Below are 72,089 nucleotides of genomic sequence, written 5' to 3'. Positions count from 1 at the left end.
GTTACGCTCAGAAGGAGGGAATTGACTACAATGATGTATTTTCCCCTGTTGTGAAGCATTCCTCCATTAGAATTTTGTTGGCCTTGGTAGCACAGTTGAATTTGGAGCTAGCTCAACTTGATGTTAAGACGGCTTTCTTGCATGGTGAGTTAGAAGAGGAGATCTATATGACTCAGCCCGAAGGATACACAGATGCTGGTGGTAGAAATTAGGTTTGTAAGCTGAACAAATCGCTATATAGATTGAAGCAATCCCCGAGGCAGTGGTACAAGCGATTTGATAGCTTTATGAGAAGACAGAAGTACACAAGAAGCAAATATGACAATTGTGTGTATTTGTAGAAGCTGTATGACGGATCTTTCATTTATCTACTCTTGTATGTTGATGATATGTTAATCACTTCGAAGAGCCAAAAAGAGATAGATAAGCTGAAGGGTTAGTTGAATCAAGAGTTCGAGATGAAAGATCTAGGTGAGGCCAAGAAGATTCTCAGTATGGAGATAAGTAGAGATAGACAGAGAGGCAAGCTTTGTTTGAATCAGAAGCAATATTTGAAAAAGGTATTACAATGTTTTGGTGTAAATGAAAACACAAAACATGTAAGTACCCCACTTGCTTCTCATTTGAAACTTAGTGCTCAATTATCTCCGAAGACTAAAGAAGAAAGAGAATATATGGCAAAAGTCCCATATGCTAATGCAGTTGGGAGTTTGATGTATGCGATGGTGTGTACGCGGCCTGACATTTCACAAGTTGTTGGAGTTGGGAGCAGGTATATGCATGATCCTGGAAAAGGACATTGGTAAGCTGTGAAATGGATTCTACGGTATCTTCGAAAAACCGTAGATGTTGGTTTAATTTTTGAACAGGATGAAGCACCTGGTTAGTTTGTAGTTGGATATGTTGATTCCAACTTTGCTGGTGATTTAGATAAACGTCGTTCAACTATGGGGTATCTGTTTACTCTTGCGAAAGCTCCAGTGAGTTGGAAGTCTACCTTACGATCCACGATGGTGTGTCTACTACTGAGGCGAGTATATGGCGATTCTGAAGTCATTAAGGAGGCTATTTGGCTTAATGGATTGTTGAAAGACTTGGGAGTTGTTCAAAGTCACATTAGTCTATATTGTGACAGTCAGAGCGCTATTCATTTAGTGAAAAATCAAGTCTATCATTCAAGAACCAAGCATATCGACGTAAGATATCACTTTGTGCGGGAAGTCTTTGAAAAAGGAAAAATTCTACTTCAGAAGATTCCGACAGTAGATAATCCTGCAGATATGATGACCAAAGTGGTAACAACAATCAAGTTTAATCATTGTTTGAACTTGATTAACATCCTGAGAATTTGAGCACCTTCAGGTGTATGGCGCTCGAGAGCGTATTTGGAGGCATTACAAAAGATAGCTTTATCGAATTTGGGGAGTTGAAAGAAGTGAAGATGTGATTATCCTAATCAAATCTTCAAGGTGGAGATTGTTGAAAAGTTAAAAATGGTGGGTGGTGGGAGGTGCAATTGGCACCGAAAGAAAAAAAGTGGCAAGCAACTTGTTTAAAGTTGAATGGGATAATTGGAATTTTGGTCCCTAATTTTTTAGGCCATTTGCAAGTTAGTCCCTGAGCCTTAACTATAAATAGGCCTAACCATTTCTCATTTCAATCATCCCAACCAATCTTTCTCTCTTAGTTTTCTCTCTTCTCCCATTTGAGAATTCTTAAGGAATTCTATTTGTTTGTAATATTTTAGAGATAGTAAAATTATCATCGGTGTTAGTGCCGAGGGCGTAGGTATAATTCTTGAACCTCGTTAAAACTCTTGTGTTCTTTCTTGTCCTATTTTTCTTTCAATATTTGAGGGTATAATAGTAGTATTTAATTGTGCTATTAAATTACTATAGAAGGGATATTCTGACTAAGGAAAGACTTGGTATTTAAGAGATCCTTGTGATCCACCTCTCTTCCCTGGGAATTGAACTTTGTGTGATTTTTTAGTACAATAATTTACACGCTTCCGACCCTATTGGAACAACAGGTATAAATTCTACTCTTATTATTTTAAGTCCAAAAATTTCCCAGCCAAATAATTTGAAAGACTTTAGTCCCATTAGCTTATATTTAGTTTTATATAAAATTATCTAAAAAATAGTGGCTAATCATTTTTAAAGGGTACTCGACAACTATATTGATGAAGCACAAAGTGCATTCAAACCTGGAAAAATGATAATTGACAATGTTGTTGTCCTATGAGACTTTGAATATGTTGAAGCAAAAAAGAATTGGTAAGAAATGGGCTTTTGCATTTAAACTTGATATGAGTAAGGCATATGACAGAGTGCAATGGGGTTCTTGCAAAAGGTCATGTTGAATATAGGTTTTGAAAGGAGATCGGTGGATTTTATTATGAAGTGCATTAATTCTGTTTCATAATCAGTTTGCATAAATGATGAAAGTGAGGAAAGCTTCAAGCCTACAAGGAGTCTTAGACAAGGAAATCTGTTAAGTCCCTATTTGTTTCTAATATGTAGGGAGGGACTATTAACGCTAATGAGGGTGGCGAAGAGGGAGGAAAGAATAAAAGGTGTGAAAGTGAGTAGGAGGGGCCTGGTGATTACTCATATTCTCTTTGCGGATGATTGTATCTTGTTCAGGGAGGCTACAGAAAAAGGGGAAAATGAGTTGAAAGGTATCTTAGAGCAATATGAAATTTTTTTGGGAAAAGTATTAATTTTGATAAATCAACTCTATTTTCAGTCTAAATAGCTTGATACAGGTAAAACAATTGATCACGCAAAAACTAAGGGTGAGATGTTTATTGAACCCAAAGAAATATTTGGGATTGCCAAATATAGTTGGAAGGCAGAAGTGTAGGAATTTCCAAGGTTTGAAAGAAAGGGTTGTTGAACGTATTAATAATTGGTATGTTAAAAGGCTATCGCAAGAAAGGAAGGAAGTTTTTTATAAAGAGCGTTTTGTAATCAATTTCCATCTATGCTATGTCATGCTTTTTGCTACCTACTTATTTATGAAATGAGATGGAACAGATTATTAGCCGATTTTGATGGCAAAAGCAGAAGGGGAAAAGGGGAATTTATTTGTGCAATTGAAATAGCATATGCATGGGGAAGGAAGATGGGGGTATGGGTTTTCAGAATCTTGCATAATTTAATTTAGCCCTTCTTACAAAATAGGGCTGAAGATTAGTGGAATATATATCCCAATTCTTTATTAGCAAGAACTCTAAAAGCTAATATTTCCCAAATACAAATTTTATGCAATTAAAGTTAGGTAATTACCCTTCGTATACCTAGAGGAGTGTGTGGGCAACGAAGAATTTGCTACAGAAAAGGATGTCTTAGAGAGTTGGCAGATGGGATAGCATATCGATATGGCAGGATGTTTGGGTTCCTGGATTGAAGAATCACAGGGTTCAAGGGTCGGTAAAAAATCATAATTCGACAAGGTGGCCGACCTAATTGACCCAAATCATAGATAATGGAAGGGATCATTACCAGTATGTTTGTGAGAGGCGAGGCTGAAGCAATACTGAACATCCCTTTGGCGAGGTATCTGCGGGAAGATTGTAAGGCTTGGAGTGGTGAACCAATGGGGGATTACATGGTGAGAAGTGGCTACAGGAGGTTAGTAAGGGAGAATCCTAGTCTAGCTATAGGTGATGCTGAGAATAAAGTTAAAAAAAAATTACAAAATCCTATAGCAAATAGTTTTTCCTGGAAAAGTAAAAATTACAAATTGGAAAGTCTACAATAACTACATTACTACTTTCAACAATCTACATTTCAAACTAGTGAGTAACTTCGTTCTATGCCCTCATTGCAGAGAATGTTCACAATCATAGGAACACATTTTTAAAGATTGTCTTGTAGTTTAAGTAATTTGGAATATGTTAAGGTTTCAAGGGTCCGAAGAAGGAAAAAATATGAATCTCCAATAGTGGTTAGGGGGACTACTCACCAGGTTGACATATCCACAAAAAAGACTTTTTTTTAGCATTTGGGTTATCTGGTCGGTGACAGAATAAGACACTGCATGAAGGGATTCATTAGACAGTAATGGATATAGTGAAGTTTATTAAAGCATATCTAGGAGAATGGGAAAGGGCTAACAGTAGCTTACTTTGTCAACGAATCAAGGAGAAGCGATAGAGACCGCGGGATATGTCTATGGTCAAAATAAAATTCGATGGATCCTTTGATAATCAGATGCATAAATCATGTACGGGTATAGTTTGTAGAAATTTAAAGGGGGCTCTTCTGACATCTAGATTCCACACCTTTCGCAGCAAAGGCGGTGGCCTGCTTATAGGCTATATAGTGGGGAATATAAAAGGGGTTTATTCAAGTAGTGATCAAAGGGGATGCCCTCAGTATTATCAAGAAAGTTCAAAACAAAAAAGAGGAGAAGTTAGTATTAAGGGCATATGTAATAGCCCATTTTCAGTGATGTCAAAAACAGTGGTTTTGGGACCACAATTTTGATGTTTGCATGACTAATTAAGTAAAAAGTACTAAATCGTAAAAAGTGTACAAGTTGAGTTCTATTAGCTAAAGGGGTCTAATGGCTATGAAATCTTAAACTAAAGGACTTGAATGGTAAATAGACTATTTAATAAGTTAGTGGATAGTTATGGACAATATTTTAGTGAAAATTTTGTTATCATTAAGGGTAAAATGGTAAATTGATAAATAAAACTAAATTAAACTATGAAAAATGCTATCATCTTCCCCATTTCTCTTTTGTTGGCTGAAATCACCATTGTTGAAGGTGGAGCATTCGGTTTCTTCTTTTACCTTGCATGGTATGGTTTTGTGTCTCGTTTTTAATATTGTTATGTTTTTTGAATCTGTTTTAGCTTAATATAGCTAGCCCGGGGATTAATTTGCAAAACTGCAAAGGTTAGCTTAATATAGCTAGCCCGAGGGTTTTTATGATTTTGTGTCTCATTTTTAATTAATGGCTTTTTGAATGAGCTTTGATGTTAGTTGATAGATTATGAATCCTTGTTGAAAAATAAACAAGTTTTGTTAAGTGATTTTTGATAAATTGTGGAATTGGAGATTAAATTGTTAAAGGTGTAAATCTATAGGTTTTATTGTAAAATGATGGTAAATATGGATTATTTCAAGGTTCTTTGTAACATCGGTTAATTTGGATTTTTTTTTTGAAATAGTTAAATTTCAAGTTATGAGCTTAAGGATGAAATTGTGAAAAATTAAAATGTTAGGGGTAATTTTTTAATTTTACATAAAAATGAATTATGGATTATATTGAACTTTAGAAGTACTTAATTGAATGAAAGTATTATTTTAGATCACGAGTGTGTTGTCGATTGTGGAAAAGAAAAGATTTCGGGATAGTTCCTTTGCTTTTGCGATTACTGCAAACTAGTCGAGTAAGTTTGTTTTATGTTTATGTATAGTTGAATTAAATTCCTTGTTAGTGATTTAATCTTTAAATTCAATTATGTATTGATGTTTAAATGTTGAACCGTACTATTATTCAGGCTTAATACAGGTGATTATTCAAACTTTTTGTCGGTGTAATAAATGCTAATGTCCATTGGAAACTTGGAAATTGATAGTAAATGAGTTGACTTATCGAACTTACTAAGCTTGTTCGTGCTTATTCGTTTAATTTGGTTTTGTAGGACTTTTGGAATTGTTGCATCGATTGGATTGGCTTGGAAGCTCACACACTATCATCTATACTTTGGTAGTCATTTTGTACTTATTTGAAGTTGGTAAAGTGGCATGTAATAGGAGAAGTTTTTAGTATTATGATGATTTGTGAATGTGTAAATGGTGAATTGGTATGATCATACTTGTGAAGTTTAAGTTTGAACTTGATGAACATTTAATGCTTGTTTGAAGTTAGGTCATTTTGACCATCCTTAAATACTTGTATATGTGGCTCTTTTGGTATGTAAATGATGGTTTGGAATTGGTATTTTATTGTCATGTAATGGTCATTTGTGATATCTTTTGATAGGTAATTGAACTAAGTTATAATGCTTGAAATAAGGAATTGTTTACTAGTTTTGGTATGAAATGTTTTGGTATAATGGTGGTGCCTTTGAATGACATATTTGTAACGGCCCAAATTTTAGTGATATCAGAAAAGTGATTTGAGATCACTAAATCCGACATGTGAGTTTAGATATTAGTAAGTAAAAGTTAAGTGTGGTTTTAGAAATATTTTCGAATTAGTGAAATTATGAATTAAAAGAAATTTGTAGATTAAATGAGATAAAAACAAGGTATCGGGACCTCGAATTCATAAACCAAGTCATAAATATTTTTAAAAATATTTATAGAGTGTTAATAAGTTAGTATTAAAGTTTCGTTAAGAAATTTTAACATTTCGGTTATTAATTGAAGAAAAAGGACTAAATTGAATAAAGTGCAAAACTATAAAATATAATTAAATAGCTTAAGAGATTATCAATGAAGTATTTAAAAGGTAAATAGACCCAAATTAGGTGGGTTGGACAGCATGAGTGTGCAGGAAAATAAAAATCAAGTGTGAACAAGGGAAAAAATTGGAAATAGGATAAAATTTTAATTGTAAAATGTGATGTATTTGGTAATTCCAGAGAATTCATCATTTTTCTTCATCTTCATCAGCTAAAAACACCATTAGAAAGCGTTTAAGAAGCTAGTTTTTATATTCTACAACATGTAAGTTCAACTCTTGATTATTTCTTGTAATTTTTGTGATTTTGAGACTTTTACAACTAGGTCCTATTATCTAATCCATTAGTTTTTTCTTTTATGAATGATTTAGAAATTTGCCATGAGTAAGAGCTGAAATTTTATGATGATTTAGTATGAAATTGGGGTTCTAATTTTATTATATGATGAATTTAAGAAGAGATTTTTATAGGAATTGATTTTTAGGACCTAATTGTGAAAGTTATTGTAATTAGGGTTTTATGTTGAAACTTTGAGTTTCAAAGACTTTGAAATAGATTATAATGTTTAAATAAAGTGTTATTTGAGAGAAATTAGTTCAATTGATGAATAAATTGAGCAGGGATTAAATTGTAACAATTTAAAAAGTTTGGGGTAAAAATGTAATTTTGAAATTAAAGGGCATAAATTGTGAAATAGAATAGAATTGGATTAGATGCTAATGATGGAATGATTTTATAATTATAGATCAAGAAAATGAAGTGAATCGTGGAAAGGAGAAATTACAAGAATAGTCCCTGAAAATTCTAGTACTTTTGTAAATCAACCCAGGTAAGTTCATATGACAAAGTTTAAGGTTTTATTATGAAAATATTATGTTTACTAAGGTATCTTATTGTAGATGAACAATATCAAATTGTATTAATTACCAAATTATATTTAACTAAAAGTGCAAATTAGTCGAAACAAAGGTTTTGAGTGCTTTCATTTAATGAACATGATGAATTGACAGATAGATGTGATATGTAAGCCCGTATAAGACCAAAGCTGGGCTATGACATCGATACATTGTGATATGTACTCCCGTATAAGAACATGGTTGGGCTATGGCATCGGTATGATGTGATAATGTGCCTCCGTATAAGACCATATATGGGATATGACATCAGTATGATATGTGATCCGTGTAAGACCATGGCAGGACTATGGCTTCGGTGTGTGATATGTGACCATGTGCAAGTCCATAGTTTACTATGGTAATGTGATAATGAAGCACTCAATTCTATTATTTTTCCCTAATTTGACTATAGAAGTAAATGAGATGTAGCTATGTAAAATTTTTGCTTTGGTCGCTAGTTGAGGCGATTTATTGGAAATTTGAAAACCGACTTTCGATTTAAAAAAGGGAGTAGCCACCGATCCTTTTTCCTAGGTGTGATCGGACACCTAATAAATCCTCTTTTTTTAAAAAAGAAGATTTACTTTTGAATACATAAGGAGGCTGGGTTTAGGTCTACGTCAAAATCTAGGGAAAAAGTAGAGTTCGGGACTCGATTATGCGCGGGGAAGGTATTAGCACCCCCGCGATACCCAAAATTGGTATCTCATTAAACATGTGTTGTCTTAATTTTCAAAAATGCGAGTTCAATGTAACATTTAACCATGATCCGATCAAAACAAGAGAAATTTCAAGTTTTTGGTTTTTTGAAGGATGTCCCGTTTTTAACACGAGCCAACGTGATTCATCCAACATAGTGATGGAATCACAGACTTAATGTTAAAATCGGTACATTGCCTTATTCATTAAAATAAAAATGTTTCTAAAACAATGATAAAAAAACTGCGATGTTATTTTAACTAAAATTCATAAGTAAATAAACGATGCAAAATAATGAGATGATTAATAAAAAGTATATAATATAATATTAGGATATTAGAGTAATAATAAATAATATTTACAATCAAAGAAAAATAAAAGTGTATTAATACCATAATAAAATAGTATACATTATAATAAAAATAAAAATATGTACAAAAAGATATATGTATACCAAATAATACATAATAATATTAAAATAAAATAATAAGCAACAATAGTGAAAATAATAAGTATAATAATAAATATAATGATATATAAAAATAATACTATATATAAAAAGTATATATATATACACGTATAATAAAATATATACTAATATTAATAATAAATATAATAGGGGTAAAAATATATATAATAATAACATGTACATAATACGGTATTAAAAGAAAATATATATATATATATATAATATAGTATTTAAAAATGTATACATAGTATATATACTAGGAATAATAATAATAGTAAAAACAACCATTAATAATGCTACATAAATGGATATATAGTACTAGTATATATGTAATATAGTTATTAAAAATATATACATAAGATAATATGAAAAATAAAAATATATAAATAATATAGTATTAAAGATATATACATAACAAATATAAAAATACAGTATTAAATATTTACATAGTATATACATATTAGAAATAATGATAATGTTAAAAAACAACTATTAATAATATTACATAAATACATACATATATATATATTAAAATAAATACATAATAATATTAAAAGTATGTACATAAAATATATACATATGATATAGTTACTGAAAATATGTACATAATACATGTAAAAATATATACATAATATAGTATTAAAAATATTTACATAATATATACATATTAGAAATAATAATAATATTAAAAAACTATTAATAATATTACATAAATATATACATATATATATTAAAGATATATACATATAATAAAACACATACTAATATTAATAATAATAATAAGGATAATAAAAATAATATTTAAAATATAATAAAATAGCAAAGATAATATAAAAATCAACTTTAATTAAAAAAAAGGACTAAATTCGAATTAAAAATGAAGTTTTGGGGCAAATTTGAAATAAAAAAATGAAGAAAAGGGCTTATTTAAACACGCGTGAAACGACGGAGGGCCTAAAGTGCAATATCCCCCTTCCTAAAACGAATAGCATCAACTAGGATTAAATTAAAAATCACGACAAATTTCGGGGCCAAATTAGAAATAAAAAATGACTTAATTGCAAAGTAATAAAAAAAGCGGAAGGGCTAAAAGCGCAATTAGCCCTTCTGTTAAAAAACACGTGGATTCTAGGTGGCTCAGGTCGGGTCGATCTGGTCCAAGTCAAAACGACGTCGTTTTGAGGTTAAAAGGCAGCCCCAAAACGACGTCGTTTTGGGAGGCTATAAAAGGCCAAAATTGTTTTAAAAAAAATTCACTTTCAACATTTGGAAGAAAAAAAAAGGAGAGGGAGGGAGAGAACTCTCTGGACGAGTCCAGAATCTGGCCATGGGGGGCTGCCGTCATCGTCACACCGGCCACCGTTAAAAATTTCTCTTTTTTTTTGGTTATTTATTTCTTTTTGTTTATATAGATATAAATGTAAAAAAGATAAAATATATAAAAAAGATTCAAAATATAAAAAGAAAAAAGAAATGAAAATCACCTATTTTCTTCCGATTTGGCTTTTGTATTTCTCTATTTTGATGCTATTGAATCACTGTTTTACTTTAAAATCTAATGCTTTTGTATTGTTCAAGATTGCCGAATGCTTTGTGTTTGTGAGAAAAAAATTCCCGAACCCATTTTACAACCTTTTATTTGGCTTTTTATAGCCATTTTTACATGATTTGCTACTATTTTATATTATTTTTGCTATTGTTGCGTGTTTGCTTCATCTTTCAGGGTAGTTGGCGATGGTGGAGCAGGTGGTGACAAAGGCACGGGCGATGGGACAGAGGCAGTAGCTAGGGGGGGCTAGGGTTTTTTCTGATTTGTTTTGTGTGTTAAGGTCTTGGGCTGGTTTAGTGGGCTTAGGGTTTTTAGTTATTTGGGTTTTTTTAGTTTGGGTTAGGGAAATGGGCTTGTGTTTTAAAGTTTATTTGTAAGGGTTTTAATTTTAATGGATGTGGGCTGATGGGTTTTAGGATATTGTTGGGTTTAAGGGTTTAATTTGGGTTGTTTGGTTGTAGTTAATGTGGGTCAAAATTGGCCTGTAACATGAGACATGGGCACAAAGGAGTTAAATTCGTGAATAGCAACATGGAAAATATTCAAAAGAGCTTATTAATGATTTTGTGATTTACAGGAAGAATTAGTTAAATTAAAAGATATATGATTGTGTACAATGTTTGGTAAGATTTATGTTTTTATGCCTATGAGCTTACTAAGCTTCTATAAGCTTACTTGTGTATGTTACTTGTTTTGTAGATTGACTTATATACATACGGAGGATCGGATCTACATCAAGGATCACACTATCCAGATTTATTCCGGTAGATTTTGTTAAACAGCTTTTGATTTATATGGCATGTGTAGGGGTTGATTTGATATTGTAAGTGTATGAATGATTAAGTATATAAGTATGTTGAATGTGATGTATGTGTATGAAGCTTAGTTTAATGGTTAAGTAGTAGTGTGTTAATATAAAATGCATATTATGGACATAAATTGGTTGATTGGTTGGTTTTAATTTGTATATTATTGTGTTTAAATGCAGGTAATGGATGAAAGAGTGAGAAAAGTGGCCTAAAACGACCTATTTTCGTCCACGTGGTTAGACCACGCCTGTGTGTCTAGGCCGTGTGTGACATTGGTAAGCCCACGGGTGTGTGAAATGACCATGTGTCCCCTGCATCCTTAAATATGAAGTTAAGATAGTACAGGGCAAAAGACACGGCCGTGTGTCTTGGTCGTGTGAAGGACACAGGTTTCAAGCATGGTTGTGTGTCAAAATTGTGTGAAAATGGCTTAAAAATGGTGAAAAATCAGTTTACACCACCGCCTAGCCACATGGGCGTGTGCCCAGGCCGTGTGCCCTTTTGATGCTTAAGAAATTGCAAGTCAGAATTAGCCACGGGTTGGCCACACGGTCATGGGAGCCACACGGGCATGTGCCCCTAACTTCAAGAAAAATTTTTAAAGTTTTCCAAAGTTACCAGTTTAGTTCCAAATCACTTCTAAAGCATGTATTGGGCCCCGTAGGCCCATATTAGGGACTTTATGGTGAAATTTGAAAAGTTTTGATTTGGAATGCAAATTCATGACTCGATTTTTGTACAAATGCTAGTGTATAAGTTCGGTAATGCCTCATAACCCTATTCCGGTGATGGATATGGGTTAAGGGTGTTAAAATATTGATTAGATGATTTAGGATGTTTGAAATGTCATGTTTATGCATGTTTAAATGGAGTTTGAAACCCTTAAATGTATGTTTAAATTGGTTGAATGGTTATGCATGAAATGGCTTAATTTTAGGTCAAATTTAGGTTTACACAGCCTAGAACATGAGCGGTCACACAATCATGTGTCATTTGAGGATTTTCTTAGGGTTCAAATCAATGAGTTACACAGCCTAGCACATGGCTTGGGATACGGCCTGGCACATGGGCATGTAGGGCAACTCAGAGAGTTATACGGCTTGACACACAAGCGTGTGACACGACTGTGTGACCCTACTTAGTGAGTTACTAGCGTGAGGACACGGGCTAGGACACGACTGTGTGTCCCTTGTTCGAAAGTTACATGGCCTGGGGTAGTTCCACAAGGTTGTGTGATCCTTGTTTCTAATTTTTTTAACTTTTTCCTAAACTTCTTATTTTGTTTCAAATTAGTCCCGAATTGCTTCTTAGTTATTTTTAGGGCCTCGAGGGCTTGATTTAGGGACAAAGTGCATGCGATTGGATGAATTATGATATGTTTAGCCTATTTGAATGATACGATGTTTAATGTTCCCAATTGTATGATAATGCTCCGTAACCCTAATTCGGAGACAAAGACGGGTTAGGGGTGTTACAACATGCATTTTTGATATAAAAGATTTGTGCAAAAGTTTTGAATGTTGATGCTTCAAGAAAATCCCCAAATCGGGAAATGGTGTAGCACATGCACTGGCAAAAGAAGGATTTAAGAGACAAGGGACGACTTACTTGGACTACTGGCTTTCCAGAGTGGTGCTGATAGCGATGGAGTACGATGAGAGAGGCCTGCGATTGTCTGGGGGAGAGGGAAGCTTCGAGAACTTGTTCTGACAAAAGAGTAATGATCATAAAAAAGGGGAAGTCTCGGGGATTACATTTCTAGCGTTTTAATTTGCTATGGAAGAAGAGGGGACTCAGTCTTTTTGAGAAGCTGGGCATTGGGGTATCAAAATGGGGCCTGGGTGGGTTTTTAGGATGGTTTTTTTTTTTTGTTTGAGCTAGGGTAGGAATAGCTCGTTTTATGTTTGGTTTTTTTAGTTTGTCTGCTATTTTAGAATCGATTGTATTGATAATTGGCTTAGGCCCTAATTTTATAAAAGTTTCAGATTTAGTTTTTTTTTAAATCTTAATTTAAATAACATATATTACATATATTAGAGTATATATTGACACATTAAAATTGTAAGGGATAAATGAAGTTAAGCATTATTTAAACAAATGCTCATATTTATATATAATTAAAATAATCATATTTTTATACTAGGTCAAAACATGCCCTAAGTCCTTATACTCTTCATAAATTTGAAATTTAGCTCACGTACTTTTATTTTTGGGTTAGACCTACTCTTTGGACATCAAAATTCAGGTTCAACTGTTAGTATTATTAAAAATATTTTGTTAAATTCATATTCATTATAATGTCATTTTTAGTTACATGAATACCGAGTATTTTTTATTTTAAAATGTGACATCAACAAAATTGACAAAAAAAATTAACAATGTTAACAATTAGACTTGATTTTCAAATCTGAAAATTAGAGGACTAAATTCTTGAAAATAGAAGTATATGGATTAAATTCCAAATTTGTGAAGAGTACATAGACTTATGGCATATTTTAACTTTTATACTACAAAATATTTATTATTAATATATTTATAATTGTAATAAATATTTCTTATTAAAATAAGATTGAAATATTAAATAACTTATTAAACTAGTAAATTATATTACTAATTTATTACATGATTAGATATAGATAATTAAATATGTATATTTAATAATATTGAAACTTATAATATTTTATATTAATATTTTATTAATTTGAAATATTTTAAAAATAAAAATATTATTGATACAATAACATCAAGCTTGATCTAAGTTAATTTTATATAAAAATAAAATTACCTATAAAAGAACTCTTTTTAGAAAATGACTTACGCTTTTTAAAAAGGTAAGTCAATTTACAGAAAAAATGGTTCATTTCCTGTTGACTTGTAAATCATTTTCAGTTGATCAAGCTGTTTTCCATAAAATAAATATAGGAAAACACACAAAAAAATTTCCCGAAAACCATTTTAAGTTAAACAAATGGAGCCTTAATTTAAAATTGAGATGGTTAGTTTGTCAATTGGAACTTTTTTGTATCCTCCTTAATTAGTAGGTAATGAATTTTTTATTATGCTTAATTAAATTATTATAGTATTATTTAGGTTTAAAGTAAAAAAAAAAAACTTTTTTTAAAGAATCAATTAAGCGTCTCTGCCAAAAACACCTAATTAAGTTATTAAGTTATCAAATCAAATTTATGATTAATGTTAACAACACATCAATTAAGCACTTTAATTAATAGTTTCCATAGTTAATCGTTAAGGTGTTCATGTGTAGGTCATTTTGGTATTTAAATAAATTCAAATCTAGCGATTGAGTCTTAGCTCGATTGACATTTTCCAGTGCAGGAGGACATGAGTTTGAGTATGCTAAAACGTATTATCCTCCATTTTAAGGGTGGGGAGGAGATATGTCTAGTTCTAAGCATTGCATCTACAAGAGAAGATATTATAAGAACCTATAATAAAATTAATGTTAAAAAAAACCCTCAAAAACTATGATTTGTGTCCATTAAAGCACTTGGATTTTAATTAAAGTAGTTTCTAAAAAAAATCCTTTTATTTTTACACAACATAATTTTATTAGTTAAAGGCGTGTAACTCCCATATTAATAGACATTTATGCCTATTCATATATAGTAAAGAAAGACAGTGTAAATTTCATCTAAAAAAGAAAGACTGTGTAATGAATTTAATTCAATTAAAACTTCATGAATAAGCAAAGTTTAATAAACGCAAATTAATTTTGCATTAAAGCTGGAAGTTCCTTTTATGAAAAAAACTTCAAGTTTATGTTTATATATATATATATATATATATATATATATATAAAGTTTTCTATACTCCGCCTTTAGTAAAAATATACATTATCTAAGTGAATTGTTAAAAGCATAAAATAATCGATACATATAAAAAATAAACATGAATAATTGAAGATTAATTTTTATTATACAGAGTCCGTTAAATTTAATTTTTTTATCACTCAATTATTAAAAATTTTAATATAGTCGCTCAACTAATTAAATTAATTTATTTTAGTTATTTTCAATTAAGTTCCGTTAAATGTTTAAAGGAATGGTGAGGTGGTAACTTAAAATTTATATAATAATAAATTTAACTCTTAATATATATATATATATATTGTTTTAATCTAGTCATAATTTTTTTAAAATAACTCTTAATATTTACACGTTATCTCAATTTAATCCTAATAATATATATATATATATATATATATATAATTCATTCCTACCAAATGTTCTTTTTTCTACTTCCTTAAAATTTAAATTCTTGAAAAATTAAATTTTAACTGATCTTCACCATCTCTTTTAGTAGAGGAATTAAAACAACAAAAAAAAATAATTAACGTAAAAAAAAAACTCAAAGTCAAATTTGTGCTTAGATCCTCTTGAAGCAAGGAAAGAAATTAGTAAGAGGATGCTCAAAATGCCATGGGAAAACAAAATCTAGAAGCTAATTACTAATTTAGCATTACTATTGTGGTTGAAAAGTGATTTAAAAATACTTGATTAGAAAAAAGTACTATGAAAATTAAAGTGCAGTTTAATAATTTTAAATGCTTGAAATTGCTATAAAGAATTACATTTGGAAGTTAAAATGTCCATCTCGAAAATGACATTGGAATGTAAAAAGTAATTAATTTAAATAATTTAATATAATGACATATAAAATATAAGTTTTAAATATATTTTAAATAATTAATATAAATTATTGCCAATTTTAGTTTAAATAAATTGTATTTAGATATTATTAATAATATAATAACGATTACTCTTAGTAATATAATAGCTTTTTCTATACATTATTACTTGGGTAGATGAAAATGTGAATAAGGACATTTATAACACTCCAAATCCGATTTAAATGTTACAGTTGGATTCTGGAGGTTACATCATTCATGAAAATGTTAAAGCTTATGTTTTAGTGAAAACACACTTCCAATTTTAAGAAAACCCAATTTTTGTATAACTTATTGAAAACGGATCAATATTTTTGGAAACCTATGAGTACACAACGAAAATCACATTTATTAATTTTACCAAAACGTACTTAATATACTTACTTCGTTTGTGAGATAAAATGTCTTAGTGAAGTTCACATAAACTTGCAATAGAAAACATCATAGCAAACTGATTTTAAACCGTGGTTCATTTTTAGTTACCTTGAGTTAAGCATCATTAAAAATTATAAACCTTTGCAAAATAAGTACCAAAATAATTATAACGTCCCGAACAAAATTTAAAATGTCTGAAAGTCCAAAAAGTCCGTATAACAAAAGACAATCCAATTTATACTTAAACCAAAAGAGCGAAACCCGAGCTCTAAAGTCACCATCCAATTTTAAGTTTGAGGATCACTTGAAATGAGTTAAACAAAAGCATGAGCTTTATGCCCAGGCTAGTTTGTGATATGGCCCACATATAGCAATACATTTTAGATTTCATAACGGAACTAGTTTATAGCATATCATATCAAATTGGGTTTCATGTCATGTCATATCTTATCTCTTATCATATCACGTCTTATACTATATCATATTCTATCATAACATACATATCATATCCTACCCCCATCCGTTACACATCATCTCTATCTAATTAATTACACCAAATAGGACTACAAGATTCCATCCATCAAATCACACCAATATGTAGTGGTGTGCCACTCATAAATAAGCAACTGAGCTATCAGACAGAAATTTGCGGTTAAGCCACCATAATTGCAGTAAAACTACCATATAGCACTTCCTCCATCATATCATAACCCACTCCCAAACACAAGTATAATCATAATCATAATATCATACATACCTATGTCATAAATCGTATGGCATGCATATACACATTTCATACGGAACATAGCATAACATATGGTTTATAAACAAAATAACCTACTTAACATATCTTCTAAGATTACCCATGTATATTTACATACTACAAGTGACGCTTATCCAGGCTTATATGATGCCCTCAGATCCTATTTTTGAGTCCCTTATCTAACCTCAAATGGGCATTAAAATTGGCCCCAAAAGCTAGCCTGTGTGGTCCATACGACCTACTGACACGGGCTGCAAAATTACACATGGCCATGTGCTCCACACGGCCTGGCATATAGCCTACCACATGGTCATTTGATGTACACAGTCTGTCACAAGGCTTGACACACAATCGTGTGACACAGGGTAATTTTGAAAACAACCCTGTTCTGTGGTTTTTCTGAATTTCTAACAAGTTTTCAGGTTAGATCACACACCTGATAGTGAAAACGATCAACCACACAGGTAGGAACTTCCGACACCTACTTTCAATCATCATATCAAACCAACTACTTGTCAAAATCCCATCCAAATTGACTTTCTTTTGTCAAAAATATCAGTCTCTAGAACAAAATTCTATTACTTCTCCAAAACAGTGTCCAAAACTGAGCCTACTCCACTAGAGGAAGTTGATTTTCAATCCCTTCACCTAACCATAACACAATAGCAATTAACACTACAAAGAACGAGGCTTGTACACAGCACAACTATATGTTATTTCAAAGAATAGAATTTTAGAAAAATAATGGTTAAACAAAACTTACACCACAAATGACTAGTGATCCAAAAGCAACAGTACACACGAACTAAAAGAGCAACACCCAGTATGTAACACCCCTAACTCGTATCCATCACTGAAATAAGGCTACAGAACATTGCCAAAATTTACAGAACATAAACAATTAGTTCATATCATTTACTATTCATATATGAAACTAAACATATTCAATCATATTGTCCCTCAAATGGACCCTCGAGGCCTAAATATGTATTAGAAACAAATCGGGACTAAATCAAAAACTCAGAGAATTTTTCACAAAATTTCAAAAATTTTTCTAGATGCAGGGGACACACGCCTGTGTGATTAGGCCCTATGAGCCACAAGGCCAAGTGACATGTAACGCCCAAAAAATTTAAAAGTTAATTGTGAAAATCTACAGTAATTAAATTTCTGTATTTCTAGCCCTGTGCTCTACTTCTAGGTTTGAGGTTTGGAGTTCGAGTTGCGATGCTAAAATTTTGTGATTGTTTTAAAAGAACCTTCATCCATGCATTCCGTAGTTAAGTTCAATTTTAAGTAAAGTTGTGATAAGAATGAGACTATTGGTTCACTGGTTAAACATTTGTTTGTATTCTGTCTGGTCCCGAGTTCGAAGCCCGTAGTATGCATTAGAAAATAATTTTTGGCAATTGTCGGAAGAAGGTGGTTAGTTTTAATTAGTCTGAAATAATTCTTCCTTACGTTCTTTATTTTTTTCTAAGTTACATTTTCGTTTTTCCTCTTTTCGTTTTCAACCCTTTTACTTGTCTTTATTTTTTTCTTCTTTGGGATTCAATTTTACATTAATTGAGAATTCTACGTTGTTTTTTGGAATGATTGTGCTATTGTTGAGTAAATTTGCTGACGCGTTCTTCTCGTTTTTGAGTTTTGCGGAGTTAATAATAGTATGTCAAAGTGGGTTTCACTTGGTTGTTGAATGCTTGTTTAATTGTCTGATTGGTTACCTTTTTAGGTAGAGATTATACAAGGGACGTTAATCCACTGTGCTAGTCTAATTTCTTCTTTTTGTACGAGGTGAATGTGTGAGTCAAGTTGGGGTTTTATCGTATCTTTTCGACATGTTTTGACAGAGGGTTGTTTTGTTAATTTACTGAAATTAAAGGTATAATTGATTAACGACTGATTATTTAGGTTTCGGGTAGTCTCTGTAACGTTCCCCGTCAAAGTGAAAACAGGTGCTTATCAAAAAACCCCAGTTTTTGCAAGTTTTGGTCGACGAAAATGGCTGTTGTCGACATCACATGGCCAGGCACACGGACGTGTGCCTAGGCTGTGTGAGCCACATGGGCGTGTGGCGGGCCGTACGTTCAGCCGTATAACTTACTATTCATCGAATTGGGGCTACATAGGCTGTCATACAAGCGTGTGTCCAGGTCATATGTGGCCAAAATGGTGCAGGGTTCACACGGGTACAAGACACGGGTGTGTGTCTAGTCTGTGTAACTCGCTGTTTATGATTTAGGACTATATGTGTAAGCACACGGGCGTGTGCCCAAGCCATGTGAGTCATATGGGTAAGGACACAACCGTGTGTCCGAGCCGTGTAACTTTTTTTTTGTAATTTAAAACCACACAGACTAAGGGCACGGGCGTGTGCCAGGCCGTGTGATCCACACAGGCAAAGACACGGCCGTGTGACAATATAACGTAGGTCCGAAACTCATTTTTGAGGCCGTAAATGTGAAATATGACTGATAATGACTTTTTCTATTATATGAATTATCTGAACTTGATTGAGTGGGTACTCTCTGGTACTTTGTATTGACACATAAATGTTATAGCTGTAAGTGCACTATGAATATTTGTACCCTGCATATGCATGGGTTGGGATGTTGTGAAGAAAGAAGTAATCTGTATTGAACCGTGGTTAAGCCACTATGTAAACAGTCTGAATTTGGCACTTAGACACAATATGACCTAGCAGCTAAACTGTGTTACTAAATATGTGTCAAATAGACACTTCGCTGTGTGTAGGGATGGATGGGCATTGAATGTCCTTAATGGTGTGTTGGGATGGTTGAAGATGGTGTGTAGCGGATGGGGTTTAGGAATATCTGCATCTAGATCTGATCTGTGATAAATATATGAAATGACATATATACATATATATTTGTGTACAACTGATTTGTTCCGAATCTGAAATGTAAAAGGAGATCTGTACTGAACTGAATCTCCGAGTATTACTACTTTACAAATGAATACGAACTGAGTAATTTGACTATGATTAAGCACTGAATTCACAACTCATTCTATTTTTGGTTGGATTTCATGTGATCCCCATCTTTGATTGGGTCGGTGTCGCAGGAGCTTGGTCAACCTTTTATCTATTATTAAGTATTACCATTAGGGATTTGCACTTTTATGGAATTTGTGAAGACTATATGTTTCCTTTTATTTGTTGTTTTGAATGATACATAAGAATGTTTTCGTTTGTTTGTGTTATGCTAGTATGGATTTTAGTACGGGTATTGTAACCCTCCAAACTTGGTCTGGACATCTAGACCAAGTTTAGGGTGTTACATGACACGCCCGTGTCTCAGGCCGTGTGGGCATTCAATGTGAGGCACACTGCCGTGTCCCAGCCCGTACCCAATTTAGGTTGTATACTGACTTAGTCACACAGTCAAGCCATACGTCCGTGTGCTAGGCCATGTGACTCACACGACTGAGACACATGCCCGTGTGGAACTACTTGAGCATTCTGTTTCTCAATTTTTAAAATGCAGAGGACACACATCCAAACCACATGCTTGTGCGCATGACTGTGTGTCACACACGGTTGAGACACACGCCCGTGTCTCTACTCATGTAGACAAAAATAAGTCATTTTATAGGCCACTTTTCTCACCCAAATTGTCTTCACCTACAACATCATTTAAACACATTCACAAGCCAAATCATAACTTTCAAACTAAGTCAAAATCTAAGTATTTTACATGGAATATCATCACATTTATCCATGTATTCAATCTTACCTAACTGATCATATAAACGTATATGTATATATTTTACCAAATCATGCAATCCTTAACATACTTATATAACTTCCATCATTTAACCATTTCAATACACATATCAACATGATACGGCCTTATATAATTACATCAAAATTTGTCAAACATTAGCCATTCCAACGGCTAGTTACAACCAAAATATTAGTGTGCCAACATTGGTTAACTTACATATACATGCTGTCGTAACCATTTTTTTGAAAAACGGGAATCGACTTAGATTTTGAAAATGAATACGAATAGAGGAGTCGCCACCAATCCTTTTTGGTAAGGTGTGATCGGGTCACCTTAAATTAATCATTTTAATAAAAGTTAAGATTTACTAAAACGATAATTTTTTGGTCTGCGAAAAACAGAAAATGAGTTCGGGAGTCAGTTATGCACAAGGAAGGATTAGCACCCTCGGTACGCCCAAAAATTGGTACCTAGTTGATTAATTAGTGTCTTAGTGTTGAAGATTAAAAACTTGAAAGACTTTTGAAATGCGATCCTTCTTTATAAAAATGCTCAACTGTTAAAGACCTTCTCGTCTTAAAATATGAAATGTCACATCCAGTGAGTTAGGACACGACATCTTGAATTTTTGAGAGCGAGCTTGCCTTTTATATAAAATTTTCGTATTTTAATTTGTTAAAAGGGTATTCGATTATTTAGAGTAAACGAGAAAAATTGAAACCCAGTAAGCTAGGGTACATTTTCCCGAATTCTCAAACTCCGAATATTGCCTTTGTTTTAAAATAAATTCATATTTCGAGGTGACAAAATGTCATACCCAGTAAGTTAGGGCACAACACTTCTTACCTCCGAGAATGAGCATTTTCAAAACCCGTATAGCGATTTAAAAGAGTATTCTGTTATTTAGATTAAATGAGAAAAATCGAAACCCAGTAAGTTAGGGCACGATTATCTCAAATTACCAAATATGGAATATCACTTTTATGAAAGAATTATTTTAAGGCATTGAGTAAAAACATAATGTGATTTATAGTAATATATAAAAGCAAATTATGGTATTAATAATAATGTACAATAATAAGTGTGACAATATTAGTAACAATAATATGAGCAATTATAAAAGATGACACAAAAGTAAGGCTAATAATATAAAACAAAGGCATAAGGAAATGAAATGAACGAATACATAAGTAAATAAAGGAATATAAAACATGATAGCACAAAAATGACAATAATGATGAAAACGATAATAATAATAATAATAATGTTGATAATGATAATAGTGGTGGTAAAACTATAATATTGATGATAATAAAATAATAATAAGAGTATTAATATTTGTATTAATAATAGTGATAATAATAATAGAAAATAATAAAGGAATGATATTAGTAATAGTAATAAAAATGAAAATAATAGTAATAATAATGGTAAATACAAATAGTAATAACAAAATACAAATAATAAATAACCTAAAGTTTAAAATTATTATTTAAAAGATATAAATAAAATAAATGATGAAATATTAATAACATGGGTAACGACATATAAGTAAAATAAGTGTGCTAAAATATATGTATTAAATTAGTTAATATAAAAATAATAATAACGTATAGGTAAATACAAAAGAGGAAAATATAATAACAATAATAGTAAAAATACAATAGTAATAATAGTAAAAGGTGTAATAATATAATAATATGATGGTAATAAAAATACAATAATATTAATATATTAAATAACAAATAATAATAATAATAATGATAATAATATACAAATATGAAAAGCAAATATATTAAATATTAAATTAAAATAATAAAAATTACTATATATATATACATATATATAAAACAAATACATGATAATATGTACATAATATATCTAGAAAATATAATACATATGCATACATTGTATTTAGAAGAAGAAATATACATGATGTAGTATTGATATACATGCATAACATACAAATATATTAATAAAAGAAAACAATAATATCAAACTATTAATATACTATATAACATACATACATATAAGTATTAAACGAGAATGATACTAAGGCTAATAAATAATAAGTATAATAATAATAATAATGAAATATAATAGTATGTATAATGTTAAAATTGAAATAAAATAATGAGCAAAAGTAAAAGAGGGACGAAAATCAAAACGAAAACGAATTTTGGGACAAATTTCAAAAGAAATAAAAAGGAAACGACCTAATTGCAACAGGAACACGGCCTAAAGGTACTAAAAGTGTAATATTCTCCCGGCTCAAAGTGTAACACGTGGCCGTGGACCAAGTTGAAAAGTGGGACAGTTTCAGGGCCGAATTTAAAGTAAAAAGACTTGATTGTAAATGCACGAAAAAGCGGAGGGGCCAAAAGCGCAAATAACCCCTTCGCTTCAAAAACACGCGGATCCCAGGTCGACGGGTCGGGTCGGCCTGCTCCACCCCAAAACGGCGCCGTTTTGCACCTTGGAGGGGGGAGGCCCAAAACGGTACCGTTTGGTACCCTTATATAAGTCAAACATTTGTTTTTTTTTTCATTTCCTTCTTGCTTTAAAAAAAAAAAAAGCTTCTCTTCTCTCATTTTTCTCTGCAGGTGCCCTAGGTCCGGCCAGCACTCCTCGCCGTCCGTCGCGCCCTCCATGCCATGGCCGTCATGACAACCATGAGTTTCAAAAAGGGTATATTTTGTATATCTTTTTTTTTTGTATTTTTTATGTCTTTATAATATGTATATGCATGTAAATAAATAGGTTAAAAAAAAAGAAAAAGAAAGAAGACAATGATGATAATTAAATAAAATCACCTTGAAATATTAGATTTCGATTCTTTGTCTAAACTATTTTCTGCTTTTGGATATTGCTGGGATTTCTGTTTTTGATTGTGTTTTTTAAAACCTAATCTTGTTTTTTCATTTCACAAAAGACCGACCGTACATAATAGTTTTTGGATTTGGCTTTTAAATAGCCATTTACATGCCTTTTTTATATTACATTGTCTTTTCTTTGCAGGAAAATGGGCGGTGGAGCAGAGGCCATTTGCGCTGTCGACGTGACTGGGGCGGTGGAGGCAAGTGGTTTAGGGTTTCAGATTCTGAAACCCTAAATTTAAGACTAGTTGGGTTTGGGCTTCTATTTAGGGGTTAGTGGGTTTTGGGTAGGTTATTTGTTTTGGGCCCAAAATTGGGCTTGTACACATGCCATTATACCCAAAATAAAGTTTTCTATTTTATACCAAAACGAACTGAAGGATAGTGTGATCTTGCTCTAACCCGCTTCCAACCTTTACAAGCTTCCAAGTACTATAAAACAGAAAATAAAATAAAGTAAGCATTGATGCTTACTAAGTTCGTATAACTAGAAATTTAAATTACAACTCATTTCCATTAAAGTAAACATACAAAATGCATCAAAGAAATTTGGCTAATTGGCTATACACCCAACTTCATCAAACATGTTAGTCATTGTAATTCACACAATTGTCAAGAAACATGGATGAGCTTATCATGTATTAACTTTCATATACATATGCTTTCCATATCATATTTCCATATAACATGTATATTTTCATGACAAATAATCTTAAGTTCAGTTTAGCCTATGTCAAAACTTTGCCCGTTGAATTTATTTAAAATATTGATGGATACACATGTAGTACACTCGAAGTGTACAAAACTGTAATCCGTCAATTCATATCCGGAGTACTTATTAAAACACATAATCAGACAGCACTCTTTTAATCCATATAACAGGAAGCTCATGTGAGCCATGTAACAGGAAACTTATCCAGGCTATAACAGGAAACTCATAAGAGTTTATAACAGAAAGGTCATGTGAGTTTAACGGGTAACTCCGAAGAGCTATTATCAGGAAACTCTGGATAGCCATATATCAAGAAGTTCAAGTGAGCCATAACGGGCAGCTCATGAAGAGCAATATATCATGACGCTCATAAAGAGTTGCGGTATGTCTGCAATATATGCAGGATCAATACTGATCATGTAATAGGATGCTCACAAAGAGTTGCGGTATGTCCGCAACACATGTAGGATCAATACTGATAGGGATGCTCGCAAGAACTATGTAACGAGAAGCTCGAGAGGGCTTATAACAGGATACTCATGAGAGCCATGGTGTGTCTGCAACATTTGCAGATTCACAACCAATACGGGAAATCCGGTAACCATCGAATTTTATATATTCAAACGGGACATGACATTTATCGAGCATTGTCATATATGTAATCAATTTCATGTACATAACAATTGCACAATTTATCTATATATATACAACATTCAATTCAAAAATATAAATGTACACAATTTAGTTACACGAACTTACCTCGTCTCTTGCTCGTATATGAAAATCTACTAATCTGACACTTTTTCTTTTCCTCGATCTAACACCTTATTTGATCTTTCCGGATCTATATAAATGAATTTAACATCAATTTAATACAATTCATATTCAATTCAATCCAATTTACATCTTAGGCAAAAGTACCATTTTGCCCCTATGCTTTTGATTAATTCCAATTTCGTCCCTAGGCTCGAAAAATGAAAGTCATGAAATTTAATCCTTATTCCAAGCCTAACCGAATTTTTCATATAACATTTACAGCCCATGTATTTCATAAAATTCAAAAATTTTCCATGAATTTTACATCTTTTCAATTGAGTCCCTAAATCACAATTTCATGAAAATTTCCTTTACAAAAGTTGTTTATCTATCAATAACCTTTCATTTTCTACCATGAATTTCAAAATTTCAGCATGCTCATCCATGGAAAAATTTTAATACTTTGATAACTTTGCAAATTAACCCCCAAATTAGCTAGATTAGGTTATTACGATCTCAAAAATATAAAAATTACTAAAAACGGGACAAGATTGCTTACCCAATTAAGCTTGCTTGAATTTCTTTCTTTTAGCTAGGGTTTCCATGAAAATAATTTGGGGAAGATGATAAAATAAGATGATATTTTGTCTTTTAATTAATTATCATCTTCTATTATTTTTACTTTCCAATTTAGTCATTTTCTTTAATTAATTTTCCATGGATGAATCATCAAACTTATCTACAAACTCCATTTAATGGTCTATTTTCCATATAAATACCTCAAGTTTTGAATTTCATAGCTATTTACAACCTATAGCTACTAGAACTCAACTTTTGTATTTCTTTTCTATAATTAAACATATAATCGGTAAAATTTTCGTAACAAAATTTTCATAACAAAGTTTTCATATGAATTCTCTACCATAATGCAGACCATGCAATAATATTAAAATAACTTTTCTTTCTGACTCGAATTTGTGGTCCCAAAATCACTGTTCTGATTTCACTGAAAATAGGCTGTTACATAGGAGTAATCCAAAAAGGGAAGAAAAAGAATTCAAGAACAAGAAAGAAAAGAAAAATAACTCCACAGTATAGGAAAAAGAGAAAGAACGTGTAACAAATGGAGGGTGAAGGTTGGAATGTTGCAAAAGAGAGAAAATAAGGATTTGGTCAAACAAAATAAATTAAAAATAAAATAAGTAGGAGACTTTATTTAATCCAAATCCCACCTATCGGGTTTTTTTTTGAATTTTGAATTAAACTCCACAACTAACAAGTGCAAAGAACAAAAATATTACATTCACACACATAATGGGATTTAAACACAAGATCTAAAGGTAAACTAACTCCTTACCACTGAACAAACAAGCTTATTCTTATCATAACCTAATGAAGAATAAAAGATAAGCCCTAAGGCTCAAGCTTAACATAAAATAAATAGGAAAATTCAAAACGAGGGAATTAAACTCAAGATTTAAAATGAACATCCAAAGCGCTTAACCACCAAACCAAATTAGATTATTTGACATGCTTAAACAACCATTGTCGAAACCATTTTTTATATTGGAAAAAAAAAAGGGATCGACTTTTAAAACAAAGTGTGGAGTCGCCACCAATCTTTTTGTTTAAGTGTGATTAGATCACCTAAGAAAACATTTTATTCCATTTACATCAATTTTGGCCTACGTAAATTTGAGAAAATGGGTTCGAGAGCCGGTTACGTATGAGGAAGGATTAGCACCCTTACTACTCCCAAAATTGGTACCAAATTGATTAAGTATTGTCCTTATGTCTAAGATTTAAAAATATTTTGAAATATAATTCCTTTTAAAACATTCGAATGACTCAAGTTGGTCGTCAAAATTCTCTTATTTCAAAGGAATACAACATCACATCCAACACGATAGGACACGATCCTTCATACCTTCGAAACCACGATCAATTCTTGACTTCCAAAAGCTCATACATTGAAAATTACAAAAGGATGCCCAATTATTTAATCCAACGAAAAGTCGAAACCCAGCACGGTAGGGCACGATTGCTCGAATTTCTAAACATTGAACATTACCTTGTTTTAGAATTTAGAAAATACGGATGAAATTTCAAAGGAATATTTGATTATTTTGGGCAAGCGGAAAATCGAAAACCAGCACGGTAGGGCACGATTCCTCAAATTTTCAAACATCAAACATTGCCTTTGTTTTAGGAGATTTTCAAACAAACATTTGTAAAACCGGCTCAAAACGCCTTTACTTGATTTACTTGAAATGAAAATGAGATGATCAATGTAACGCCCCAATTTTCGGGAATCCTGTGAATGTTGGCATAGGTTTAATTATGTTAGTGGGCCTCTAGAAAGCCCAAACTTAAGATAGAATCTGACAATTTTAGTTAATTTTTGTTCCATAAGAAAAAGGGGGTGAAATTATGAAATAGGACCTATGTGAAAATGTTTGAAAATGCTATAGGCTAAATTGAAGTGGCCAAATAAATAGGAGTGCAAAATAGGAGGATTTGCATGACAAACCTCCCATTTTACATGAAGTGGCCAGCCATCATGTTGTTGTAGACAAAATGTACACTTGATATCCATAATTTATGGTACAAATTGATAATAGGTTAGGTAAATGTTCAATGATAATAGGTTAGGTAAATGTTCCATGATAATGGGTTAGGTAAATGTTTCATGATAATGGGTTAGGTAAATGTTTCATGATAAGAATTTCATGTCTTTTGTATTAAAGAATTAAATGGATGAAATATGAAGTTTTATTAAAAGAAAAAGGGGTGAAAAGAACAAAGTTTTGTCCATCTTTGTTCATCATAGCTGAAAGTTAGAGAAGAGAAAGGAAAGGAGAAAGCTCTTGAGTATTCGGTCATTAGGAGGAGGAAAATTGAAGGTAAGTTCTTGGTACCTTGCTTCTATTTTGAGGTTCATGAGTTCTTCTTGATTCTACCTTAACTCTTGAAGCATATTTTGATTTTTAGTTGTGTTGTGAGAATTTAGTCAAGAATTAAAATGAAGGAAATGGTTGTTGTTTCATGTTCTTTTGATGAAAAATGGAAGATAGGTGAAGTTGAGCCAAACAAATGAGCATGCATGTGCCTTAGATGTTAAAGAGAAAAATCAGCTAACATGTTGTGCTTTAAAATGATGAAATGGAGATTATACTTAATTAAAATCATAGATATGAGATGATTGATTGGTGATATACATGTTTAAATAACATACATGCAAGGTAGGTGTATGAAAGAGTGATTTGGTAATAAATCTGCTTGGGATAGCAGCAGTAATGTGACTTTGGAAAATCACCATAAATTGTGGGAGATGAGTTAGAAGCTGAATAAATTATGTAATTAAAGCTTAATGAGTCTAGTTTCAAATGGAATAAACGAGAACATATTTTGAATTCTGTACAATGAGAAATTTGATTCGTAATGAAGAGTGGTCAGATTAGTCAAATAGTGAAACATGGGAAACTTTGAGAAAACTCTGGTATTGATTGACTAAACCAAAAATTCTAAAAATTTTATGGATAGAAGATATATGAGTCTATTTTCAATGAAAATTAACGAAACTTGATTTGGAGTTTCGTAGCTCCAGTTATAAATAATTTAGTGACTATTGCTCAGGAAGACAGCTTGCAGTGAAATTATGATTATGTGGTAAACATTAACAAAAATTTGTTAATGAGTTGCTTATTGATTTCTTATAAGCTTACTATGATCTGTAGGTGTGGTTGGTCGAATATTGTAAGGGGTTAATACGTAGTTTGTATTTGAATAGTTAGATTAACGTGTTAGTAATCCAATTGTAGGCGGTTCGTGTGTGGATCTCGTCGACATATAAATGCATAAGCAGGTGTGTAACTAACACCCTCTCATAGACTAGATCGGCAGAAGCCAAAAAGCCGAAATGCCGAAAAGTCAGTATTTTGGGAATTTGCTAGTGTGCGAATGCTCGTAAGATAGTTGGGTTTGTATATTTGGTAATCTAAAGTAATAAAGCTGCGATGCACGCGATTTCGTACATTTTGATAATTTGGGCTTAATGGGCCAAAGATCGGGTTCATGGGCCAACGGGCCCAATTGATAAGTATCTTGTGATAAGTGTTCAGATAGTACGTAAATAGTTAGGATATGCATGAAAACCCGAAAGTAGCTAAATTACTATAATACCCCTATGTATGGAAAATTATTGTTATACCCCTAGGTGCAAAATTACCGTTATACCCGTAGGGTTAATTTTGACTGAAAAGCATAGCAATCTGATTCTGTATGATGTATGCCATGATTATATATATCTGTTGCATGGGGACATGGGTTATATTATGGAGGAAGCGTTCTGGTGGCTATGCCACAAATATCTGATCTGGTGGCTCGCCACATATATCTGATACGGTGGCTCGCCACGATTATCTATATCTGGTGACTCTGTCACATTATCTGTTCTAGCAGCCATGCTGCAAATTCTATGGTGTGTAGCAGTTGGGTGGGTCGAGTTGTCTCCCCACACGGTGTAAGGTTGGTACGGGGGTGTATACGGTTGGATATGGTTGGATTTCTGTATAAACATGTAATATACATTACGTTACATTATGGGCCTATGGGCTTTATTTTGAATTACATTGCAGGCTAAGCCCAACTTATTCTATTTCGTGGTTTAAGTGATATAGGCTATGGTTGGGTTAATTTATACTTGAGTTTGCCCAAACTCACCCCTTTTATTTTCATCCACGCAGAAATCCCCAACCATAGTGGGCTTGGGCCGTGAGGGAATTGAAGTGGCCACATTCGAAAGTTTGATTTTCTTACGGTGAACTGGACATCCTTTTATTTACGTTTGAAGTTTTGGGTTTTAAATGTAATAAGGCCGCTTATTTATTTTGATGGTTTTTATATGTATTACTAAGATAGGTAATACTTATTTTAACTATTGAAATTGGATAGCTTTAGGCACGTTTTCAAAAACAACAGTTGATTTCAAAATAACACGACAACAAGCAAAGCTTCCATAATGAAAGTATTTTCCAAAATTAATCAATTTTCCTAAAATAACTTAATCAAATCGGTTTCCTAGAAATATCCATGACGTTAAAGTGTGGCAATGGCGGTATGCATGTCTAGGATTGGATCCGAAGGAGCTTGGTACTTAGCGATCCGATGGACTCACCACCTCTTTTCGGTTTCCTACGGTGCACTTCCATTCACTTTAACCTATAATGAAATCATCTTTTAAAACACTCATAAGTTTTCTTTACGGGTGGAAATGTTTTGAATGCTTGATGTGGCATTTTTTACGTTTTGATGTGGCATGCGGATCCGTCCATAACTTCTGGGCCGGGTTTGGGGTGCTACATTTAGTGGTATCAGAGCCTAGGTTGCAACAACTTGGCTGTGGAAGGGGTTTAGAAAAACAAAGATTTTTGAAAGCGAAAATTTTATAAAGATTGCGAAAAACTCGGTTTTCAAAATTTAGATCTTTTGAAGGTGGCACCCGAATCTCCGGCTCAAGTCTGTAAGTATTCTGAATTTTTTTGAATATTTTCCTAAATTATCTGTCTGTACTGAAACCCTACTAGGACACTCTAGATAGGATGATCTGAAACCATAGGAAAATCGATAAGAGATTGAAGCGTAGCTAGACTTGATTCTGCGAAAACAAACTTTGAATTATTGTTTGATTCATAAAACATCTGTAATAATCTTTGGAATACTAAGTTAATGCATAAAATTAAGTAAGCAGATAATACGATATGAGTACAAGAGTTACTCGTGGAAGAGGCGTGGGCGTGGTAGAAAAGACTCGGCGGTATCTTCGTCTTTGGGACATATCTTGCGTGGCAGATGCACCGTACCATTGACAACGGAAGTGGAGTCTCATGATCGTGGTCTTTGGGGATGGCGCTCTGTCATGAGCAATGCTTCGTGTTCGGAAAGGGTTGCGGGACAAGTTCGAACAGCGGAATTCGAGGATCGATTACGAACGACTCAAGACCAGCGGAGCGGAGATCTTTAGGGTGTGTCTGGTATCACCTCGAATGTGGCGAATATTGGTTGGAGGCCACGAGCGAATTATGGATGACTTGGATTGCTCGTGGGCGAAGTTGAAGAGAGCCGTATCGTTGCTACGGGACGAGGCTTACGAATGGTGGCTCACTTGTGAGAGAAGGAACCCCGGTGATAGGGTAACTTGGGAGCTGTTTAAGATGGCCTTTAAAGGGAAGTATGTTGGGGCGAGTTATGTGGGCCTTGCAGAAAGGAATTCTTGAATCGATGCAAGGATGTAAAAGCGATTCTTGAGTCGAGGCCGAGTTTACGAGGTGGCCGGTATGCCATGGGCATAGTCGCTCTGAATATGAGCGAAGTGTGCATTTGAGGATGGTCTTAGAGATGATCTTAAGGTATTGATTGCTCCATGAGAGGAGCGGGACTTTGCGGTTTTGGTGGAGAAGGCTAAGATAGTGAAGAGGTAAAGCGTCTGAAAAGCGAGAATCGGAGAAGGATCGAAGCTGTTTAGAAGGATTCAAGACCCTCGGATGGTGCAAATAGGATTATTAAGAGAGCAAGAGTGGAGGAACCAGATTCGGCGGTCCGATGAATGTGGTCGGACCATCAATCTGTGGAGCGTGGTAAGGTACATTTAGGCGAGTGTAGGAAATGCTCGGTGCTTGTTTCCGATATGGATCTATGGAGCATAGAGTACGGGGCGCCTCGAAAGCGATCGAGTTCAAGTTCTTTGAGCAGAGGATTGTTCAACCCGTGAGGGTAGACCCCAACCACCGAGAGGGCGTGGACAAGGTAGGGGTGGAAATGGAAGCGATCAAGGTTGGGGGCACTGGCGGGGTGTCGAAAATCTTTGAAGCTCGACTGACCCGACTTTGGTGTATCTGACTCGTCGTCGAGAGGAGGCGGACGATCGGCGTCATAAGCGAATGCGTTCTTGGTTTACGGTATGCCATATCTTGCTTTGGTGGATATTGGATCTACTCATTCCTATGTTGCATGTGCCATATCTGGGTTGTTGGGTGTGCACTCTGAGAAGATGGTGAGTGGGGTATCTGTGTTAAGTCCTTTAGGTCATTCGGTTAGGGTAGACAAACTATATAGGGATGTACCCTTAGAAACTCAAGGCAAGGTTTTCCCTGGAGATCTGATGGAGTTACCGTTCGAAGAGTTTGACCTCATTCTAGGAATGGGTGGCTTGTTAAGCATAGGCGACTTTGGATTGTCTGCAAAAGCGAATGGTGTTAAGGACCACGGAGGTGAGGAGGTTATGATAATAGGCGGCGAAGGGATTATTTGTCCAATGTGGTGTCAGCATTAAAAGTCGAAAAGTGGATTCGGAAAGGTTATGAGACCTATTTGGCATTTGTAAGTCAGTCGGAAGGGGAGGGATTGTCAGTGGATAACGTTAGGACCGTAAAGGAGTTCCAAGATGTTTTTTCGGAGGAGCATCTAGGATTGCCTCCGAACCGAGAAGTTGAGTTTGGAATAGATTTGTTGCCTGGAATGGCGCTTGTGTCCATCGCACCATATAGGATGGCACCGAAGGAGTTAATGGAGTTAAAGGCTCAAAATCAAGAGTTTTTGGATAGGGACTTCATTAGGCCAAGCGTGTCTTCATGGGGAGCACCGGTGCTATTCGTGAAAAAGAAGGATGGTACGATGCGGATGTGCATTGATTATCGCCAGTTGAACAAACTGACGATTAAGAATAAGTATCCACTGCCAAGGATTGACGATCTATTCGACCAACTTAGAGGAGCTTCTGTATTTTCTAAGATCGACCTTCGATCTGGATATCATCAGTTAAGGGTCAAGGAGGTAGATATCCAAAAGACGACATTCAAGACTCGGTATGGTCATTACGAGTTTCGGTTATGCCATTTGGACTAACGAGCGCTTCTGCAGCATTTATGGATCGATGAATCGTGTGTTCCAACCATTTTGGATCGGTTAAGTAGTCGTCTTTATTGATGATATCTGGTATATTCTCAAACCGAAAGGAAACATGATGAGCATCTCCGTATAGTCTTTGTAAGTATTAAGGAGAAGGAACTCTTTGCGAAGTTCAGCAAGTGTGAATTTTGGTTGAAGGAGGTAACCTTCTTAGGACATGTGGTCTCTGCTGAGGGGATTAAGATGGACCCTCAGAAAATTGAAGCGATTTTGGAGTGGAAACCACCTAGGTCAGTGTCAGAAATACGGAATTTTCTAGGACTGGCATGATACTACAAAAGGTTTGTGGAAGGTTTTTCTGTGATGGCAACACCTCTGACAAAACACATAAGAAAAGGAGTACCGTTTGTATGGGCTAAGAAACAGCAAGAAGCTTTTGAGAAGTTGAAGAAAGTTCTGACTGAAGCACTTGTGTTAATTCAGCCAGAGTTTGGGAATGATTTTACTGTGTACAGTGACACATCACACGTGGGTTTGGGCTGCGTGTTAATGCAAGAGGGTAAGGTGGTTGCATATGCATCACGATAGCTTAAGCCTCATGAGGGAAACTATTTGACTCATGATTTAGAGTTGGCGCGATGATATTTGCACTTAAGATTTGGAGACATTACTTATGCGGAGAAAGGTGTATTATATACACGACCATAAGAGTCTTAAGTATTTGTTGACTCGAAGGAGCTGAACCTTAGGTAAAGGAGATGGATTGAGTTGCTTAAGGATTATGACTGTTTGATCGAGTATAACCCAAGCAAGGCTAATGTGGTAGCCGATGCTCTAAGTTGTAGAAGTATGTCGATCTCGAGCAATGTTTGCTCGTCGAGTCATATGATGATAGAAGTCTGTTGGTGAGTTGCAAGTGAGGCCAATCTGGTGGATCGATTAAGGAAAAGCAGTTGAACGATGAGTCTTTGGTCGCTCGTTTTCAACAAGTTAAGGAAGGAAACTTCGAGTTTGAACCGAAGAGACGATGCAACAACAATACCCTCATCTATTTGGATTAGGTAAATTTAGAGGACGAAATTTCTTTAAGGAGGGTAGAGTTATAACGCCCCAATTTTCGGGAATCTGTGAATGTTGGCATAGGTTTAATTATGTTAGTGGGCCTCTAGAAAGCCCAAACTTAAGATAGAACCCGACAATTTTAGTTAATTTTTGTTCCATAAGAAAAAGGGGGTGAAATTATGAAATAGGACCTATGTGAAAATGTTTGAAAATGCTATAGGCTAAATTGAAGTGGCCAAATAAATAGGAGTGCAAAATAGGAGGATTTGCATGACAAACCTCCCATTTACATGAAGTGGCCAGCCATCATATTGTTGTAGACAAAATGTACACTTGATATCCATAATTTATGGTACAAATTGATAATAGGTTAGGTAAATGTTCAATGATAATAGGTTAGGTAAATGTTCCATGATAATGGGTTAGGTAAATGTTTCATGATAATGGGTTAGGTAAATGTTTCATGATAAGAATTTCATGTCTTTTGTATTAAAGAATTAAATGGATGAAATATGAAGTTTTATTAAAAGAAAAAGGGGTGAAAAGAACAAAGTTTTGTCCATCTTTGTTCATCATAGCTGAAAGTTAGAGAAGAGAAAGGAAAGGAGAAAGCTCTTGAGTATTCAGTCATTAGGAGGAGGAAAATTGAAGGTAAGTTCTTGGTACCTTGCTTCTATTTTGAGGTTCATGAGTTCTTCTTGATTCTACCTTAACTCTTGAAGCATATTTTGATTTTTAGTTGTGTTGTGAGAATTTAGTCATGAATTAAAATGAAGGAAATGATTGTTGTTTCATGTTCTTTTGATGAAAAATGGAAGATAGGTGAAGTTGAGCCAAACAAATGAGCATGCATGTGCCTTAGATGTTAAAGGGAAAAATCAGCTAACATGTTGTACTTTAAAATGATGAAATGGAGATTATACTTAAGTAAAATCATAGATATGAGATGATTGATTGGTGATATACATGTTTAAATAACATGCATGCAAGGTAGGTGTATGAAAGAGTGATTTGGTAATAAATCTGCTTGGGATAGCAGCAGTAATGTGACTTTGGAAAATCACCATAAATTGTGGGAGATGAGTTAGAAGCTGAATAAATTATGTAATTAAAGCTTAATGAGTCTAGTTTCAAATGGAATAAATGAGAACATATTTTGAATTCTGTACAATGAGAAATTTGATTCGTAATGAAGAGTGGTCAGATTAGTCAAACAGTGAAACATGGGAAACTTTGAGAAAAATCTGGTATTGATTGACTAAACCAAAAATTCTAAAAATTTTATGGATAGAAGATATATGAGTCTATTTTCAAGGAAAATTAACAGCACTTGATTTGGAGTTTCGTAGCTTCAGTTATAAATAATTTAGTGACTATTGCTCAGGAAGATAGCTTGCAGTGAAATTATGATTATGTGGTAAACATTAACAAAAATTTGTTAATGAGTTGCTTATTGATTTCTTATAAGCTTACTATGATCTGTAGGTGTGGTTGGTCGAATATTGTAAGGGGTTAATCGTAGTTTTATTTGAATAGTTAGATTAACGTGTTAGTAATCTAATTGTAGGCGGTTCGTGTGTGGATCTCGTCGACATATAAATCATAAGCAGTGTGTGTGACACCCTCTCATAGACTAGATTGGCAAAAGCCAAAAAGCGAAATGCCGAAAAGTCGTATTTTGGGAATTTGCGAGTGTGCGAATGCTCGTAAGATAGTTGGGTTTGTATATTTGGTAATCTAAAGTAATAAAATGCGATGACGCGCGATTTTGTACATTTTGATAATTTGGGCTTAATGGGCCAAAGATCGGGTTCATGGGCCATGGGCCCAATTGATAAGTATCTTGTGATGAAGTGTTTAGATAGTACATAAATAGTTAGGATATGCATGAAAACCCTGAAAGTAGCTAAATTACTATAATACCCTATGTATGGAAAATTCTTGTTATACCCTAGGTGCAAAATTACCGTTATACCCGTAGGGTTAATTTATTGAAAAGCATAGCGATCGATTACGTATGATGTATGCCATGATTATATATATCATTGCATGGGGACATGGGTTATATTATGGAGGAAGCGTTACGGTGGCTATGCCACAAATATCGATCTGGTGGCTCGCCACATATATACTGATACGGTGGCTCGCCACGATTATCATATCTGGTGACTCTGTCACATTATTCATTCGCAGCCATGCTGCAAATTACGTAATTGTGTAGCGGTTGGGTGGGTCGAGTTGTCTCCCACACGGTGTAAGGTTGGTACGGGGTGTATACGGTTGGATATGGTTGGATTTACGCATAAACATGTAATATCATTACGTTCTTTTATGGGCCTATGGGCTTTATTTTGAATTCATTGCAGGCTAAGGCCAACTTATTCTATTTACGTGGTTTAAGCTGATATAGGATATGGTTGGGTTAATTACCTGTGAGTTTGCCCAAACTCACCCTTTTATTTTCATCCACGCAGAAATCCCCAACCATAGTGGGCTTGGAGTCGTGAGGAATTGGAGTGGCCACATTCGAAAGTTTTATTTTCTTACGGTGAACTGGACATCCTTTTATTTACGTTTGAAGTTTTGGGTTTTAAATGTAATAAGGCCGCTTATTTATTTTTGATGGTTTTTTATATGTATTACTAAGATAGGTAATACTTATTTTAACTATTGAAATTGGATAGCTTTAGGCGCGTTTTCAAAAACAACGATTGATTTCAAAATAACACGACAACAAGCAAAGCTTCCATAATGAAAGTATTTTCCAAAATTAATCACTTTTCCTAAAATGACTTAATCAAATCGGTTTCCTAGAAATATCCATGACGTTAAAGTGTGGCAATGGCGGTATGCATGTCTAGGATTGGATCCGAAGGAGCTTGGTATAGCGATCAGATGGACTCACCACCTCTTTTCGGTTTCCTACGGTGCTGACTTCCATTCACTTTAACCTATAATGAAATCATCTTTTAAAACACTCAGTAAGTTTTCTTTACGGATCGGAAATGTTTTGAATGCTTCGATGTGGCATTTTTTTTTTACGTTTTTGATGTGGCATGCCGGATCCGGCCATAACTTCTGGGCTGGGTTTGGGTGCTACAACCAATATCAACCAAAACATTGAAGTTTGAATCGCGATGCAATAATGTAGAAAAAGCAAAGTTACAAACATGAAAATATACATTGATGAAATGTTATACAAATAAATTACAATGATATGAAAATAAGAAAAGAGCAAATTAAGATACACGCAATAGCAGTAAGTTCTCATCATACGTTATGCAAATACTAATGTTAACATCCAACAACTTATGAATCAAAGAATCAATTTTGAAAGAGATATAAAGCCAATTAATACAAATAAAATCGACAAGTTTTGAAACGATAGTAAATGAGTTTGAAATTAATAATGAAAAATAAAACAATTGAAATTATAATATATATATTGATTTAATTTTAAAATAAGTTATAAACGTGAAAGTTTGAACTAGATCAAAAAGATAAAATAAGTAAAATAAATGATATACTGAAGTAGTAATGTATAAATGAATTTTAAAACAAATATCAAAAGGAGAAAATTAAAGTAAGTAATATACAAAATAATATACATTAATTCAAATAAATAATATACCTAAATTTAAAAGATAGTGTAATGTAAATAATATATATAAAAATAATAATGTATGAGAGCATTCAAAAGAAACATCTAAGTAAATCTTTAAAGCAAAGAATAAAAGAGAATTTTAAAATAAATCAATTACATAATAAAAAGAATAAAAACACACAAGAAAATATAAAAATAGCAACTAAAAGCGATGTAAGATTAGTAAAGTAGTTCAAAATGAAATGTTAAAACAATTTCTAAAAATGAATAAAGAATAAGTTAATTAAAATTATATAGCTAACAATAATGAGGAAATAACATAAATGTATTTTTAAGAAAAGTTAAATAAATAAATAAAATAACAGTAATAATATATTAAATTAATTAATCTAATAACAAAATGGTAAGAAATAACAAAAAAAGGGACCAAACCAAACCTTAAAACAAAATTTTTGTGGCTAATCTGAAATAAAAGGAAAGGGGAGGACTACATTGAAAGACGCGGATAATATGGAGGGAACAGATGAGAAAATAATCCCGGCCTCCAAAACACGACACTTCAATCGGGATCAAATTAAACACTGAAATAAAATATAAGGTACAAATTAAAATAAAAGGAAACTTGATTGCATACTGGGTAAAAAGCAGAGGGACTAATTGGGAAAATAGCCCATTAGAGCCAAAACGCGCGGATCCCAGGTCAGGCGGGTCGGGTCGCACGGGTAAGGCCTATACGGCACCGTTTTGGAGCCATTGAAACAGGCCCTAAACGGTGTCGTTTCATGCTATTCATAACTCAAAAATAAAAATAAAAAAAAACCCTAGAATAAAGCATCTAGATGCTCTAAAAATCTAAACAAAAAAATCCTAAGCCTCCATCTCCCTAATTCAGTCGAATCCCCAAACATTCCATTCCCAAACACCCTTTCGTCATCGACTTCATTTGAATCCCCATCCGAGCTTCGATTTCAACGAAGCGAACAAGGATTCGAAGCCACCTAAAGGTAAGTCTCCTCCCTTTCTTTTTGTTTTTTTTTAAATGCAAATGATAAAAGAAATAGATAAACAATTAATAGAAAATGAAAGAGAGTAGAAACAAATCGGGAATCACCTTCTAAAAAATACTTTCAAATTTTCCTATTCAGTATCCGTAAAAAAAGATTAATACGTTGTTCACGGCTTTATAGCTGAAAAGAAAAATCAAAATACAATTTTTCCTATTTTTCCCTGTATTTGCTGTTATTTTTTTCTCTCTGCTGTGTTATCCTTTTTGCGTTTGTACAGTGCGAAGTGCACGAGCTCGGTGGTCGTCTGAGTCTTCTTATTTGGCGGTGAGGACGAAAAGGTCGCTTGGTGGCTACTGCGGCGCCTAGCAGAAACCCTAGGGTTCTGAGTGTTTAACGTTTTTGGGCTTGTCGGGTCGTGTAACTTTGAGCTAGGTTTTAGGTTTTTTTGGGCCTTATTGGGTTGATGTCATTGGGTTTTGTAACCGGACTGATCTGTTAAGGGACTGTTTAAAATTGGACTTTATATTTTATTTAGTTTTATTATTGTTTTTTGGTTTATAACGGGTCGGGCAAACTGGGCCTGTTACAACCATAACTAATAAATGCGGGGTGTTACAACTCTCCCATCTTTTAAGGAATTTCAGCCTTAAAATTTATATGACTCAAAGGGATGAGGATATTGTTGATGCATCGAGTCCCCAGGCTCACAAGTGGCCTTCTCGGAACCATGATTCTACCATAGCACCTTAACTAAAGGAATGGTCTTACTCCTCAATGCCTTAACCTCATGATCAAAAATTTGAACTGACTCCTCCTTAAAAGACAAGTTCGGCCTTAACTTAATCTCCTTCATTGAAAAGCAATTGGCTGAACACGCCTAAAAACTCGGTATGACCCAATGAAACGAGGGCTTAACTTACCCTTATGACCAAATCGGAGAACCTTCTTCTAAAAGGACACCTTAAGAAAAACACAATATCCTACCTCAAACTCAATATCTTTCCTCTTAAGGTCCGTCTAAGACTTTTGTCTATTAGAAGTTGCCTTAAGTTGATCTTGAATCAAATAAACTTTATCCTTGGCCTCAACCACTAACTCAGGACCTAGAACCTTCCTCTCTTCCAACTCACTCCTACAAAGCGGAGTGTGGCATACAATGCCTTATAAGGCTCCATCTAAATGCTAGACTAAAAGATATTATTGTAAGTGAATTCAGCTAGCAATAGAAACTCCTCCCAACTACCTCAAAAATCAATCACATAGTTTTGAAGCATATCATCCAAAATCTGAATTACCTTTTCTGACTGTCCATCGGTCTGTAGATGAAATGTTATACTAAAATATAGTTGGGTACCCAAAGCCTCATATAACTTCTTCTAAAAAGGAAAAGTAAAATGAGGGTCAAGGTCTGAGATAATAGATATCAAAACCCCATGAAGCCTAAAAATCTCAGAGACATAAAGTTTCACTAACTTCTACAATGAATAGTCAGTCCTAACCGGAATAAAGTGAATAGACTTAGTCAAACGATCCACAATAACCCAAACTAAGTCTTTCTTAATAGGTGTCAAAGGCAACCGACCAACAAAATCCATAGTTACCAGTTTTCATTTCCACAAAAGGATCTTAATAGATTGGAGCAAACCAAAAGGGAGTTGGTGCTCAACCTTAACTTGTTAACACGTCAAACAATGAGACACAAAATCGATTACCTCATGTTTCAATCCAAACCACTAATACAACTCATAGAGGTCATAATACATCTTATTACCACCGGGATGCATAACATAAGATCTACTACACTCTTCCCTCATAATAGATTGCCTTAGGTCGACTTCCTTAGGCACACAAATACGACCTCAAAAACATAGGATGTCATCATTATTAAACTCAAAGTATGAAGTTTTACCCTTATCCATCTTTTGAACTCGACTGATCAAAGACTCATTCAGAAGCTGCTTACTCCTAATCTTATCCAACCAAGTCGACTTAACTTGCAACTCGGCCAGAATCCCATCATCGTCAAACAAACTTAACCGAGCAAACATTGCCCTCAAATCAGTCATAGATCTTTGACTAAGAGCATCGACCATCACATTGGCCTTGCTAGGATGATACTCAATCGAACAATCATAATCTTTAAACAACTCGGTCCAACAACGCTGCCTAAGATTCAACTTCTTCTAGGTGAGAAGATACTTAAGGCTCTAATGATTAATGACATGACACTTCCATATCAATAAAAAATTAAAAATATAAAAATATAAACTAAACAAAAGATTATTAAAAAATTCAAGCTCGAATGCACGAAAACAAATGTTGTCCAAAAGCATTTTAATTTGGAAATCTATTTATTTAGGTTCATTATTAATTTGATTTTTGAATTATAAAATTTTTAAAATAAAAATAATTTAAAATATTATTAAATATTTATAAATTCTATTATAAACTTATATTATAAATTATATTATAAATAAACAAAATTATTTAACAAATAAAAAACAAACCAATTAAAAATAATTAATATCAATAAATATAAATTATAATATATGAATGACTTGTAATCAAGTGTAAACATAATTAAAAGACATGGGGAAAATTGTAATCAAGTGTGTTTCTCATATAAATAACTTGAATTTAACGTAATAAAAAAACATATAAGGTCAATAAAATATATAAGGTTATTTATTCTTCTTCTTTTTAACACAAAAAATTCAAGTAGTTCATACAATAGGTGCAAAGCGTGTTTAAAATTTGATTCATGTTAGAAAAATATGATTGATACATTAGTGATACTTTAGATTCTGGGCTCTAGTTTGAGAAATGTCTAATGGAATTAACCCTTATATTAATATTGTTAGAATTAAGTGACCAATTCTTATTTAAATAAAATACAATGGAAAATAAAATAAAAGTAAAATTCATATAGAACTAGACTTCTTTTATTTTATTTTAGAATAAGGTTTTAAACCTTATTAAACTCCATCTATTTTATATTTATTAGGATAAGGTGTTTCAATCCTACTAGAATATGGCTTTATAAGCCTATAAATAGACATAGTCTATTCCTCTTGTATTGATTCAAATTTTTTGACATAGTGAATTTTCTTCTCCTCTGCCCGTGGTTTTTTCCCGAAAGGGTTTCCACGTAAAAGTTGTGTGTTCTTTATTTTATTTTATTTTATTTTATTTTATTTTATTTTTACAAATTGGTATCCGAACTTTTGGGTTGTTCATCTCAATCACAGTAATGGCGTCTTTGAAGTATGAAATTCCGCTATTGGATCGCAACACCAGATTTGCATTGTGGTAGATTAAGATGCAAGCAGTTCTTGCGCAGATGGATCTGGAAGATGCCCTGCTAGGGATAGATAAGATGCCTTCGACATTAACAGATGAAGAGAAGAAGTGTAAGGATCGAAAGACGTTAACACAATTACATTTGTATTTGTCAAATGAAATTTTGTAGGATGTGATGAAAGAGAAGACTGTCGCTGCATTATGGAAGAGGCTAGAACAAATATGTATGTCGAAAACTCTAATAAGCAAGTTGCATATGAAGCAGCGTCTTTATGCTCATCATTTGGAGGAAGGTACGTCTATACACGAACATTTAACAGTGTTTAAAGAAATTCTCTCAAACTTGGAGGCCATGGAGGTTCAGTATGATAAGGAAGATCTAGGGTTGATTCTACTTTGTTCGTTGCCCCCGTCTTATTCAACCTTTAGAGACACGATTTTATATAGCCGCGAGTCTCTCACAGTTGATGAGGTTTATGATTCTTTAACCTCGTATGATAAGATGAAACATCTTGTGGTTAAACCTGACTCTCAGGGAGAGGGTCTCATTGTTCGTGGGAGACAAGATCGGAATGCTAATGATGATCATGGTAGGACATAGGAACAGAATCCTCGTGGTAAATCTAAGAGTAGATTGAAGTCTTCAAATAGAGGTAAAACTTGTAACTTCTGCAAGAACAAAGGACACATTAAATCTGAGTGCTATAAGCTACAAAATAAGATTAAAAGGGCGGCTGCAAATCAAAAGGGAAAACAACCAGAAAATTCCGGTGAAGCTGATGTTGTAGAAGACTACAGCTATAGTGAACTTCTAGTCGCTTCTGTCAATGATTCTAAAGTAAGTGAGGAGTGGATACTTGATTTAGGCTGCACCTTCCACATGAGTCCCAATCGGGATTGGTTTACAACTTACAAAACAGTGTCTGAAGGTGTTATTTTGATGGGAAATAATGCTTCGTGTAAAATCGCAGGTGTTGGAACAATTAAAGTTAAAATGTTTGATGGAGTTGTCAGAACACTTAGTGACGAACGGCATGTTCCAGAATTGAAAAAAAATTTAATTAAGTTGAGTACTCTTGATTCAAAAGGATACAGATACACAGCTGAAAGTGGGGTTTTAAAGATTTCCAAAGGGTCCCTTATTGTGATGAAAGGGTAGAGAAAAATTGCCAAGTTATATGTTTCTGAGGTTCTCTTCATTCTTGGTGATCAATTGTCACTTCCTCTTCCTTGTCAGATGATGATATTACTAAACTTTGGCATATGCGTCTAGGGCATATGAGTGAGAATGGCATGGAATTTACATGTCAACGAAAGAGAGTTCGATTCACTAGAGGAATCCATAACACTAGAGGAATCTGCAAACTGAATTTCTATGAGCACTGTGTTTTTGGGAAGAAAAAGAGAGTTTGATTCACTAGAAGAATCGATAACATGAAAGGAACATTAGAGTATATTCATTCTAATCTGTGGGGGTCATCCAGAGTGCCTTCGAGAGGTGGAGCTAATTATATGCTAACCTTTATTGATGATTTTTCCAGAAAAGTTTGGGCGTTCTTCCTGAAGCAGAAAAGCAATGTGTTTTTCGCATTTAAGTCTTGAAAAATTATGATTGAAAAACAGATGGGAAAACAGATAAAATACCTCTACACAGACAATGGCTTAGAGTTTTATTCTGATGAGTTTAATAGATTGTGCAAGTCAGAAGGGATCATGAGACACTTGACAGTTCGTCATACTCCATAGCAAAACGGTGTTGCAGAACGAATGAATAGAACGATCATAGAGAAGGTTCGATGTATGTTGTCAAATGCCAACTTACCAAAGTCATTTTGGGCAGAAACAGTCTCTACTGCATGTTTTTTGATCAACCGATATCCATCCGTTGCCATTGAGAAAAAGACTCCACAAGAGGTATGGTCTGGTAATCCTGCTAATTATTCTGATTTAAAGATTTTTGGGTGTCCTGCGTATGCTCATGTTGATAATGGAAAATTGGAACCGAGATCCATTAAATGCGTTTTTCTTGGTTATAAAGCTGGTGTAAAAGGGTATAAGTTATGGTGTCCTGAAAATAGAAAAGTTGTGATTAGCAGAGACGTTGTTTTGATGAAACTGCTATGCTACCTAACTTATCTCTTAAAGACTCTTCCAATAAAGAAAACCAAAAGCAGATAGAGCATCAGATTAATACAGAGTCAACTCCTCAAGCCATAACAAAAATTGAAAATAGGGTTGCTTCTTCACCACAATACTCTATCGCTAAAAACAGAACTAGAAGAGAAATTAAACCTCCAAAGAAGTATGCCGAAGCTGATTTAGTTGCTTATGCTTTAAATGTGGCTAGAGATTTAGATGCGAATCAAGAGCCATCTAATTATTTTGAGGCGGGTAACTGTGAAGACTCAGAAAAGTGGATGTTTGCTATGCAAGAAGAGATTGAATCACTCCACAAAAACAGAACATGGGACCTTGTGAAACTTCCTAGAGGTAAAAAGGCTGTTCGTTGTAAATGGGTGTTTAAAAGAAAGAAGGGACTCGGGAGTTGAAGAACCGGATATAAAGCAAGGCTTGTTGCAAAGGGTTACAGTCAAATTCCAGGAGTGGACTTCACATATGTGTTCTCTCTAGTTGTTAAGCATAGTTCGATTCGAGCTTTGCTTGGTATTGTGGCCATGCATGATTTGGAGCTTGAGCAGTTAGATGTAAAAATTGCATTTTTGCATGGAGAACTTGAGGAGGATATTTACATGCAACAACCAGAGGGTTTTATAGTCTCAGAAAAAGTGGACCATGTTTGCTTGCTGAAAAAGTCCCTTTACGGTTTGAAACAGTCACCAAGATAGTGGTACGAGAGGTTTGATTCCTTTATGACTTCTTATGATTTCAAAAGAAGTAGTTTAGACAGTTTTGTTTACTTTAAGAAAAATAGTGATGGTTCTTTTGTGTATCTACTTCTTTATGTTGATGACATGTTGATTGCAGCAAAAGATAAAGGAGAGATAAGAAAGGTCAAAGCCCAACTAAGTGAAGTATTTGAGATGAAAGATTTAAGACCAGCAAAGAAGATACTTGGTATGGAGATTCTCAGAGATAGAAAAGCAAGTAAATTGTACCTAAGTCAGAAGGGGTACATTGAGAAAGTTCTTTGTAGGTTCAATATGCAGAGTGCTAAGCCTGTTAGTACTCCTTTAGCAGCCCATTTCAGACTTTCATCGGCTTTGTCTCCACAATCAGATGATGAGATTGAGTACATGTCACATGTTCCATACTCTAGTGCAGTGGGATCTCTCATGTATGCTATGGTTTGCTCACGTCCAGATTTATCATATGCAGTCAGTGCAGTTAGCAGATACATGGCAAATCCCGGTAAAGAACATTGGAAAGTAGTTCAGTGGATTTTAAGATACTTACGAGGCACTACTGATGTTTGCTTACAGTTTGGAAGAACTAAAGATGGAGTCATAGGGTATGTTGATGCTGATTTTTTGGAGACCTTGATAGAAGAAGATCTCTCACGAGGTTATGTCTTTACAATCGGAGGTTGTGCAATTAGTTGGAAAGCCACTTTGCAAACTACGATCGCTTTGTCTACCATGAAGGTGAGTACATGGCGATTCTTGAGGCTTGTAAAGAAGCTGTTTGGTTGAAGGACTATTTAGTGAACTCAATGAAGACCTTCAAATCAGTACAGTATTTTGTGACAGTCAGAGTGTCATCTTCCTTACAAAAGATCAAATGTTTCATGAGAGAACAAAACATATTAATGTTCAGCATCATTTTGTTCATGATATTATTGCTCGTGGTGATATTGTTGTAAGCAAAATTAGTACTCATGAAAATCCTGCAGATATGATGACTAAGTCACTTCCTATAACCAAGTTTGAGCATTGCTTAGACTTGGTTGGTGTTCATTGTTGAAGTTAAACCCTTAAGGGGTTTTGTGGAAGAGGTGGAGAACTTGTTCGCAATGAAGAACTTGTTCATTGAGAATTTGTGTCAAGGTAGAGATTGTTAGAATTAAGTGACCCGAATTCTTATTTAAATAAAATACGATGGAAAATAAAATAAAAGTAAAATCCATATAGAATTAGACTTCTTTTATTTTATTTTAGAATAAGGTTTTTTAAACCTTATTAAACTCTATCTATTTTATATCTATTAGGATAAGGTGTTTCAATCCTATTAGAATATGGCTTTACAAGCCTATAAATAGACATAGTCTATTCCTCTTGTATTGATTCAAATTTTTCGACATAGTGAATTTTCTTCTCCTCTGCCTGTGGTTTTTTCCCCGAAAGGGTTTCCACGTAAAATTTGTGTGTTCTTTATTTTATTTTATTTTATTTTTACAAATATCTATATATTTATCATTAAATTTAAACAAAAATATTATCTTATTATTTTTTATATATTCCATGTCCATTTTATAATCTATATTCGGAGTTCATGGTTGCAACTCCCAACAATGTTGTCTTTAATGTTCAAACTTTCATTCTGTCATTGAGAATGCAATATATTTTACTATTGCACCCATACTTGACAATAATTTTATTTAAGTTTGAATTGATCCAAAATAAAGATCACCTTGTTTAAATACAACTAAAATTTGATTGAGTTTATTGGACCGACAAAGTAGTCTAACCGTTAGATAGGTTTACCAACGTTCATCTTTTAAATTATTGTTGTTAGAGTTGTGTAAACCGGATCCTTGTTAAAGAAATACAGTGGCAAAACAAGAGGATATGTGTAGGGCTTAAGGGACCATGCAGCACAAGTAGAATTAGCATAGAACTACACTTTCTCTAATTGGCCTTCTCTACCCGTGGTTTTTTCCTGAAAGAGTTTCCACGTAAAATCTGTGTGTTTTAGTTTTCTTTCTTATTGCTTTTTAATCATTCTATATTGTCATTATTGATGTTCAGTTTTAACAATTGCAATAGTAACGCTATCAATTGAGCTAATGCTCAATCCACACAAATTATTAGATTTTCGTAATTGATTACATGTGATTAATGCCATCTTTATTATCTTGATCATAATTTCAAATTCAAAATTTGATATTCGAATATATTCTTTCCATCATTCTTCTTCCAAAGCAAATGCAACAACGGGGCTTCTCACTTGATGCAACCCATCATCCCAAATCAAAGAACCCGAAAGCATCATGTTGGTAATGTTGTTGCCATCAATTTTAGCTTTAACTTTCACAATAAATGATTTCATTTCCCCAGTAGCCTTGAATCCAAGCAAATTCGGTCGAACTTCAATTTCGAGTCATGGAGGAGCCTTCACCGTTGCCTTATAAATTGAAACACCCGACCCAACATTCGTCAACGTTCTATGAAACACTCGCCTTGTAGATTTTCCAGGAGTTGCTGACAAAGCAAACGATGGATAATTTAGATCCCATGCTGTCCCATTAATGGAGTTCGAGCAATTGCTTCGATCTCCTGTAACAAGTCTAACAATTTCCGTATCGTATCCTTGACCACATAGAAATTTAACATAATCGATCTCTCCGGCATCATAAATCAACCCGGGATCAAGCGCCGAGGAAGGAACCAAATGGCCTGATCCGAATGCGAGCTCAGCATCGGTGTTGGTTTTGAGACTTAATGGAACAGCTGCAGTAACAAGAGCCTAAATCAGGATAAAATTATATGCAGTGCTTTATGCGCTTGCTTTTTGAAGCAATACCTGTAGTCATTAGAGCAGATTTAATTGCAGCAGGTGACCATGTCGGATTAAACGATTTGATGTAGGCTGCTGCAGCGGTTGCATGAGGGCAAGACATCGATGTACTGGAGAGTATATTGTATGGAACAATCCGGTTGTCACCTTCGTAGCCAGTTACAGTTGTCCCTTGAGACCGTGCTGCCAAAATGTCGACCCCGGGCGCAGTCAAATCCGACTGCATACACATAAAATTAAGATGTCCAAAGTCCGGAATGGATGATACATCGAATACAACATGAGAAATTCAACGAATTTACCTTTAGAATATCGTACGTAATAGCGTTAGGCCCTCTTGATGAAAATGAAATCACATATGGAGCTTGTTCATCCTTTTCTTCAATACTTTTCAATATTTTTGCTTTCGGTTTTCTACCAAAACATGGCAAGAAATATAGTTCAATAATTTATTTAACAAATTCACTAATGAAGAATTTTTATTTTCGAAAACGAACCTTGTTGTGTTCAAGTAGGTCGAAACATCGGTTCCATCCTCGGACCCCAAGCATGAAACGGGTAATGGAAAATTGAAGGCCGAATCCAAGTAATACTGCATTATAGCACCAACAGCTCCTGCAGCTAATGGACCTTCACCACTATCTACAGAATCACAAAGAACAATCTTCCCTTTAACTACGGTCTTATCCAGTGAGTCTCCCGAACTATACCTTGCATTTCAAGTAACATTTTTTCTTAAATATAAACATTCGTAAACCAAACCCGAAATCAACTTTATGATTTGTAAAATTACTCGTTATGTTACCTCGATTCGGAGCTATCGTATCCTTTTTAGTATTTGGGGCATTTCCACCATATATGAGAGGGTACAAATTGTGTTTGAGCTCAACAGTATTTATAGATGTTCCATAAAATATGTACTTAATATTAGAATTTGTAAAAAATAGAGTTAATATATGAAAATTGGGGTTTTTTTAAAAAACTTTTTTACCTTGTACATTTTACCATTACCCAATTTCACCTCAGTGAAAAATTTTCTATCTATGGTACTCGCAGCTACTGAGAGGGACCAAGGTGAAACATTTGTGATACTTGCAAGCTGAGGTCCTGAATTACCAGCAGAATTTGATGTGAGGATTCCGTTTTTCATCGAATGGAAAGCTCCGATAGCGATGGAATCGTTGAAATAATCAATCGCGAATGACCCTCCGACGGAAAGCGAGATTACGTCAACACCATCGGCAATTGCATCATCAAACGCTGCAAGGATGTCCGCATCAGAACAACCATTGGCCCAACATATCTTATAGACTGCGATTCGAGCAGAGGGAACCTCTCCTCTAGCTAAACCGGAAGCAAGACCGGATAAGCTTGCCTTGTGTACCAAGGCACCGGCTGCTATCGAAGATGTATGACTCCCATGGCCTTCCGAATCTCTTGGTGATTGGATATCTGTTGGATGGAAGTTTTTATCGGCCTTATAGTATCGAGCTCCAATGATTTTACTGTGAAAAATCGAAAAAAAATTGTCATAATCGATCAGGGTTTCGATTTAGTGTTCGGGATTTCAATAGAGTATTTACTTGTTGCAAGTGAAATTTGATGATCCCTGGCAAATGCCTTTCCATTTTTTTGGAGGTGAACCAAATCCTTCATCGTTGAAACTTTCGGATTCTGGCCAAATTCCGGTGTCTAACATTCCAATAATGATATTACTTTCAAGATTTGTTCTTGTAACATTTTTGGAGAATCCCATGAAATCCCATGATCTTGTTGTGTGAAGCTGTTTCATTTGATTAGGGAACACTGAGACAATCCCTTCCATGTCTGAAGTTTAATTAAAAAACTCCATTATTGATGTAATAACCTTCATTAATAATGATCCCATAAAAGAATTAAGCTAAACATACTGGCCAATTTATGAGAATCATCATTGGTCAACTTGGCAACAAATCCATTGAAGCTCCTATGGTAGCTATGAAGCAAAAATCTTGATCCACCACTGTTGAAAATGCATGTCTTCATAAATATTATTTCTGACATGCTATTGAACCTATTTAAATTTTTTTTTCTCTTTGTTGAACTTAAAAGGGTTAATATACTATTTGGTATCTGAGTTTGGTTTTAATGTTCATCTTGGATTGGGTATCAATTTGAACATTGAAGCCAAACTCAGGTACCAGATTGGGACAAAAAAGATTAAGGTACCAAATTGAAAATTGAAACCAAACTCAAATACGGAATAGCATATTAACCCAAATTAAAATTGTTATTGAAGGCTACTAAAGTAGTGAGTATTATATATGTCTAATTCTAGTTTCAATCCCTCTATTATAATTTGATATAATTTAATCCTCTACTTTTTTAATATTACTACTGTATTCAAATTGATAACATGTTAGTAGCTTCCGTTAAGTGACACACGTGGATTTCCTTTGTTGTTATTCAATTACACATAGCCACTTAAAAATTCAATTGAGAATTTACTTGCAGATAGTCTTGTTAAATTGGTGCGCAATAGGAAACTGGGTCTACGACTTTATGAAGAACCTTCTTTGGATGAATTAACTTAATTTTGGTTTATGTATTTATTTTCACCAAAAAAAATCAATTGAATGCTTAAGGCTGTTTAAATAAAAATCCAATTCATCATTTTAACGGAAGCAATTAATGGTGTTACAGATTTAGGACCACTAGTAACTTAAAGTATAAGAAGTAAATTTCAAATTTTAGCATAGAAGAGGGACTAAAACCACAATTAAACCATGATATATATATAACCTGCCAAGAGCTTGTTCTAGGATGTTAATGTGAACCCTTTCTGCAGAGAATTCCCCATTGGGACGTTCACCCATATAAACAATATAAACCTGCAAAAGCTTCAAAAACCACAATCAAACATACATATACATATACATATAACCAAACACATGCATTAAAGAAAGCTCAAAGAAAATAGTTTTTTTGCCTTTCGATCATGATCGGACACTGTCTGGGAAATAATGAATGTACAAAAAATGAAGATGAAAAGAAAAACCGATGTCAAAGATGACTTGGTTGCCATTAAAATCCACTGCACTTTGCTTGTATATAATTGTATGAACTTTAAAGCTTTATATATGGTGGAAATTGAAACTATGAACCCTCATTATTTTTTGGATCATTTGGGATCCCATATTTCTCAAACGGCTATTATGTATTGTTTAGCTCGCCTCTAGGTGTTCTTTAAATATTGAGACCGTCTAAAGACGGTGTTCTTTACAATGTTTTTGTTGTTCCAAAGCTTGCTGGAAATTATACCAGAATATGTTGAAAATGCTTTAGGAAAAGTCTAGCTTTTGGGGCTAATATATCATTTGCTACTCGATTTTGGGTTTAATGTTCAAATTGGTATTTAAGTTTGGTTTTAATGTTCGATTTTGTACCCAGACTAAATGGCATCAAGTGGTCTAGAGGTGTCCATGGGTCGGGCCAAGGCTCGGTTCCAAAATATTTTTCAAACCCAAGCTCGCCCGAAAAGCTCGTTTTACTATTAAAAAATATTTTTAAAATTAAATTTTAATTTAAAACACTCTTTTTATTATTTAAATTGAATTTGGGCTGGAATAGGCTGACTTAAAGTGTAAAAATCCTTGTTCAATCCTGACCCTAATTGAGTTGGGCTTATCGGGTTGGGTAGGCTACCTAGCCCTTGGATAGGTTTATAAATATTTTACATTACACATTGATTAACAAATGATAGGTAATTAATTGGACAAGAAAAAAGCTTAGATACATTGAACATTAAACAACTTATGTACTTAATCGGGACAAAAAAAAATTTAAATACTAAATTGAAAAAACTCAAGTATTAAAATGAAATTAAAACCAAAAACTTAAGTATCAAATTAGGACAAAATAGAAAACTCAGGTGCGAAATTAAATATTAAAAGCAAACTCGAATAATATATTAACCTTTTATCCTGCCGAGTGGAGGAAAGCCGCAATAGTAGCAACAAGACATCTGAAAGATTCCAGGGAAGAGTTGTTCATTCTGCACTGAAACATAATAAAAATTTCTCATTTCATACTCTATTTTACTTGTATTTTAGGTATATTATTCAACCTCCATGACCTATCAATTCAGCGAGTATAGGGCTATAATAAAAATATTATTCGTTTAAAATATAATTTTGGACTTCAATATTCAAAATTTCCAAGTTTATAGTATATATTTTTCTTTTATGTAATTAATATAGTATAAAAATTAAATATATCGTGCTGTAATGTAAATATTAAAAGATATATTATGTTATTTGTATTTAAAATTAAATTAAGGCACTGGACTGCTAAAATCATTGGTGTATGCCCTTCTTTGCTCACGTCTGCACTAATTGAAACCTCATTTTCCCCTACTCTTCAACAGTTTAGTTTTTTTGTTATGAAACAACTTTGAACATCACAAATTTGTAAACCAAAATCCAAACAACTTTTTTTTTCAATCTTCAACTGTTAGATTGGCATGGATCTAAAGTATGTTCTTCTACTCGTTGATGGGTAACGGTCTACTGTACCGATATTTGAATTGTCTCTTGGAGCTCGTTAACTAAAGTTTTTTTCTTTAGAAAAAAACTTTCGAATAGTTCAGTGAGTTAAATGGTATCTTTTGAATAGTTCAGTGGTCATTTTATATTTTTTTTAAAATTAAGTACAGGAATTTGAGCCAATATAGTTTAAGGTCGAATTTATTAATAAAGCCTTGATGATAAAATACATTTGTATTCATTTATTGAGGAGAATTTTCAATTTCTCCATTGATTTCTTATTCAACATCAATATGTACATATATTGAGATTATCATTACTATTAGCAATCCCCTAAGTTTTATTACTGGTAATCGAAATCATGGTTTAAAAGGCAACAACGGGACTCCTTACTTTATGCACACCATCATCCCATACCAAAGTACCCGAGACCGTCGGAAGACCAACCTTCACTGCAACCGTAACAACAAACGATTTCTTTTCTCCAATGGACTTGAACGACAAAACATTTGGCTTAACTTTGATGTCGAGTTCCTTTGGAGCATTAATGATGGCATTATAAGTCGAAACTGGAGATCCGACATTGGTTACGGTCCTATGAAAATCACGACTGAAGTATGTATCATCTCCTGAGAGACTAACAACTAATGCGAATGTAGGGTAGTTTAAATCCAATGCACTTCCATTTGTTGCTTTCGTGCAACCGGTTCTATTATCTCCTGTAACAAGGCGAAGTTGTTTCGAACTATACCATTGTCCGCACAAAAATTTAATGTAATCAATCTCCCCGGTATCGTAGACCAATCCTGGATCGATGGCCGATGATGGGTTTATAAGACCAGACCCATATGCGAACTCGAGATCGGTGTTTGTCTTAGGACTCATCGGCCATGCTGTAGAAAAACAGAGAAAGATATTGGTTAGTAACCATAGATAAGATTCACCAATTGCAAATATGGTATTACTACCTGTTGTCATTAGAGCTGATTTAATAGCCGAAGGGGACCAAGTCGGATGAAATGATTTGTCATAAGCCGCTACAGCCGTCGCGTGCGGGCAAGGCATTGAAGTACCAGAGATTATATTGTATGGAACTATTCTTTTATCATTTATGACCCCTGTCACGGTCGTAGCCTCCGACCACGCTGCTAATATGTCAACTCCCGGTGCTGTTATATCCGGCTGCAATTTATATTCAAATGTCACGAGCTTTGAACATCGATCAAAGGGGTTGATTATTATAGATTCAATTTATACCTTGAGGATGTCAAGTGAAAGAATATTGGGTCCTCTCGATGAAAACGAAACAACATAGGGAGCAAGTTCGTCTTTCTCCTCGGTACTCCGAAGTATTGTTGCTTCTGCTTTCCTACACAATTAAATGAAACAAAGTTAGTGAAATACAATAAATTATGACACTGATCATGAAGTTATAGTGATGCTACTTCATGGTATAAATGTAGTGCAATACTCTACTTCCGTCGATTAATTAGAGAACCGAAACACGCAAGGGGAAAGTGTAGGCGAAATCCTTGAACTAAAATTATCTGATGATCCATTGAATTGTAAATGAATTAATTTTGTAAACAAAGTAAAATATTAGCAATTGAATTCTGATGGTCCATCGGTATATTTGTATTCATGATGGTAAAAATCGTCACTATATGTTTAGGGTTATAATAGGAGTTTTACTGACAATTCATACTGCTTCTATAAGTTCAACGAGATAGATTAGAATTTTACTCAAATATATTGACGATTTTAATGTCAGTATAGGTATTAGAAAATCAACTATAGTGGATGGTACCTATATCGACAATTTCTATTTACACTTAAACTATCGGTATAGACTTTTAAATCTATTCCAACAGTCGCGTGTTTGTCAAAAAGGAAAGTCTATATGGATGTTACATGGTTATTCTCTTGTCAGAATACCCATTTTGATCGTCAGTATATTGTAACCTATATCGACGGTATTCTTTTTTAGCATGGTTTCTGATCTGTTACTATTTTGCAGTTTGTTTGTAGTGCATATTAGTGAAATTCAATAATTTATGATACTGATCATGAAGTTATAGTGATGGTACTTCGTTGTGTTAATGTAGTGCAAAATGTCACTTCTGTCGGTTACTCCGAGAACCGAAACAGGCAACACGAAAGTGTAGGCGAAATCTTTGAATCAATTGTCTAGTATTAGAGCACCAACAGCTCCCGCCTGTAATGGTCCCTCCATGAAATCCAAGTAATCACAAAGAACAATTTTTCCCTTTACCAAGGTCTCATTCAAGGAGCCTGGCAAGCAAACCCTGCATTTATTTTACAATGAATTTCTATTTTGTTTTATGAAATTAACCGAAGAATTAATTAATGCAGCGAATATTACCTGGATTCTGATGAACTATATTTCGGAGCATTAGCACCCCGAGGATAAAATTTACCCTTAAGATCGAAAGTATTTACCGAAGTTCCCTATGAATGACAAGGTAATTTTATCAGTATTGCCAATACAGATTGTAGTAAAATATCATGAAATCAACATTAAAAGTATCATAGAGACCCTTATACTAAGAGTCAAATTACATTTTACCCCTCCACTAAAAAAACGGCAAATTAATACTTTTACATTAGATCAAAGAACATATTAACCATTCTGTTAAAAATTTCATATATTTCTATTATTAAAAACTGATTCTTAATTAATAATGAGGTGCATGTGGACTATTTGATTAAGTCATCAACTATGCTAGCTTTTAATAGTAAAAACAGATTAAATTTTAAAAAAAAGGGTCAGTTTGCTCTTTAATCTAACATACATGGACTAATATGTTCATTTTTTAAGTAAAAAAGGAAAAATACAATATAACTTTTAATACTAGAGACTCCATAATATTTTTACCGAAATGGACAAGTCTGTTTTATTACCTTGAAAACTTTACCATTACCCAATTTTACCATAGTTTGAAATTTTTTATCTACTTGCACCTACTGAGAGAGACCAAGGGGAAATGTTTACAACAGAAGCATAAAAAGGACCATCGTTACCAGCTAAATTCGATGTTAGTATCCCGTTTTTCATCGAATGGAAAGCTCCGATAGCAATCGAATCATTGAAATATTCCAAAGCAAAGAATCCTCCGACCGAAAGGGAGATTATGTCAACTCCATCTGCAATAGCATCATCGAATGCTGCGAGAATGTCTTTATCGTAACATCCATCATACCAACAGATTTTGTATACTGCGATACGAGCTTGTTGGGTTTTTGACACACTTTAACCGGGTAAAGTAAGAGTTGCAAACAGAGCACCAGCAGCAACGTATTATACCCGGATAAAATATGAAGGAAAGATGCTTTGTGTTAAAACCTTTCTAGCATCTATACCAATTGTTGGGGATTTTTGAAGGAGAGGAACGGAGCAGAGGAAGAAATACAGGACAGAACAAGGCAGTATTTTTTTTACTTGCTCACAAATGTGCAGCAAGGGAGCTATGGCTTTAGCTCATTTTGCTCAATTTTTTCAATAAGAAAAACAATACATATATAGAGAAAACACATTACCAAATACTATCTACTCCCACTTAGTAGCCTAGGGACTTGCTAAGCATTACTTGTACACATCAATAAGCTGAATTATCAGCTCAATCACCACCTAAACCTATCAAAAACATTAACAACTAGTTCATTTTTAACCAAACTAAACTAAATTGCAACTACAACAAACAACATGTTGCTGCAGCATGCAGCATGCATACAAGCCGTATGCACTCAACAAAAACATAACAACAGCATGGATGGCCAATTTCCAACACTCTTCCTTGGACTCCATGCTGCAAATGTCATTCATTCATTAAGTTTTTGAACTTGGCAGTCCTTAGATGCTTTCTTTCAAGCTGACCCTGCACAAGAACTTCATTCTCAACTTATCTTTAACCTTGGCCTCATTATCAACAGAATCTTACTCACACACTTGACTATCCCAGTCTTTTGTGCCTAAATATTCGTTGATCAAATGGAATCTTCTCCTCCTTCACAGCCTTGGTTGGTATCTCCATTCAAACACATCTTGCCTTGTTCCCTTGCTAATTACAGTCCTGTTTCCTCTTGCATAAAAGCTTGCGATAGTTTGCTTGCCTTCAGTCAGACATTTTTTGCTTGCACCCACTCGGGCTTGCATTTTGCTGCTCGCAACTATACACCTTTGACAGGTTCACATTTTTGTTTACTGTCTTCAACAGGTGTCGTCAACTTTGCTGCTTGCAACCATACACCTTTGACAGGCTCGCATTTTTGCTTACTATCTTCAACAGGTGTCTTCAACTTTGACAGGCTCACACTTTGGCTTATTGTCTTTAGTTGGTGTCTTCAATAGGCTCGCAACTATCACTTCTTGCTAAGCTTGCAGTTTTGACATCTTGCTAAGCTTGCAGCTTGCACATTGGAAAGCTCACATACTTTCCTTGAAACTCCTCCTTCAGTCTATCCCAGGCTTGTTTTACTGCTCCAGCAGCAGCCACATACTCAGCTTACTTGGATTTTGTTGGTTAAAGGATCCAGGATCCTATAACCCTTTTTGACTATACTATACCCGGTTAAAATACCAGGAACAGCTCTTTTAGACAACTTGTCCCTCTTTACAGCTGGTACTTCTTGTGCAACATGAGCCCTTTCATAAACATCAGCCAAAGTCCTTGTACCCCTGACTGGTTCATCATCAACATCCATCTCTGGATCATTTTGATCAGCTTCAAACTGATCTGTCTCAAGTTCTTCAGGAATGGCTTCAGGTTCATTTCTTTCCCAGTTTCAACAAGCCTTCTCAATTGAAGATTGGTGGTGCAGCTGGTGAGAAGCCTGATGAAGCCATCTGATTTTGGTTTTAACTACAACAGGTCCCTTAAGAATACAGCTCTGATACCAATTGTTGGGTTTTTGACACACTTTAACCGGGTAATGTAAGAGTTGCAAACAGAGCACCAGCAGCAACGTATTATACCCGGATAAAATATGAAGGAAAGATGCTTTGTGTTAAAACCTTTCTAGCATCTATACCAATTGTTGGGGATTTTTGAAGGAGAGGAACGGAGCAGAGAAAGAAATACAGGACAGAACAAGGCAGTATTTTTTTTACTTGCTCACAAATGTACAGCAAGGGAGCTATGGCTTTAGCTCATTTTGCTCAATTTTTTCAATAAGAAAAACAATACATATATAGAGAAAACACATTACCAAATACTACCTACTCCCATTTAGTAGCCTAGGGACTTGCTAAGCATTACTTGTACACATCAATAAGCTGAATTATCAGCTCAATCATCACCTAAACCTATCAAAAACATCAACAACTAGTTCATTTTTAACCAAACTAAACTAAATTGCAACTACAACAAACAACATGTTGCTGCAGCATGCAGCATGCATACAAGCCGTATGCACTCAACAAAAACATAACAGCAGCATGGATGGCCAATTTCCAACAGAGCTGATGGCACTCCTCCACGAACTGTCCCTGCACGAAATCCGTATAAACTTGCCTTGCTAACTACAGCACCAGCAGCTATCGATGCAGTATGACTCCCATGACCTACGAAATCTCTCGGTGACTGCAAATCTTCCAAAGGATAATCTCCTTTAGCTCGATAGTATCTTGCCCCGATTATTTTACTGCATGTGATATTGGAAATTTTGCTAAGATTTTATGTCATAATATATAATCTATGTGTAAGTACAATGTTCAATCATATTTACTTGTTGCAAGTGAAATTAGACGACTTTTGGCAACTGCCTTTCCATTTCTTCGGAGGAGGACCGAATTCTTTATCGTCAAAACTTTTCGATTCAGGCCAAATCCCTGTATCGAGGACAGCTACTATGATGTCACTTTCTAACACTGTTCGTCTAGAATGTTCAAAGAAACTGACGAAGTCCCACGATCTTGCCGTGTGGAGGTCCTCCTTTTGGCTTTGGAAAACAGAAACAACCCCTTCCATGTCTGAAATAAAGTTCTATATTCATTAGTACGGTTGAGACTTGAAAGTTTTTACATTTCAATCCAAATTCCTATGTTATACAGTTGCGATTAGACTTGTCGAACGTTCATAAGGGAGGGTGATAAAAATATTAAGATTGAATAAAAAATATGACGCAATGCCAACAAACTAGCCAATTTCTTTGCCTCTTCATAGGTCAATTTGGCGGCGAAGCCGTTGAAACTGCTTCGGTAACTATGTAGCAGTAACTCCGATGCGCCGCTATTAAATTTTAAATGAATTTTAGTCAATCTCAGATAATTATTTAACCATACCGGTAATGTTTGTGACAAATTTACCTTTCGATAACTTGTTCTAGCATGTTATTATGAAGAGTTACAGCTGAAAATTCACCCTTTGGAAGGTCACCCATGTATACTATATGTACCTGAATTCAACAAACTTAACCATTCAATGAAAACATTTATACTATTCGAACTCAAATGAAGTGTCGAAGTAACGTAGCTAATGCATAAGGGACTTATGTGCCTTTCGATCATCGGATGCCGCCGCACGGGAGCTAACTGCCAGCAAGGTGCAAGCAAAAGTGATTAGCTTGAACCATTGCAAAAGAGAAGCTTGAATCGCCATTGGAGAGGTTTTTGCTGATAGATTAAGCAGTGTGCAAATATGGGATTTATATAGGCAGTGAATGTAGTGGGAATTGTTGGAATTTTTTTACTTTGTTAGTCCCGCCGACAAACAAAAGCTTCTAAAGGCATCATTTTACTATGCTCTTGTTGCAAAGCTTAATTGTGTATGATGTTCGAAAGAACATAAAATGGACTTGAGATGCATACGTAATTAAGATTTTGAGAAATGGCCTGAGATAGAATTTAGTCTGTTTATGTTTGGCTCTCGGGAAAATTTCAAAGGGAAAATTACACATTGTGACTTGGAATTACTAGCTGGCAAGAGAAATTAAGATATAGTAATGTTGGTCATTTTGGTTTCACATTCGAATTTCGATTATTTCAAGTTAATTGTTTGAATCATTTTAAATTTCAAATATTTTATTTAATTCAATATTTTTTATGATTAAATTGAATTAATACAATTTAAATTTAAATTAATTAAATTAAATATTTAAATTTAGATTCGAATTAGTTGTATCAAATTTTTGAAATTGGAATGAAATTGATATGTCCAACTAAAAGTGCAATATCTTCTCAATAAATCACCTAATTATTGGAAAATTACTCTATCGGTGACATTTAATTAATTTTTTTTTAAAAAAAGCATAGATCAATCCATAAAAAGAAAGTGGAATTTTAGAAGGCAGTGGTCTACAAGTTCTGTTTGAGTACTTCGTCAAAGAGCTATCCTCTCAAATAATAACGAGTTATAATTGATTTAACAATCCGGGTTAATTTAGTATCGGTTAAATTATACAAAAATATATGAAAGAGTATAAAATTATTTAAATAATTGATTTTTATTATTTTTTAATAATGAAATAGGTATTTGAATGGACTTCGCGCGTCAGACTTGAGTTTAAAATTTTTTTAAACACCTCTAATTAAGTTAGTGAATACTTGATTTTCATTTTTTACAAATGTGAGTACTTGATTTTAATAGAAATGATATATTTTGATGTGATGCAATAATTTCATACAATCCTGTCTATAGATCTTTTCAATAACAAGGACATAAAAAGAATAAGTACTGTAGGATGACATTAATATGAAGAACTAAATTAATTTATTAATCCATAACACTTGCATATTTTTCAACTACATGAAACCAATTTCATTGTTCTGTGTTCATTAAATTATTTGATAAAAACATAAAAACAAACAGATTGAGCCATTAATAAAAACATTAAATATCTCATAATCATAGCATTATTGAAGCATAAGCGACGACGGGGCTCTTAACTAGATGAACTCCGTCATCCCAAATCAAAGAACCGGAGATCATCGAATTCCCAAGTTCAGCTCCAACAGTCACAACGAACGATTGTTGTTGACCTACATATTCGAAAGAAAGCACGCTCGGTTGAACTTGGATTATGAGCCCTGGCGGAGCGTTAACTACTGCCCTATAATTCGACACTGCTGAGCCGACATTCGTCACTGTCCTATGAAAGACTCGAGTGATTGATTTTCCAGGAGTTGAGGATAATGCGAACGACGGATAGTTTAGATCCCACACCGTACCATCCGTTTCTTCGGAACAACTGCTACTATTTCCACTTATTAGTTGAATGTTTGCAATGGTATATCCTTGTCCACACAAGAATTTAACATAATCGATCTCCCCTGCATCGTATACCAATCCGGGATCGGTTGCTTGTAAAGGGTTTATGTGACCTGCCCCGTACGCAAGCTCAGCTTCGATGTTGTTGTTAGAAGTCATCGGAATAGCTGCAAAAGAGTAGATGAAATATGGTTAGATGTCGTAATCCGGAACCCAGATCTCGAATAGGCTTAATTAATTACCTGTTGTCATTAGAGCAGATCTAATGGCAGCAGGGGACCATGTTGGATGAAATGATTTAACGTAAGCAGCAGCCCCGGTCGCATGCGGACAAGACATGGATGTACCCGAAATAATGTTGTAACGAGTTCTTCGGGTATCATCTTCTGTCACGGTGGATGCTTCTGACCACGCCGCCAAGATATCGACCCCTGGTGCAGTGAGGTCGGGCTGGTCTCGGATTGAGAAAATTAGAAACTTGGAAAGGAAGTAAACTGAAAAAATTGTGAAATATCATTTCATCATTACCTTGAGTACATCTGTTGTTATAGGGTTAGGGCCTCTAGATGAAAATGAAACAACAAAAGGGGCAAATTGATTATTGTCTTGGCTGGTCTTGAATATTGTTGCTGTTGGATTCCTAATAAACAAATGAAAGTAATTAAACTAAATTAATTATATGAATCCATTGATTAAACTCTTTATAATTGAATATTATATGTCAAATTATGATTTTGGTCCTTCTACTATTCACAAATTTAGTTTTTAGTCCCTATATTTTAATTTCCAATAACTTTATCTTCTACTTTTATAATGGCATCAATTAGTCCAAATAGTTAAAGACTGTTTACTATTGGTGAAATTACCGATAGATCCGTCTATTATAGGGACTTTATCATATTAGTCCCTCTACTATTAAATGAATTAATTTAGTCTCAAAGCTATTAAAAACAATCAAATAAGAAGAAATATTAATAAAATTACCATTTACTATTTAAAAATGACATGTAAATATTAACTATGTTAAAATTTAGCCTTATTTGATTTCTTCTCATAATAGGGGACTAATTTGATCTAATCTCTATAATAGAGGGAGCTGTTAGGTACTTTTACCTTTTGCAGTTCTAGTTAAAATGCTACATGGATTTCTTACATGGATTTCTTTTCTTAAAAGCACCCTTCCAACGTGACATGAAATTTTTTTTTTTATCAAAACGGAAGTTTTTAAGAAAAATTCAAGTCAGCATTTTAACTAGATTAACTATTTAGAACAACCAATGAGTAAAGACCAGATTATACCAAATTATATAATGATTATATCCTAAATTGAGCATACTAGAGGGGCCAAGTCAGAATTAAACCAATATTATATAAGGAAATAGAAAAATACTCTGTTGTATTCAAGTAATTGATGATCATTCTTCCATCATTCACATTCAAGGTGGAAAAAGGTAGAGGGTAACTGAATTGGAAATCCTTGTTTCCTGTATCTTGAAACACGGCACCAAGGGCTCCGGCCTCTAATACACCTTCGTAATCGGTGAAGTACTCGCAAAAAACGATCTTTCCTTTCACTAATGTTGCATTCAATGCCCCTGGAAAGCAATACCTGTAACAAAATTTCGTTAAAATCAAGGTACACTCACTGACACTGAACTAATTCCAAATCGTCTGCACTATACCTGGAAAACTCAGATGCGACGCCTAAGGTCAAATTCGGAGCATCTCCACCGTAGATGAAAGGGTACATTTTTCCTTTGAGATCAAATGTATTTATAGTGGCACCCTATAGGAAGAAAATTTTAAGTGTAATTCAATTCAAGACATGAATTGAGTTATGAATATCCCTCTAATTACCTCGTAAATTTGGCCGTTACCGAGTTTCACCTTCGTAACGAACTTCCGATCTATCGTACTAGCTGCCACAGTTAGTGACCAAGGTGAAACATTCACGACGGATCCAGGAGTCGGACCGCCATTACCGGCAGAGTTCGAAGTGAGGATCCCTTTCTTCATTGCATGAAAAGCGCCGATCGCGATCGAGTCTTCAAAGTAATCAAATGGAATGGAACTCCCCACCGAAAGAGAGATTATGTCAACACCATCAGCTATTGCATCGTCAAATGCAGCGAGAATGCCTTCATCGGAGCAACCATAGGACCAACATATCTTATACACCGCGATACGTGCAAACGGAACCCCACCACGAACCGTTCCTTTGGCTATGCCGAATAAGCTGGCTTGGCTAACTAAGCCACCTGCAGCTGTTGATGTTGTATGAGTCCCATGACCATCTGCGTCTCTTGGAGAAATAAAATCTTCAGGACCGTTATCGCCATCGGTCAGGTAGTATCTAGCTCCGATTATCTTTCTGAAACAGATTAAAACCTTGTTAAAGGCCAATATTTCATGATCTAATGAACAATTTCCATAATGTTAAGTTCGATTATGTACTTGTTGCAAGTGAAATTGGCCGATTTTTGGCAGGTGCCCTTCCATTTGGTCGGAATCGGGCCAAATCCAGTGTCGTTAAAACTTTCGGATTCGGGCCAAACCCCAGTGTCAAGCATTCCAATAATGATATCACTCTCAATGATTGATGTTCTCATTTTTTTGTTGAATCCCATAAATTCCCATGTTCTTGATGTATGGAGCTGCTTCTTTTGACTAGGGAACACTGATACAACCCCTTCCTTTCCTGGAAAAAAAATTTAAAAATTAGTTACCCAAAAGTTTCTTTTTAATATATCCATAATTTACCAAAAACATCTAATTGTGGTTTTAGTCCTTTTGTTATGCTGAAATTTTAGTCGAAACTGATAACATTATTAATATTGTTGGAATCAGACTAGATTGATCAGTTTAACTGATTGAATTAGAAATCAACAAAGATATACATTATTTTACGTTCCAAATGTACTTTTTCATTCTCTTCTTCATTAAATAGTTTTTAAACATTGATATTCAAATTGAAAGATCAAAATTTTATGATTAATTTAAGAGATAAAATAGCAAATCAATTTAAATTAATTACTTTGTTTAAAATATTAAACTCAATTTCATATTATTTCCTATTTAATATATGTTTTTATTTATAATATTCATATTTATTAAGAATATAAATTGTTTCAATTTTTAATATGTATAAAATATTATTCAAGAATAAAAGTGTGTTTAAAATAACATTAAAATGTTTAAACTATAAGGATACAAATATAAAATAAAACTTTCATAATTTAATATTTAAATTTATCAGATAGTCTAATTATATTAAGCATACCAAAAAATTTCATAATTCAAATTTAACTCTTAATTTTTAACACTGAATTTTTAGTACTTAATTTTCAGTTTACCAAACAGCAAATGGTGATATATTAAACGAGGAAGCATTTTATATTTTATTTATTTGATTTATTATATTCTATATTAATATATAAGAGAAAATAAAATTAATGTATATATTAGCTTTGATAATGGATTAATGACAATGATTTAATTTATCATACATATACGTATTTGGAAATGCAAGTTGTCCCTTGTTTACTTGAATTTATATCATTAATGTTTGTTTTGGTAGTTCAATACTTCAATTACAAATTACAAATTAGAAATGATAATGTTAATGTTTTAATGAATGTAGAATTTTTAATTGATGTTTATCTATTTATTTTTATTTATTTGTGTTTATATTAATTTCTAGATTTTTTATTTTTTCAGAATTTTTCTTTTGGGTGTTTGAACATGTGGTCGAAAGCGTAATAGAGGGACTAAAACCATAATTAGACACTACAAAAAAGATAGTGCTTAATCTACCTTTAAGTTTAATTGCCTCGTCTTGGGTTAACTTAGCTGCAAATCCATTGAAACTCCTACCGTAGCTATAGAGCAAAACATCCGATGCAACACTGTATAAATAATTCATAAACCTACGTTAAATATGAACGAATCGGAAGTCGATTAAAAGGCGCAAAATTTTAGAATAACAAAACAATAATCGACAAACCCGGGAACGATTTCTTCGAGCATGCCGATATGAATATTCGAAACGGAGACATCACCCTTCGGAAGGTCACCCATGTACACAATGTAAACCTGGTTCAATCCAACAACAATTAAACACATTAGAACTAATTCGAGTTCCGAAATCAACCAAAATCAGCTCGGATTTCTTTATCTATTTGCCTGTCTCTCATTCGAATCGGAAGCTCCATGGCAGCCGACGAGGAAGCAAATCGTGAAACAGACAAGCGTAAGCCATGTCGAAGAACACGTCCGGATCACTGCCATCGATGAGTTTTGGAGCTTGGGTTAGCAAATAACCAATGCAATGAAAGGGGCATTTATATAAGTGTTTATATTAATTACTGAAACAAAACGAAAGCATTGTTAAGCTCGTCAATGGATCCATCCCTGGCCATTGGCCGGCTTCTAGAAATGTATGAAGCATGCTGTTTTCTGCCGAAAAGTGTTGATTACAAGAAAATTTTATTAAACAATTTTCAGTTTGTCGTTTGTAATTTGGCATTCGAATTGAATGTATCTATATATATAAATATGTTTTGGCTTAAGGACTTCATTAAACCCTTTGAATGTCACCATTTCATGCCTGAAACATGTATTATTTGAGTGGAATCTTCTTCTTTTTAATAATAGGGTGTCACTAGGGTGAGTTTTGTTTAGTTCAATTGCTGTTTTTAGATTTTTAAATTATCTATGATAATTCAATTTGCTTCGATTCTTTTTTTATTAACTTTAGGAGTTAAAAGCTAAAAATAAGTAATTGTACTTTAAAAGCTAAAAGTAAGTGCTTTACTTTTTTTATTTAAAAACTAAGTCTAACCATTAACAATATTATTAATATGTTCCACCAAAATTTGTCAACATAGCATATTGATTAGACTTTCCTCATATAACATTATATAGATTGACAAAAAATAAATATGTTAAGTTGAGAAATTTTAATAGAAATTACAAAGAAAAATAATGATTGGACTAGAATTTTAAATTAAAAATAGAAGGTTGAAATTTTTAACTTTTTAAGTAAAATGATTAAATTTCAAATTTTGGATAAGTATAGGGATTAATAGCATATTTTAATCTAATTTTGGATTTTGAGTTTATTTGACTTATTTTAACAAAATAAACTTTATTTTATTGCTTTTAATATTATTAGGTAAACTTTATTTTCATAAATATTTCTTTTAAGAAAGTTAATTTTTAAGTAATTAAAACTTAATATATAGCTCTAATATAGTATTTTTGAAAAAAATTATATAGAAAATTTAATTTATTTTACTATTTTAAATATAAAATTTTTATTTTTATATCATAACAAATTAAAATTAGTTATAATTAAATACAAAATAGAATACCGTTCAATTTAGTTCGAGCAATTGTGGTTTTAAACTTGTATTTCAAAAATCATCTAAACAGCACAGTTCTATTCGGTTTTCAGTTTCTTGATTTTTCGCTCAACTCTATTACGAAGTAAGAATTGTCTAAAGATCAAACCTGAAACTGCTCTAACTGAAGATCGAACACAAAACGTTTACCACTCAACACTTCGAGTAGATTTTTTTTCTTTTTTTTTGTACGGTGAAGATTTATTTATGAAATACTGGAATGGTGTTGAAAGTACTTTTTGACAAATAATGACTTTAGATTGCAAATATATTTATGAAAATTTGCTAGATTTCTGTTTGGTTGTTAGGAAAATTGTGAAAGGGAAAATCCAAATCACGACGTACAAGCTTCCTTTGCCAAAACATTTAATTTGTCCTTTGCCTTAAAATGACAAATTGGTGTATAATAGGATGTATGATTTTTTTGTTAGGTAAAAAACAACTTTTTGGCCCCTTTCAATTTTGATATTAAGCAAATTGTTCTCTCTTAAAAAAAATTTAAAATAATTTAATTCCTGTTAATTTTAAAAGTGAGAAAAACAATTAATCACAATGTTAATGTATAATAACAAACTTAGTCCTCTAAGTTTACACATTTTATTAATCTGGTTCTGGTTTAACAAATTTAGTCCATAATATTTACAAATTCTATCAACATTTATACAAAATATATAAATATGAAGAGCTAAATTTATTAATTTACTAATCAAAATTAATTACAATTGACGGAAAATATTAACACCATGTTTAATTGTCATTTGTTATTCACTTTCAAATTGATAGTGTAACACCCCCGACCCAGCCTAAGAGCTTCGGCTAAGTCAAAGGCATTACATTGATCACTGAAGTGATCCAAGAAAGCCATTCTTTTGCTTGGGTTAAATTGTATGAAATCCACTCTTTAGTTTTTAAGAAAATAACTTTAATCAAATCAACTTTACTTAGTAATCCAATTACAATATTATTAATGTGAAGTTTTGAAAAACAGTTAGGGTTTTAAAAAGACTTATCTAATCTTTAAGTATTTTGCAAAGTAGCGGAAAACATTATTAAGAATAATAGTTTTCTACACCAAATAGCATGCAATTATCAAAGTACTAACTAAGTGTCATGCTTAAAATTAATAAGCTAAACAATCTCAAACCTAAGATATAAAAACAAGAAATAATTAGTGTAATGCACAATTTTAGCCCGGGCCCGGCACTAAAAATAAACAATTTAAAAAAAACCAAAATTAAATGTCCAAGTCCAGTTTACAGGTCCAACTAATACACAAAGCCCAATGAACCCAGAGGCCCAAACACGATAGCCCAACTACAAGAACAGGCTCGAAAGACCCAGAATACTAAGGTTTTCAAAAAAACCTAGCCCTAAACCTAATGCTTGCGCAGCAGCTAGCCTCTAACGCCTCCGTACTCTCCAGCAGCCATGCCCGCGCCTCCGTATGCCAGCACACAACCCCTGTGCTCGCGCCACGCACACCCCGTACCTGCAAAAAGGACGAACGAATAGCAAAATAAAAAAACAAATATTGTATTTTTTTCATTTGTTTTTATTTTTTCTATCTCTTCGGCTATAAAGCCAAGAGATTCTATTTTTGTAAGGTTACACAAGCATAAAAAAACGCATATTGAATACAAAAGCAACCAATATTAGAAGGTGATTTTCGATTCATAGTCTATCTATTTTTTTTCATTTTGCTTTTAAGATTTTTCGTTGAAAACAAACAAAAAAGAGATTTCGGGGATACTTACTGGTGGCTTCGATCATCAGAGACCATTTTCCGACTTGGATATCGAACCAAAGGAGGTGTCCTCTCATTTTTCCGTGACTTGGGTCAAGTACCATGGTGGAGGTGGAGGCGTTAACGCCGATGAAACCCAGGATCGGTGTTTGCACGAAAAGGGATTAGAGTTCGGCGGTATGAGAGGGGAAAGGAGGTGTCCTCTCGTTTTTCCGTGACTTGGGTCAAGTACCATGGCGGAGGTGGAGGCGTTAACGCCGATGAAACCCAGGATCGGTGTTTGCACGAAAGGGGATTAGAGTTCGGCGGTATAAGAGGGGAAAGGGAGAGCTTTGGGACTTGTTGAGTTCCTTTTCAAATGGCTAATAGTTAACTTAGGGTTTTTTTTTTTAATTTTGTCTTATGAAGCATATGAAACGACGCCGTCCAAAAGGGGGAGGATCCGCGTGTTGACCCGATGGGTAGGATGGATCGGCGTTTTTTGTTTGAAAGGGTTAATTCTGCGCTAGGCCCTCTCCCTTTGCGCGGTCGTTCAGTCGCATGGTGTTTGTTTTATTTATTTTTCTTTAATTTTTCCTGTAATTTTGCACGTGTTTGCAATACGGTCCGAGCCTAAACACAGCTTTTTGGAACCTGGATTATTTACTTCTTTAGTCCCTGAGCATTCGCTTATGTGGCACGCTGATCCTTTTTGACTCCATTGGCATATTTTATTTATAAATTAGCCCTTTTTATTTTGATTCAGTTTTAATTTAGTTTCCTATTCGATATAACTTATCATTTTGAGATTCATTCGATTTTTTATGTGTGGATTCGTTTTAATATTTTTGCTTGGTTTTAATTTGTGTAATTATTTTGAAGTTCTTTTGGCATATTATGTTAACATTTTGTATAATGCCTTGTTTAAATATTTTATATATACTGTATATGTATCATATTAATTGAGTTTTTATTCATTGTAATTTTAGAATTTTTTAGTTTTTTTGGTGCTTTAAACCGTTTTAATAATTTCATTTTGTTGCATAGAATCACTATTTTGAAATTTATTTTTATATCATATTATTTTAATTATTTACATAATGTCTTGTTTAAGTATTGTTTGGGTATTTTGTGCAAGGATTATTTTAATGGTAAAAATATGGTTTTAAGGTTCATTTTGTGCTTATAAAACTATTGTTTTGAAATTCTTCTTCATATCATATTATGTTAGTATCGCATTCAAATACTTTTATATATATTTGTATGTATATAGTAAAAATAATTTAATCTTGTATATATATTTCCATGACAAGCAATTATTTCTCAATTTATTTATATATATACACATATATGATTTATAAGTCTATTGTGTTTTAAAAATTATGTTTTACATTTTATTCCTTTAATATATTTTATATAATTTAAATTTCCATTTATTACATGTAAATTGTCAATTTTAAACCAATATTCTTCATTCTTGTGTATATTATCCGCTTTGAAAATATTCAATATTCTATAATATATGTTCTAATAATTGCATATATATATCTCTAGTTTTTAAATTCATCAATTCATATATTATGTATATTACATGTTCATCATTATTTTAAATTTGTCTTATACCATAGTTTTTTTTAAATTATTATATTGTTTTGGATGTTTTGCATCGATTGTAATGTATTAGGCTATGTATGTTATTGTGGCATATTATTTTCGTTTTATATTATCATATCAATTATTCTCCATGCATTATTGTAATTTAATTTTTTTAGATTAGTTATACTTAACGTGTTCATTTTGTTAGCCGATTAAAATATATATATTACCTTCATTCATACATCATTGTATTTTATGCATACATATATTATCCCATGCTTTTATTTTTTCTTTTGGTTTACGAAATGTTGCTTTATAATTTTCAACCCTTTTTTCAAAAACTAAGTATTCCGTTTCATTTCAAGTCGAATTAATGCGTTTTGAGCTAGTTCTACGATTGTTTATTTGAAGATTCATTAAAACAAAGACAATATTCGATGTTTTGAAGATCGGGGAATAGTGCCCTATCGTGTTGGGTTTCGATTTCTCGTTTGTTCAGAATAATCGAATATTCCTTTAAAATTTTACTCGTGTTTTTTCAAAACATTGAAACAAGGCAATATTTGATGTTTGGAAATTCAGGGAATAGTGCTCTATCGTGCTGGGTTTTGATTTCTCGTTTGTTCAAAATAATCGAATTTTCCTTTGGAATTTCACTCGTGTTTTCTAAAGCGAGGCAATGTTCAATGTTTGGAAATTTGAGGAATCATGCCCTACCGTGCTGGGTTTCGGTTTTTTGTTGGACTAAATAATTGGGCATCCTTTTGTAATTTACAACATATGAACTTTTGGAAGTCGAAATTTATCGTGTTTTCGAGGGTGTAAAGGATCGTGTCCTATCGTGCTGGATGTGATGCTATATTCCTCTGAAACAAGAGAATTTTGATAACCAACTTGAACCATTCAAATGTTTTCAAAGGAATCACATTTCAAAAACATTTTTAAATCTTAGACATAAGGACAGTATTTAACCAAGTTGGTACCAATTTTGGGCGTAGTGAGGGTGCTAATCCTTCCTCATGCGTAACCGACTTTCGAACCTGTTTTCTCAAATTTACGTAGGCCAAAATTGGTTTAAATGGAGTAAAATATTTTATTAAGGTGATCCAATCACACCGAAACAATAGATTGGTGGTGACTCCTTATTTGGTTTTCAAAAAGTCGATCCACGTTTTTTTTTTAAATTCAAATATAATTATGGTTTCGACAATTAGTAATTACAAACCTATAAATAAATAAACAAAAAAAAAAGGATTTGGGAAAACTTTAATGAAACTTTTAAATAATAATGAAAGAAACAAGAGTTTGTTCCTCCAATGCCATTCTGAGTCCTAATTTTCTGTGTTATCTATAAGGTAAGGAAAAGGGGAGGTGAGCTTATGACAACTCATGGTGAGTCTAATTTTTGAACGATTATATATAATTGTTCAAACAGTAGCATCATAGCAAATTAAGCATAATGTAAAGAGCTTTCAATAAATCAATGCATGTAAAGATTATGTTCATGATGCCATGCGATTTTAATTTTTAGTTCTCACCCACCCATCTTATCTACCCTCGAGCATCGATCGACACTCTAAAACACATGTTTAACTAACCATCCCGGATTTTTCGATGACAATGGCCGTTCACTTGTCATCCGTGATGATGACCTTTACTGCAATAACTTATCATCCTGGTTGCTCAGTTTTGATGGAATTATAAATAATCATCTCAGTTTACCCAGTTTCAATGACATTGTTGCCTACTTTGTGTAGTACTGACTTTCGGTGTAGACTTAAATTGTCACTTTCTCTTACAAAACTCCTCCATCCTCCATACCCAATTTCATGTAAGCATGCACATGAAATTAGTAATGTCATGTTAAATTTGGGGTTGTTATATGGCTGAGTCATGTTTATAACTTGATTAAGGTTTATGAATGAAAAATGACACTGTAGTGAATGATGAATTGAAAGATTGAACTTGTCATAATTGTCAATTGTGATGTTGGTGAAATGGAATTTGTAAATGCATATAGGATGTGTATGGGTTGGGTGATCCCAACGCCTTTTCTTATAATTAATTAACTGAAAAAAAAATACACGATGTCTAAGGTTAGGAATTGATTGTAAATTATTAGATTAGGAAATCATAATTTTCATAGTATCGACCAACACTGAATTTAATAAATATTAAGCACAGCCACACCTAAGTCGGCTAAAATCAACTTAGCTGAGTTGGTTAAATGGTTGCATGGTTAGTTAATTTATTTGATTATGTCAGTAAATTATGAGTTATTAAATTTTATAATCAAATTGATTGATTTAAATCAGGTCGAATTGATAACTAGATAAATTAATTAATGTTACATTAATTCAGCTATATCAATTTATACTATATAAATTGGTCAGTTCAATTATTTTATATAATGATAGGTTAAGTTGATTAAATTAAAAAAATCGACTCAATTAACCTTTTGCACATCTATACCAACAACTACAGACTAACATAAATTCATATACGGTTCATACTTTGCTATATTTCTCAAGCTAACATTGAAGACTAACATTTCGAGATAGATAAGTACAAACCCTAAATATGAATTGTAAAACGAATATTAAGGATATAAAAAAAATTACTCAAGCCAACATATGATTTCTTTCCTTGAACAGTACCGATTAAATACCTACTAATTTCTTTTACCAATGTGGAGAATTGTTAGAAATAGATTGATGATTAATCTCAAAACACATCCAGAAATCAACTTTGATAGAGTTTCTTGTAATCAACGGTGGGGATTGATCAACTTTGATAGAATTATTAGAAATCGATTGAAAGTGTTGGGTGTGGGTCCCACTATGTGGGGAACCCTTACACCTGTCAACCCAACTTAAAAGGGGTTGTTTATTTCTTTTGTTTGATTACAAAAAGGAAAGCTTCTATCATATATTTATTACCCTTTTTGGATTTGACAAAAAGCCATTCTTTTTAGCTTTTAGGTGTGGATGTGAGCAGCCATTTATTGAGAGCCAAAAATCAAATTTTAAAAAATAGAGAGATTGAAGCTTGTCAAAAAAAAAAACAAAGGAGAAATCAATTTTTTAAGTTTGGTGCAGTAGTGATCAACTCTTCGATCGAAGGTCCATCCGTGGTTCGATTGAGCTGATTTTTGGACAGTAGCTAGGTGATAAGGTGTTCTTGACTTTGTACGGTCGAATTTTTTATCCGAGCCTTGTAGCGTCAGAAATACTCGTTTTTCAGCAGCTGTATTTTTGGTGATGTTTTCCCATTTTTCTCTC

General features: G+C 33.6%; 1 protein-coding gene and 2 pseudogenes across 1 annotated transcript; all 3 read right to left on the bottom strand.

Annotated features, from left to right (window-relative positions):
- Nucleotides 1–46,727: 46,727 nt before the first annotated feature.
- On the bottom strand, nt 46,728–50,403 carry LOC108451603 (cucumisin-like; annotated as a pseudogene).
- A 1,825-nt stretch (nt 50,404–52,228) lies between these two features.
- Nucleotides 52,229–58,446, bottom strand: LOC108452638 (cucumisin-like; annotated as a pseudogene).
- Nucleotides 58,447–59,588: 1,142 nt separating this feature from the next.
- On the bottom strand, nt 59,589–64,440 carry LOC108452523 (cucumisin-like). The gene is made up of 10 exons (XM_017750322.2): nt 64,270–64,440; nt 64,091–64,179; nt 63,901–63,992; nt 62,542–62,785; nt 61,945–62,458; nt 61,770–61,873; nt 61,478–61,696; nt 60,616–60,727; nt 60,330–60,537; nt 59,589–60,254 (listed from the first exon to the last, which is right to left on the bottom strand). Exons 1-10 carry the CDS (start codon nt 64,372–64,374, stop codon nt 59,725–59,727), a joined length of 2,217 nt encoding a protein of 738 aa, XP_017605811.2. The 5' UTR covers nt 64,375–64,440; the 3' UTR covers nt 59,589–59,724.
- Between the last annotated feature and the right edge of the window lie 7,649 nt (nt 64,441–72,089).

The sequence above is a fragment of the Gossypium arboreum genome, chromosome 10, assembly GCF_025698485.1.
Source record: "Gossypium arboreum isolate Shixiya-1 chromosome 10, ASM2569848v2, whole genome shotgun sequence".
In the NCBI taxonomy this organism is placed as follows: Eukaryota; Viridiplantae; Streptophyta; class Magnoliopsida; order Malvales; family Malvaceae; genus Gossypium; species Gossypium arboreum.
This window is presented reverse-complemented; position numbering and strand designations above follow the sequence as displayed.

Bases quoted from the DNA above. Each gene is read 5' to 3' on its own strand.
- LOC108452523 (XM_017750322.2), bottom strand. From the start codon at position 64,374: ATGGCAGTGATCCGGACGTGTTCTTCGACATGGCTTACGCTTGTCTGT. The intron at 63,993-64,090 runs GTTTGTCGATTA...TTATTTATACAG, and splicing joins CTCGAAGAAATCGTTCCCGG to TGTTGCATCGGATGTTTTGC. The intron at 60,538-60,615 runs GTAATGATGAAA...ATCCGAGACCAG, and splicing joins TAACAACAGATGTACTCAAG to CCCGACCTCACTGCACCAGG.